General features: G+C 43.1%; 1 protein-coding gene and 1 pseudogene across 1 annotated transcript; both read left to right on the forward strand.

The window, feature by feature from the left end:
- Nucleotides 1–8,232: 8,232 nt before the first annotated feature.
- On the forward strand, nucleotides 8,233–53,775 carry DIPK2B (divergent protein kinase domain 2B). The gene is made up of 5 exons (XM_061136342.1): nucleotides 8,233–8,560; nucleotides 14,352–14,616; nucleotides 39,498–39,671; nucleotides 43,622–43,910; nucleotides 45,643–53,775. Exons 1-5 carry the CDS (start codon nucleotides 8,328–8,330, stop codon nucleotides 45,981–45,983), a joined length of 1,302 nt encoding a protein of 433 aa, XP_060992325.1. The 5' UTR covers nucleotides 8,233–8,327; the 3' UTR covers nucleotides 45,984–53,775.
- A 15,807-nt stretch (nucleotides 53,776–69,582) lies between these two features.
- LOC133051914 (ubiquitin-conjugating enzyme E2 E3-like) lies at nucleotides 69,583–70,780 on the forward strand (annotated as a pseudogene).
- Nucleotides 70,781–72,089: the final 1,309 nt, after the last annotated feature.

Genomic DNA, 72,089 nt, shown 5'->3' on the forward strand with positions numbered 1-72,089 from the left:
GACACTTCATGATAACATACAGATAGTCACAGGCACCAGCAATTCATGCATTGGTCCCTGATGTGTAAAGCAAAGAGGGCACAGGCTGGTCCCACATTATGGATTCAGAAGGATGCCATGTTCCTTGGGTATATGGGCAAGGTGGAAAGCTTTCTGAGAACCCAGTGCTGCTTTTGTACATTTGGGAATGCAAGTTAGACTCCCTGAAACCATCAGCACAAACTCAAACCACATCCTAAGAGGCTTTGTCGTAGAGTACCTGGTATACTGCGTTACGCTTCAGAGAAGCTGAGTTCAAGCTTCAGGTCTGATATGTACTAGCTGTGTGACCTTGGTTGTCCACTGTGAGTGTGCGTGTGTGCGTGCTGAGTCGCTTCAGTCATGTCCGACTCTGCGTGACCCTGTGGACTGTAGCCCATCAGGCCCCTCTGTCCACAGGATTCTCCAGGCAAGAATATTGGAGTAGGTTGCTGTGCCCTCCTCCAGGGGATCTTCCCTACCCAGGGATCAAACCTGGGTCTCTTGTGTCTCCTGCAGTGGCAGGCGGGTTCTTTACCACTAGTGCCACCTAAGAACCCCTAGTTGTCCATTAAACATCTGTAAACCTCAGTTTCCTCATCTATAATAATAATTACTAGCTTTGCATCCTTCATAAGTTTCTTATAAGAATCTAGTGGAATAATACATGTGATAGTGCTTTATAAAACTACAGAAGTCTCCACACTGTAAGGTACTATTTGTGATTTTGAAGTCCTAGTCAGGAAAATCTTAAAGTGGGGAACTAGGGATGGTTAACATGCTAAGGGAAACAAATTTTTAACAATGGTCATCCAGAGAAGAAACACAAACGTATAGATCTACCACCTTGGAGCAGATGGTGCTGACAGAGAGAAAGCTGAACACCATTAAGTTGTCATCTTTTATATCAAGGAAAACAATTTTAGAAAGAATTTTGAGAAAAGAATCAAAGCCCAAGAGAGCTGAGGGAATTATGAGATCTCTTCCTTGGGACTTCATGTTAAACAAATTATTTCTGTTCTCCCCCTACCTCAAAAAAAGAAAAAATTTAGACATTTGATCCTAAGACCAATGTCTAGAGAGCGTAGAAGAATCACGTTTGTGTCATTTGGGCCCTCCAGGAAGCAGACTCTGAGAAGCAGCTGAGAGTGCATGAGGTTTATGGATTTGCAGATGCCTGAAGGGAAAGATAAGGAGAGAGGAGGCAATTTGGGGCAGGGAGCACCTCAAACCACAATACATCTCTGACAAGGCCTCAGCCACCCCAACAGGGAGTCCTGGAGCACAGATTTCCCCTTTAAAGGAATTCTGATGGGCGGGGGCAGCCAGACCTTACTACCTTCACTGTGCTCAGTCATTGACTAGCGGCTGCCCAGAAACAGTGTAGCCTCAGCTTAAAAGTTGAGCTGGATTCTGAAGTGCTAACAGTTGGTGGGTTCGATCCCTGGGTCGGTAAGATCCCCTGGAGGAGGGCATGGCTACCCACTCCAGTATTCGTGCCTGGAGAATCCCCATGGACAGAGTAGCCTGGCCGGCTACAGTCCATGAGGTTACAAAGAGCGACTAAGCACAGCACAGCAGTTGGAGAGCATCAGCTAACTACACTCTTCAGCGTGGATCTGCACCCTCTTTCATGAAAAGAGATGGAGCAGTACATCTCCACAGCTGCCACAGTGTTGACTAAGGGAGATGCCAGGGGATGGAAGATGTTCAGATATACTGGGGTTTTCTTTAGGGTGGCCTCTAGAAAGTCTAGACTGGACTACTGAGCAAAACTACTGTTTGTGAGCACTTAACAACAGGCAATGGAGATCAGTAAAAGCCAATAGGGTTCATCAAGAAAATACCTACACCCATGGCTGATTCATGTCAATGTATGGCAAAAACCACTACAATATTGTAAAGCAATTAGCCTCCAATTAAAATAAATAAATAAATTTTAAAAATACCATAACAGTTCATCTCACTGTTTTGTTGTTGTTGTTACTTGTTTCTATTGATTTTTATTCTTAAAAAATTTTTTATTTTATATTACAGTATAGCCGATTAACAATGCTGTGATAGTTTCAGGTGCAGAGCAGAGCAACTCAACCATACATATACTTGTATCCATTCTCCCTCAAACTCCTCTCTCATCCAGGCTGCCATGTAACATTGAGCAGAGTCCCCTTGAGTTGCTATACAGTAGGTCCTTGTTGGCTACCCATTTTAAATATTGTTTATTCGCTAGGTCATGTCCAACTCTTTTGCTATCCCATGGACTGTAGCCTACCAGGCTCCTCTGTCCATCAGATTTCTCAGGCAAGAATAGTGGAGTAGGTTGCCATTTCCTCCTCCAGGAGAGCTTCCTGATCCAGGGACCAAACCTGCATCTCCCACATTGGCAGGCAGATTCTTTAGCACTGAGCCACAAGGGAAGCCCATTTTAAATATAGCACTGTGTAAATATTGATTTCAAACTCCCTACACTGTTGGTGGAAATGAAAATTGGTATAGCCACTATGGAGAACAGTATGGAGGTTACTTTAAAAAATGAAAATAGGGTTGCCATATGATCCTGCAATCCCACTCCTGGGCATATATCCAGGGGAAAACATGGCCTGAAAAGATACACACACCCCAATGTTCATTGTAGCACTATTTACCATAGCCAAGACATGGAAGCAACCTAAATGTCCATTGACAGAGGAATAGATAAAGAAGATGTGGTACATATATACAATGTTTGGGGTTTTTTTCTTTTATTGGCTTTTTTATTTTTTGGCAGTGCTACACAGCTTGCAGAATCTTAGTTCTCTTACCAGGGATCGAACTTGGGTCCTTGGCAGTGAAAGCACAGGGTCCTAATCACTGGAATGCCAGGAAATCCCCTCATTTACTATTTATTACATCACTAGTCTGACACACATACATCAGGAGAATGTTAATAATACCATATAACCAGATTTCAGAAAGATATTATTAAAATCTAAAGCCATAGCTTTATCATTAAGATGGAAATACAGGGACTGGGTAATAATTTAGTTGGGCATATTCTGATATTCTAAAGCAATCATGCCCATTGAGATCAATAAATAAGACATAAGCAGTTAATGTTTTAAATTCAAAGATCCAAAACCAGGATTTTTGTCTTCCAACATCAACTCTTCTTCCTCATTTGTGACATCTGTCAAGAGTATTATATTTTCCCAGACATCCAGGTATGAAAACTCTGAAATTTCGTGACTTCTTCCTTCTCCCTTATTCTCTTCATTGACTCAGTTTCCAAGTCATGAAGACTATATCTCTTATGACCTCTCACATTCATCCCTTTGCTTTCATTCCTTGGCCTTGGGCACCATTTCTTCAAACCAGCTCCGTGTCATGGCTGCCCAGTGTTCTTCACACATTAATCCAGCCCACACCATTCACATTGACCTTCCATGCCACTCCAAATCATTGGCTTGCTAGCCAGGGCCCCTTCAGTGGGGTCCTTCATTTATGCTTCTCATCTTACCATTTGCCTATGTGTCCCACCCCTAATGGCTCAGCTGGTAAAGAATTCGCCTGCAATGCGGGAGACCTGGTTTCCATCCCTGGGTTGGGAATATCCCCTAGAGAAGGGAACCCACTCCAGTATTCTGGCCTGGAGAATTCCATGCACTCACTCCCACCCCTGGGATTAAACAAATCAAAGTACTGCTCTTACTGTGCCTCCTGCTGGCTGTCGGCTGCCTTGCAGATTTCTTCAATCCTGAGTCACACATTTAAAAAAAAAAGAAAAAATCTTCAACGTTTCTGAAATTAGGAAGCACCTTATATTCGAGATCATACAAAACTGTCAGCCTCAGAATTAAGGCAGAAGTGATGTTAGGCTCCTTGCTGCCTGTGACTGAGAATTTTGCAATGTGTAAAAGGGATCAGTTCATCTAATTGTCATTGCAGCTGTATATTAATTTTGGATACCTAATTTTTACTTAAAATGAGGCAGCATATGCTATAAACTGCTCTGGATGCTTGAGGCAAAAGAGGGGAAGATCTCTGCCCTGGTGGAGCATATGTCATGAAGAACTGTTGCCAGGTTCTGAAGACTCTATCTGTCACAGGATCTGGTGGACTTTTAAGAGAAGATCTTTAACTTCTAGTGACAAATAACTCAATGAGGGGAAAAAGTGAAACTATGGTTCCACCAAATAAGTCATGAAAGCACAATCTGTTACACTTTATGTGACAGAAAATCATTTGAAGACAGGAACCTGTGTTTTGTTACCCTTGTCCTTTCCTCTTTCTTCCCCTCCCACCCCTTACCCGTTCAAGCAGAGAGTTAGTCCCTTTCTCATTTGCTCAGTGGGAGAATATGGCAGGGAAGAAAGCAAATATGGCCTAAAAGAGAGGGAATCTTGGCTCTACTTCCTGGTGGTACTAGGAACAAAAAGGTAAAGTGAAAAAGTGAAACTGTTAGTCACTCAGTCATATTCGACTCTTTGTATCTGAATGGACTGTAGCCTGCCAGGCTCCTCTGTCCATGGAATTCTCCAGGCAAGAATACTGGAGTGGGTAGCCATTCCCTTCTCTAAAGGATCTTCCCGACCCAGGGATTGAACCTGAGTAAGGTGGGGGGGGGGGGGGGGGCAAAATTCCAGAAAGAAAGTGACACTCAAGGTACATCTACAGGCATGATGGCAGTCTTGCAGGCTAAAGCATGTGTCCCAAGTAGAGTTTGAAGGGATTAGAAGGGAGAGTGGTACCAAATATCTCCATCCAGTGGCTGAATGTTGGGTAAATCCCACAGAGCCACAAAGAAATTCCAGAAGAGGAGGGAAGAACTCAAGATATAACCATGCTAAGTTTTTCCAGCAATCCAGAATGGAAAGCTCAAAGTAGAAATCAGGTTGAATTATAAAATGTAAAGTTGTATGTCTTCACATATGAACATATAGACTGAAAATCTTACCTGCTATACTTGCCATGTCACTGAATTAAATGTACCGAAGAGACCAAGAATCATGTGAACATTATGAAAAGCAGTGAGTCCATGGAAACAGCAACTCAGGAAAATGTTCAGACTCCAAATGTGAAAAACACTTTCAAAATTTGGTCAGGATTCGAAAAAGGGAAGTAGCAGATACTTAAAGTTATAAGGAGAATCTCCATCATTTTTAAATGGATACTTGATATCATGTTTCTTATATTTTTCCTCTAAAAAGCTGCTACTTCAATGGATAGTGGATATTACAATTCATGGCATTTTTGAAGTGAGGAAAAAAATCTGTTTTTCATCATTCTGAGGAATTTCTGCTGTCAAAATCCTACCCATCAGCAACCAAAGTGTCAAAAACAAGGGATTTGTTAAATAATTGTGCTATACTTATATAGTGGAATAGAGTATTTATAAATGGTCTCATAGAAGAATATTTAATGAATGAGAAAATGTTAAAGTTAACTAAATTTTTAAAAACCTCTGTGTGTGTGTGTGTGTGTGTGTGTGTGTGATATCTATAGGTCTGCTTCCAAAGTGTCTCTCAAGACCTCCAACCTTTAATGTTATCTTTTAGTCGAATAGCCAAATGGCACACCTGAAATGTCATCTCATATACCTCGTATGGGAGGTCTACCAGTACTAGGGTGATCAATCATTTGAGTTTTCCCAAGATTAAGGGGTTACCTGAGATTTCAGGACTAACATCAGGACAGCCCTGGGCACACTAGAACAGCTGGTAACTCTAATCAGTGCCTGATATCAGGAGCTGAATCAAGTCCCTGGTGTAGCAAGCTGCTGCTGTATTTTCCATGACCAACTTTCCTGAGCTCTTGGTCCCCCTGCTGCTGATACCATCTGCAGGACCTAAACTAAAGCCTTGAGGTAACAGTAAGTACAATATGAATGTGCGCTCAGTTGCTCATGTCTTTGCGACCCCATGGACTGTAGCCCTTCAGGCTCCTCTGTCCATGGGATTATCAAAGCAAGAATACTGGAGCGGGTAGCCATTCCCTTCTCCAGAGGATCTTCCTCACCCAGGGATCAAACCCATGTCTCCTGCATTGCAGGTGGATTCTTTACCATTGAGCCACCAGAGAAACCTGGTGTAATATATGTTTTGTTAAATCACATTGAATCTAGAACATCATTTCTAGCACTTTCTCCAGGGATCTGTACTTAGCCCTGTACCATTTTTTGGTATTTCTGTACCTTTTATAAATGCAAAAGACCCTGTTAAGAAGATGAAAGACAAGTTACCACTTGCTGCTAAGTCACTTCAGTCGTGTCCGACTCTGTGCGACCCCATCCTTGGGATTCTCCAGGCAAGAACACTGGAGTGGGTTGCCATTTCCTTCTCCAATGCATAAAAGTGAAAAGTGAAAGTGAAGTCGCTCAGTCATGTCTGACTCTTCGCGATCCCATGGACTGCAGCCTACCAGGCTCCTCCGTCCACGGGATTTTCCAGGCAAGAGTACTGGAGTGGGGTGCCATTGCCTTCTCCGAAGTTACCACCTGGGACAAAATATTTGCTAGCCACCTAACCAACACAGAACTAGTGTCTAGAATATATAAAGAATTCTCACAACTTCATAACAACAACAACAACAACAAATGACATTTCATTGAGGAGGATATACAGTTAGCTGATGAGCACATGCTTAACCATCAGAGAACTGCCCTTAGCCTGCTCTTCCTACCAATCTTTAGCAAAACTCCCCAGTTCTTCAGAGGCCATCCCCAGCCTCTTCTTGACTCCCTTTTCCCCTCTATCAACCCAAGCCTGCCTTAATTAGCACAGCCATCTACCTCATGCTCTGGACCTTATCTTGGTATCAGGAGGAAGGCCATCCTGGGGCATCCAGTCCCACCAAGTCAGCCTGGCCACTAAGAAGGGAGTGAAAGTCACTCAATTATGTCCGACTCTTTGTGACCCAATGGACTATACAGTCCATGGAATTCTCCAGGCCAGGATACTGGAGTGGGTTGACATACTCTTTGCAAAGGAATTCCCCCAACCCAGGGATTGAACCTAGGGCTCCTGCACTGCAGGCAGATTCTTTACCAGCTGAGCCACCAGGGAAGCCCAAGAATACTGGAGTAGGTAGCCTATCCCTTCTCCAGTGGATCTTCCCTACCCAGGAATTGAACCAGGGTCTCCTATATTGCAGGCAGATTCTTTACCAGCTGAGCTAAAGGAAGAGGGATTTTCAGGAAAGTGGGGAGAAGGGTAAACACAGCTGGGTGCAGGCACAAGGATCTTTCTGGTGCTTTCCCCATCACACCAGAGGCCATCGGGTCCTTTCCCCTCCTTTCTTCTCAGATAGGCAAGTGGAGCTGAAGCATAAACTCTATTGAGTTTTTCTGTTTCCTAAGCCAGGGGTCCCCAACCCTTAGCCATTGACCAGAGCTGGTCCATGGTCTGTTTGGACCTGGGCTGCACAGCAGGAGGTGAGCAGCGGGTGAGCGAGCAAAGTTTCACCCATACTTACAGCTACTCCCCATCACTCTTGTCACCACCTAAGCTCAGAAAACAAGTTCAGGGCTCCCATCACAGTGAGCTGTATAATTATTTCATTATATAGCACAATGTAATACTAATAGAAATAAACTGCACAATAAATGTGATGTGCTTGAATCATCCCCAAAGCATCCCCCCACCCCCGTTGTCCATGGGAAATTTGTCTTCCACGAAACAGTCCCTGGTGCCAAAAAGGTTGGGGACCCCTGCCCTAAGTGGTAAAAAGGCTTCACCTTTCAAATCAAAATGTGCTGCTTAATGGCTGGTGAATTGACTTCTAGTTCTTTCACAGCCAAATATGGCTGGTGAAGGGGCAGGGGGCCAGGAAGGGGTTGGGGTGTGTGTGTGTGTGTGTGTGTGTGTGTGTGTGTGTGTGTGTGTGTGATTCATAGGGACAGATACACCCAGAATTAAAACAGTGAAGGGTGGAGGCCTTCGGGATCCTTTAAAACTCCCAGGTGGAAACCAGGTCGGACATACATCCTGCCTGGACCTTTCCTGCACAGCCAGGATATCCTGTGTTTGTCAAAAGGACTGCATAGGGAGGCCCTGGCCATTGTCCATCCCGAAATCTGCCCTTCAGCCCCTCCCCAGCCTGTAGCAGCCGCCCCGGGGCAGAGGAAGAGTAACTCTGGAAACGGTTTTATCAGCATCCTCCACGGACTTCCTCACCTCCTCCCCAACCTCATTAGCCCCAAGGTCCTTAGCATCCTCCAGCAGAAACCTGTGAAGCTGGGATAGGGTCAGCGCCCTAAAGCCAGCCCCTTCTCGTTTGCCAAGACCTGCCTCTGCGCAGCCCTAAGTGGGTGCAGCTGGAATCCTGAGCCTGCGATGGAGCCCCGGCTGGGGCCCAAAGCTGCCGCCCTCCACCTGGGCTGGCCGTTCTTGCTGCTGTGGGTCTCCGGCCTGAGCTACTCTGTCTCCTCCTCAGCTTCTCCCTCTCCTTCTCCGGTGTCCCGAGTCCGAACGAGCTACAATTTGGGAAGGACTTTCCTCGGTCTTGATAAATGTAACGCCTGCATCGGGACATCTATTTGCAAGAAGTTCTTTAAAGAAGAAATAAGGTCAGAATCTCAGTTGGATGACTCTGAGGGGCAAAACGTTCCCTTCATGTGATGAGGTCCAGGAATTTCTTGAAAACAAGTCAGGGTGTAGTTTTTGGGTGCGAGCTGAAGCAAAGCCATTTAATTATAGTGGTAATGGGTTGAGGTTGGGATGGAGAGGAGGGAAGGTGTGAAGCCTAATTCCAGCTCTATATGCTAAATCCAACATTTCCTTTGGAAGTAGGAGCGTAAAGTTTTAAAGTTTTCTTTTCTATGAATGAAGTAGCCCAGGACTATTGAGTTTACCAAGTTCATTTCTCATAATAGCAGGGAAATAAAATTTATAGAAAGCTTACTATGTGACGAACGTTTTTAAGCTACTGTTATTTTCGCCTCACAACAATCCTGGGAGTTAGTGATTCACACCCATGATTCAGATAGTGAACGGAAACCTAGCAAGGTTCAGTGATTGGCTCAAGGTCACCACCTAATAAGTGGCATATCTGGGACTCAAACCAAGGCAGTTTGCTCCAAACTTTCTGAATGAGTTTTCTGTTGTGAGCTGTTACCTTGATCAGAGGAAAAGCTAAGTTTAATAAATGTCATGCCCATGGCTCTCCCCAGAGAACGGTACCACGCTCTGGAATTCAACCCTGTCAACTCGTGTTCAATGAACCTTTACTATGGCCAAGGCCCAGGATGGGCTATAATGACATTGCTATAACTCTGGTCCTTGCCCTCCAGGGGTTCAGGAGTTAGGGAACAGTGTTATAAATAACAATAAGGCCTGATCTGATGCAGGCCAGAAGTGAAGTGTAAAGGACCTTGGGGAACTCCAGGGAGAGAATGTTAATTCCAAAAGGGCTTCAGAGCACAGCCATGAAGGATGATGAGCTGAAACTAAGTGGGAGGAGAGCAGCTTAAGGTAGAAGGATCAGCTTAAGCAAAGGCCCAGAGGTGTGCCTTCGTGGCTGGAGCATGGGGCCCATGTGGAGGCATGGCACAAGGAGGAGGTTGCAAGGGGAAGGGGGCCTTGAATGCCATACCAAGGAATTGGGACCCTAACCTGTGAGCCAGTGGTCTCCAGGCTTTTCAATATCAAAGACCCTTAGTAATAGACCTCTTCTCTTATGCCCTGCCCCAAGGCTCTGCTCCTGGCTTGTAAGATTTGGTGACCAGGCAGAAGGCATTAACCGACAATAATTTTATTTTCAATCTATATTAACCAAAATTTGAGTATTCCACTAAGTTACTAAACAGAAATAACAAACAGAAAATACCAATAAAAATGGTGAACTTCTTTTGTGAGATGGTAGATATCACAGGGAGTTGAAATGAACTTTTCCTAGTAGACTGTTTTTTAAAAAATTATATTGGAGTGTAGCTGATTTACAATGTTATGTTAGTTTCAGGTATATAGAAAAGTGAATCAGTTATCTATACATATATATTCATTCTTTTTTAGATTCTTTTCCCATATAGGTTATTACAGAATACTGAGTAGAGTTCCTTGTGCTACACAGCAGATCCTTATTAGTGATCTATTTTATATATGGTAGTGTGTATATATGGGTTTCCCAGGTGGCTCAGTAGTAAAGAAAATGCCTGCCAAGCAGGAGACACAGGAGATGCAGGTTCGATCCCTGCATTGGAAAGATTCACTGGAGGAGGAAATGGCAACCCACTCCAGTATTCTTGCTTGGAAAAATCCTATGGACAGAGGAGCCTGGTGGGCTATAGTCCATAGGGTCGCAAAGAGTCAGACACGAATGACAGTCACACACGTGTGTGTGTGTGTATATATATTCTATTAGCATTTTTAAGGCATTTTTAATGTTGAAAAATTGAAAGACTTCCACTTACAGGAGTTATGTAGCAGGCAATGGTGAGGGTGTTACATAGGGTGGGGACAAGATGAGGCCAGTATTTTGCAAAGATCTTTTGGAAAGCAGTGTGTAGAATGGCCAGGTAATGCAGACCAGTTCTCCTCGTCCAAGAGAAAGATCATTGAGAACAAAGCTGGGCAGGAAGGATGCAAGTCAATTTAGCTGGAGACTTATTTTGTTGATCAACTCAATGTGAGAGGAAAAAAAGATGGAGATGTGGAAAATGAACTCAAGAATTCCCACCTAAGAAATGGGATGAATAAAACCAGTAACACAGGGGAAGTGGGTGGGACTGATTCCTCAGAGAAAGAAGGCAGTGAAAATATGGACATATTTTTAAAAAAGAGGGAGGGAAATTAAGGGGTTCACCTGAGAAAGAGCTCCAGATTCACCTCCTCCTCCAGATAAGTAAACAAGAATATATGAATCTTACAGTCGTCTCTTCACCAAGTGGAAAGAAATGAGGCTTTTCTCATCAGGCAAGTAATGGCCAAATTCAGGAAGCATTTCCCCAAATAGGTTTGTGTTCCAGTTGGAGTTCAGGATATTACTTCAGCTCCCTCAGAATTAATTTTCCACATGTGCCTGCCTGAAAGGGAAATGTGCAGATCCAAGCAGGAAATCACCAGGCAGAGCAGGTTGGGGTCTGGAACGTTTCACGTTGAGAAGTCACATTCTCAATGCAAGGAAACTGAGGCCAGTGAATGGGTCTGGAAATGTAGACTTGTTTATAGTCTTTTTCTCTACATTGTAAATAGTTATTTCCTTATTTTAAAAGTGATATCTCTTTATTTTAGAATCTTCAGGAAATATCGATTAAAGAAAACACAAAATAAAGATCTCAGACAATTCCTCACCAAGGATCACTGCTTCATTAACATTTTGGTGTATGACCCTTACTACCTTTTTGCTAAGTGTGGATTAAAATTTTTTCAACAAAAATGTGAGCATATTATGCACTCTTTCGGAACCTTCTATTTAACAATATGTCGGGAAGATTTTTCTACATTAACTATTCCCCACAGTTTTATTTTTAGTGGTTTCATGGTGTTCGATTGCATCAGTCAATCCTAATTTATTTAACTAAATCACTGTGGTGGGACAACTAGGGTTTTTTGCACTTTATGTTATTAAAAACAGTGCTATGTTGAACCTCCTTGTGGTTAGACTTTTATGCATATCAATAATTAATTCCTATAACAAATTCTAAAAGGTAAAATTTCTGGGTCAAAAAATATAGTGAATTTTTAGAATTTTGAGACATATGTGGATATATATCCAAATGGAGACTTCTTCCTATAGAGTTTACTTCTTGCACACTCGGAAATGTTTACTATTACTATTATTTTTGCTTTGTATATTCTTCTGAGTTGAGCCCTTTTTTCAGACTTCTTGGCCTTTTGTATTTCTTCTTTGCTAAATGGTCTGCAAATTCACATCCTTTGCCTCTCTTTCCAAAGGTGTGTTTGCTCATCTTGTTCTTGTTCATCTCCAAACATTTCTCCACTTTGAAAAATGATCATGATGCTACCTTATGAGAAAACCCATCCCAGACTTTCAGATGGTAAGCTGAAATGCTATTGCCAGAGAAGCATTAGCACTCCAGGACCTGTCCTCACTAAGAACTGGACAGTGCTTGTTGTTCAGCAACAGAGAGTGAGCTCCTGAGGCTGACTGGGTAGGCTGAAGGCACATGATTGGTGGATGATGCCACCTTTCCTTCTTTCCCTATCTGTTCCCTATTGATTCCTGGGTCAGGAAGATCCCCTGGAGGAGGGCATGGCTATCTACTCCAGTATTGTTGCCTGGAGAATCCCATGGACAGAGGAGCCTGGTGGACTACAGTCCATGGGGTCACTAAGAGTTAGACACCACTGAAGGGACTTAGCACACAGCTATAACCCCTAATAATGTTACCAGTCTGTTCCCAAGAGCTAATTCATAAAATGGATGATAAAGGACTAAGTAGCAGCAGAGTGGTTCAGAGTACAAGCTCTGGAGCCCTGAAGGCTACTTCCTCCAGTTCCTGGCTGTGTGACTTGGAATAAAACATTTAACATTTCTGTGCCTCAGTTTCCTTATCTGCATGATAACAGCAGCGCTGACCTCATAGGTTTGTTGAAAGGTATAACTGAATTATGGCACATAAAGTGTTTAGCAAAGTGATCGCTAAAGTGATTCATAAATGTGTATTGCTATTATTATTATCTAAAAGAGCCATCTGGTTGTAGACCCTTAGTTACAAGCCCTTGGAGAGAAGTGGTTTGAACCCGCATGAACAAGAGCAGCTACAGGAGACAGACAGGCCTGCCTCAGGGCCTTAGGCCCTTCCTTATCCTCCCAGTGGGGAGGATCAATTCCCATGATTGTCCTAAAAATGCCAGTAAAATTGATTCCTTGCAAGTTTTTAGCGTTTGGTCTTTTTAAACAGATTTGTGGCAATGTCCTGGAACAGAATTCTTTGTGCCTATTTCCACTGAAGTTTGAACAGTCCAGTATCACAGAAGGTATTGACTGACAGTTTCTTAGAGCATCTTCTTAGGAAAGCTTGCAGTCTCTTAGGGTAACTGTGTCATATAAGTGAGAAAAAATTACAATGTAGGATGTGGAGCTAGTTCCTCGAAAACTCATTATCATGAGGTTGCCCAGTAATGCCCAATAATAAGAATTTAAAGATTCTTATTGAAATTAAAATAAAAATGAGGTCCTTCTGTGTAGCACAGGGAGCTATACTCAATATCCTGTGATAAACCATACTGGAAAAGAATATGGAAAACAATGTATATATACATGTAACTGAATCACTTTGCTATACAGTATAAATTAGCACAACACTGTAATTCAACTATACTTCAATAAAATATTTATTTTTTTAAAAAGAAATTTTAAAAAAAGAAATTAAATATATAACATATACACCTAATTTTCATTTGCAGTATAGCCCTCAATAATAATGAAGATACACAATTTTCTTAGTAGTTTTTCATACATGAATGAGAAGAAGATTTAGCATTCTTTCCTGAGGGAAATGTTGGCACATAGCTAGAGAGATGACTGGAGAAAAGGGTCACTGTGGGGTGGGTGTAGAAAATCAGCAAATGGTAATAGGCCAGTGCCTCTCCCCTGGGGAGCATCTAGCACTGCCCAGGCCATTGTGTGTTATCACACACCTCCTGGATCCCAGATAGCTTTGAGTCTGCTGACCCTTTAACAGCCACTGTTCCCTGACAGTTGGCTGGGACCACAAACTTAAATCTTTGGACCAAAAGAAAAATTGATGGGGCCGTTTGGGGTTGGATATGAAGGGGGTAGTGCTCTCCCCAGTGCAGGAGGATAAGCTTCTTCAAGAACTATGGTTTCAGGTTTTCCCTGGTGGTCCAGTGGTAAAGACTCCGCACTCCCAATGCAAGGGGCCAGAGAACCAGATTCCACATGCCGCAACTAGAACAAGGGTAGCGAAGGAGAAAGATCATGGGTTTTGCTGACAGAGAGCCCTGGGTTTGCACCCCTGCTTAGCCACATACTATCTGACCTTAGGCAAGGCACTTAAGCTCTGTAAGCCTCCTTCCACATCTGTAAAGTGGTGATGGGACATGAGGAGAATCAAAGGTACCAGCGTGTGTAAAGCTGCTGCCTTCACAGAAAGCCAGTTAAGTGAAGAAGATTAAGTTTGTGTCCGGTATGCAGATCCCTCACCTTTTCTGACATCACATATAAACTTTCTTAAGCCTGAAAAAACAAAAATAGTCCTTTGCCAGAAAGAGCCTGGAGCACCCCAGTCTAAGGAGAAGAAATGGATCTGAGCAGACATGGGCCCCTATGTCCCTGTCCCCGGGCTCTGCTGGCTCTGGCAGTGTGACTGGTCCCGGTCTAGTTCCTTCTCTCCAGCTCCCAGGCTAATCTGAAAATGGCTGATCCTTTTTCAGGTTTGACAACGGGCTCGCCTTACACCTTGGACCACCTCCTGACGACTTGCCTTCTTACTCTGCAAATTACTCAGATGATTTCAAAACCTGGCGCCCTGTGGAGATCTCAAGGCTGGTCAGCAAACAGCAAAACAAGATCTCAGACAGGAGAATCTGTGCCTCCGCAGCTGCCCCCAAGACCTGCAGTATTGAACGTGTCCTGCGGAAAACAGGGAGGTTCCAGAAATGGCTGCAGGCCAAGCGACTCACACCAGACCTGGTGCGGGTGAGTGTCCTGGCTGTGGGGGGCGGGAGAACGGAGGGTACCATTGCCAGCTCACATCTCAGTCTGTCTGGGCAAAAGGAATCGTAGTTTGTCTAAGGTGGGACAAAACAGTGTCATGAAACAACGTGGCTTGTGACAAGACAGGAACTAAAGAGGTTTCCTGATGGCTCAGACAGTAGAGTCTGACTGCAGTGCAGGAGACCCAGGATTGATCCCTGGGTTGGTAAGATCCGCTGGAGAAGGAAATGGTAACCACTCCAGTATTCTTGCCTGGAAAATCCCATGGACAGAGGAGCCTGGCAGACTACAGTCCATAGGGTCACAAAGAGTCGGACACGACTGAGCAACTTCACAAAGTGGTTTAGGTGTAGGGACTCCTCCCATTGTCATTCTCCACTCTCTCTGATGTGACCCTGAGCAACTCTTTGGGAAACAGTTCCTAGCTGCCATCTCTGGTCTGAACATCTGTCGGGATGACCCTCACCAACCTTGCCCCCTCCCCCAAAAGGGCTTAGCTCACCTACAATGTTTGCTAACCCCTAAACTGTCACTATTCTTTTTTTTTTGGAATATTCATAATGATTTTATTTTTAATTGAAGGATAATTGCTTTACAATATTGCATTGGTTTCTGCCATACATCAACATGAATTAGCCACAGGTACACCTATGTCCCCTCCCTCTTGAACCTCCCTCCCACCTCCCATCCTTTCCCACCCCTCTAGGTTGTTACAGAGCCCTGATTTCAGTTCCCTGAGTCATACAGAAAATTTCCATTGTCTATCTTACATATGGTAGTGTATATGCTTCCATGATACTCTTTCCATTCATCTTACCTTCTCCCTCCTCCCCCTGCCCATGTCCATAAGTCTGTTCTCTATACTCCATGTGACTGTCTTAGAAGCTTCCATATATATCCTCTTTCATGATCCAGAGACCCTACTTTGAAAATCAGCTTCCTTTTTCATCTCCCACCATAAAAAAAGAACCAAACCTAAGTCACTGCGAAAGCAGACTCCAGTAACGCAGCTCCCCCCTCCCACCTGAGAGTTCTCACCCACTCCCACAAGTAGGCTGCCTTCAGAGTTTTGGCACATTGCCGGTGACATCTTACCCTGTGTTTGTCCCCTCCTGCACTGTCATTGCTGATATCATCTGATTTTTATCCAAACCAACATAGTCATGTACCTCCACGCACATCCAGCCTGGCCCCTTAGGGCAGACAATGCCACCTCAAAAGATTGAGGAGCCACTCACCTTTAGCAAAGATGAGAAAGAAGAATTCACCTCAATTTTCCTGCCATGATGAGGCTGGAGGATTTGGCATCCCTCAGGGGCATGCCAAGATTGTTTCTCGAAGTCCCCAGACCACTAGCCCCTTCAAATGGGCACATAAGGCTGCCCAGGTAATTTCTGAGCACTAATAGACCTTCCCTTTGGTGTGTTCAAGATGAGTCACCCAGAACAAAGCAGAATCACGTCCCTAGATATCTCAACCACATGGCAAGACCATGTGACTGCCTTATGGTTGTGTGGAAACTGCTTAGAAATCAAGAGGAATCAAGCTGCTGGTAACATGGCCATCATCTGACACTGAACTTTACACGTGGTCCTTTTGTACTTTGTACTTTACAAATCTCACTGGCCTGGAATGGGGAGAAAATAAGCCAGAGGACGTCAAGCTATTCCCAGGCTGGGGAGGTAGTGGCAGGACCCAGCCTACGGGTCTTGGAGTTGGTGTGGGAGATAGGAATTAGAGACTCGGGTGGGAAGAACCTTATGGGAGCTGCTCAACACTGGGCAGAAACAGAAAACAGAGAACAGATATCAAAGCCCACACCATGGTACACACCCTAGGTGTAATGGCCTTGTGCCTCTTTCTGCACCTGCAGACACACCCTCTGCCTGCAGACACACCCTCCCTGCACTGGCCTGGGGTACCCACCATCTGTCATTCTCAGGCTGGCCACATGGGAAGGACTAATATGAGACCTCCTGGGCTTTGCCTCAAATATGTGCTCAGGAACAAACAAACAAAGAAAAAACTCTTCCTGTGCCCAGGAAGAGTAAAACAAGATACACAAGGAATTGTTTCAGAACCCCTTGAAAATCCCATCACTTCTTCCTGTCATTGTTGTCTGCTTCCTTGCTGACAGGCACAGTTCTCTCAAGTCACCGGCCCCAGACTGTCTCCACCTGGGACCTGGACCATGTACCAAAGGACAGAACTTCCTGGTGCATAAGATACATTTGGGATTCCACAGATAGTGACTAAACTGGTCTTGGGCTTTGAACTAAGGAAGACTCCCGCTTTCCCTCATTTCTAGAGACTTCATAACACAGTAGAGATTATCCTAGGGGGCCTAAAAAGTCCAAAGCAACCTGCCAGATACATCTAGTGTCACCTACCTTGATGAGTATAGATGCTGTGGTAGAAGCAGAAGATCCCTGGGGACTGGAAACTGTGGTTGAGTCCTGAAAGCAAAAGTATTAGTTGCTCAGCTGGGTCCAACTCTTTGCAACTCCATGGACTGTAGCCCACTAGGCTCCTCTGTCCATGGAATTCTTCAGGTAAGAATACTGGAATGGGTTGTCATTTCCTTCTCTAGGAGATCTTCCCCACCCAGGGGTCAAACCCGCATCTCTTAAATCTCCTGCATTGGCAGGTGGGTTCTTTACCATTATCCCCACCTGAGAAGCCCATCCATATTGTAGTCATTGCCATGGGCTGAGAGGAGAAGAGAATTAAGAGTGACTCTTTAATAGATACACGGTGTCTCTTAGGGTGATGAAAATTTCTGGAGTTAGATAGTGGTGATAGTTGTACAACTAAAAGCCACTGAATTGTTCACCTTAAAATGGTCCAAATGATGAATTTTACGTGATATAAATTTTACCTTAATAAAAAAAAAAAGGAAGAATGAGCCATTAAAAAAAACTTCACCAATCCTCTGACTCCATTCCCTTAGAGCCCTGACAGGTGACAGATGACATTAATAATTTAATTCATGCCAGGATGTTAACAGCTAATAGCATTTCACTGTAGCCCTCCAAGAAACCATTTGTGTGTAAAGTCAATATTATGATGCTCCCACTAGCCGATCCCATGACTATCTCAGACCTTCCTAATACCTCCCTGCATTATTTCCCCCACAAAACCCAGATGTGGCCCCGGAATTCTCAATAGTGGTCCATGCAAGCAGCCTCTGTCATGATTTCAGCTGGACTAAGAGGTGACATCTATGTAACTGCTGATTCATCCCAGACTGGGCCAAATAGCTCTACCCTATTTTTCTGATGATTGGTCAGACATGAAGTCTTGATTTCTAATTTAGAAATTATAGTAGTTCTCTTTTCACATAGGAGTTTCAGGAGTCAAGTGGAGAGAGACTGTAGAATGGATGGTAGGGAGATTTGCCTCATCCTTCAATTCTGTATTGAATGGCCCAATGCCAACTCTGCCTATCGGCAAGGCCATTCAGCACATGGCTTCAGTGTGTATTCTCTGAATTCCTCAAGAGCCACTTTCCACCAGGGATCTAGGCCAGCACCCTCAAGTGTGCGTATTTGAATGTGGATGTGCTGACGTGTGTTTGGAGGAGACAAAAGGAGCCAAAAGAAACTAATGTGTTGGCTCAGAAAACTGACAAGGCAGGGAAGGAAGGCGAAACAAAGAAATGAAAATTGAAGGCAGGAGGGATCTGACTGGTGCAGGGCCCTCAGAACTGGACTGTTGGCATTGCTTAGAAAAGTCGACTTGGATGAAAAGATCCAGTGCTCACCATCAGATGCCAAGTGCAATTTTGTATTAATACTAAGAACCCTCTCTTGAGCCATAGGCAATACACTGCAGCTAAGGGCTTCCAAGGAGGCTGGACTGGACCAGGAATCAGCAAAAGGGTGAAACAATGCAATGTGTGTGGGTGTGTGTCTTTGGGACTTACGTTAATAAAACCATGACTTTTCTCCTCCAAAACCTGCATTGTTCTGACGGGAATATCCCACAGCCTAAATTACTAGCCCACAAATAGAGCCATGGCCAAGGACAGCACCCAGAGTTTATCATGATGTGCTTGTTCACAAAACCACAAAGAAGGCTTCCTCTGCTGTCACGCCAAGCACCAAAAAGCAACCACTCTCAGCATCACATGGCTAATCAGAGGAAAACACAGTTCCTCCATTGGGTCCTCCTCCCATCCCCTCAATTGCCATCCACTCTGGACATTGTTCTATACGCTAACCCTGTTTCTTGTCAGGTGGGAAGTGGAGTTTTTTCTCCCACTAGATGGTGGTATAGAGTGTTCGGGAAGCTTTCTTTAAAGCAAGGTGCCTGGCAATTTTACTTCCCTGGTCTCAATTCCTTTTTTTTACATAAATACAATAAGAGATGGGTTTCCCAGGTGGCGCTAGTGGTAAACAATCTGCCTGCCAATGTAGGAGATGCAAGAGGCACAGGGGGTTCAGTCAGTAAAGACTCTGCCTGCAATGCAGGAGACCCAAGTTCAATCTCTGGGTTGGGAAGATCCCCTAAAGAAAGAAATGGCAATATTCTTGTCTAGAAAATTCCATGGACAGAGGAGGACCTTGGTGGGCTACAGTCCATGGGATCGTCAGAGTTGGACATGACTTAGCGACTAAACCACCATACACATACATTAAGAGAAATAAAGTAACCAAAGTGCATATTAACCATTTAATCAGAATATAGTTTTACAGATAACTGCTAAATGAATGATAAAATTTCTTTTTGTTTAAGTTTTATTCAAAAATACTGAAGGGGTATGTGCAGGACATATCCTAGACTCTAGGAGAGTATAAGGCTGTCTAGACAAGGCCCCTGCACTCTGAGAGATAACACCCCAGTGGGGGAGACAGCATGTGTGATGAAGTCTGATAACTCAGCAGTGTGTGTATGCGTTATTGCTTAGTCGTGTCCGACTCTTTGCAACCCCGTGGACTATAGCCCACCAGCCTCCTCTGTCCATGGAATTCTCCAGGCAAGAATACTGGAGTGGATTGCCATTCCCTTCTCCAGGGGATCTTCCCGACCCACGGATTGAACCCGGGTATCCCACACTGCAGGCAGATTCTTTACCATCTGAGCCACCAGGGAAGCCCTGGTGAGCCATAAATAAATAAATATAGCAGTGTGTACATGTCAAAAATAAATAATTTTTTTAAAAAAAGAAACAGGACTCATAGATTATCCAACCCATCCTCAAAAATGACTCCTAAATTACTCTTGATCTCATGAATGAAAAGGAGACAGTGAAAGGTTTCCCTTGACACAGACAGGTTTGGAGAGGAAAACAGAGGCAAGAGAAGACTCAGGAAAGATAGACATGAGTTGCCAGTGGCTTCCCCATGAGTCTCAAATGCAGAATAGAGGCAGTCCCCAGACAAAGCATTACTGAAGCTTGGACAGTCACCAAGACAGACCATCAGAGTAGACTTCATCTTCCCAGGGCCCTCAGCTTTTCCTGAACTTAGATGTTAGCCAACCAAGCCTCTTCTTAAATCAATCAAGCCGTCCTTTGTTCTTTCTATGATGTCTTTCCTGGCTCTCTAGCTATCTCTATCACTATCGCGACCTACTCTGGAGCAAACACTTTTGATAGAGTGTAGCTTGTCTCAGAGTCCTGGGGATTGGCTATCTACATAGTATATAATATATAATCTATAAAGATATTTGCTTGAAAAAATTGGTAGAAGTAATTGATACATGTGTTACATTCTAAAAACCATTTATTAAGCCACAGAAACATTCAATACATTTTAAAAAGTAGAAATGCCAAAGACCAGGTCAAAGAAAAAAGAGTTATTCTAGAATAATTCTGTTAAATGATTCACTGGTAATGACTTAAGATCATCTCTTCCTCTTCTAGAGGTGCACAAATCATTCTATTAATACCTTGTCTTAAGAATATTTCCTATCATGCAGCACTTTGCAAAATCTATCCTCTTGCTCCTTTGAATATCAGAAATGAATATTCATGCCTTTTCTATTTTCCCCTTCCACTGCCTGAGATTCAGCAATATTGTTTGCAAGGTCTCTGTGAATCTTCCAGGTGGGAAGACTCATTCCAAACAATGAAAGCTTCCTTTACACTTTCTGGCACCCCATTCCTGTTCACCACTGTTTTGCTCCACCCTTTTCAGATCAAAGGCCAAGTACCTGTCAAAGAAGACAGGCAAATATTATGAACGTTGGGCCTTCATTTTGTTATCCACCAATATTCTCCCCATGGCCCTGGTCTGTAGTTTATTTTCACTTAATACTTTGAAAAATAGAGTTCTTTTCTAAGTTTTCAATCAAAGTATAACCTATGCACTGAAATGTGCATATATAACATGTAGAGCTAGATAAATTTTTACACATGTGTTCATTCCTGTAACCACTGTCCATATCAAGATATTGAACATTTCCAGCCCCTCAGAAGGCTCTTTCATGTCCCTTCCCTAAAAAGACTGCTTCTAGGGTGACCAGCCATCTGATTTTCTTGACACTAGACTTGTTTCAGCCCTGAAAGTCTCACATTCTGTGAAAGCCCTCAGTTCCAGGAAAAATGGAACAGTCAATCACCCCACCCCTTCCCAACAGTAACCATTCTGAACTAAATCACCGTAAATCAGTTTTACCTGGTTTTGAACTTCATTTAAATGGATTCACACAGTACATCTTCAACATGTTGTCAAGCTATTTAACCATATTGTTGCATGAATCAGTAGCTTGTTTTTCATTGCAGTAGACTATTCCATTGTATGATGAAGTCAGTTTATTCATTCTTATGTTGAAGAACATCTGTGTTGTATTTAGTTTGGGTTATTGTAAATTAAAACTTCTGCAAACATTCTTATCTATGTCAGTTGGTGAACACAAGCATACAGAAGGGACATTTTGGGGTCATATTGTATACCTACGGACAGATTTAGTCAATACTGCCCAACAGGTTCCCAAAGTAGTTGTACTGATTTCTTCCTATAAGCAGTGGAAGACAGAATTCCATGGTTCCACATCTTCATCACACTTGATATTGTTAGTTTTTCATTTTAGTCATCTTGGTGAGTGTCTACCAATATCTCATTATGTGAGCTGAATTTGTATTTTTCTCATAACTTACAATATAAAGATCCTTTTCATATACTTATCGGCTCCTCTGATTTCATCTTTTGAAAAGTGTTGGCATATGTTGTTTGTCCATTTTTTATTGGGCTGTCTCATTGCAAAAGTTACGTTTATATTCTGGATACAAGACTTTTTGTTGGATATATCTATTACAAATATCTTCTCCCAGCCCATGGCTTGCCTTTTCACTGTCCTAAGGGTACCTTTTGATAAACTGACATTCTTAATGTAAATGAAGTCCAGTTTATTAATTATTTTAAATGTCCTAATTATCCCATGGTCACAAAGGTATTCCCCCATTTACTTCTGAAGTTTTCATATATTATCTCTCATACATAGCTCACTAATTTTATGTTCTGCTCTGCCCAGTTTGGGGTTAAATCCAGTCAGTAACTTCCTAATTTCAGATACTGTATCTTGTATTTCTAAACACCAATTTAACTTTTTTCATAGATTCTAATTCTCTATTGAAATTCTCTCCCTTTCATTATTTTTGTCTGTCTTTTCCTCTATTTTCTTGAAATCTTAATCATAGTTACTTTGACTTCTATACTTGCTAACTTTAATATCTGGATTATCTCTAGTTCTACTTCTGCTTTTATTGGTTGTTTTCTTTTTTCTTTATTTTGCTTTATTTTTTATTGTGATGGGTTTTCATTGCTGCATGGGCTTTTTTCTAGTTGCAGCAAGTGGGAGCTCCTCTTTGTTGTGGTGCATGGGCTTCTCCTTGCGGTGGATTCTCTTGTTGCAGAGCACAGGCTCTAGGCATTCGGGCTTCAGTAGTTGCAGCGTGTGGGCTCAGTAGTTGTAGCTCGAGGACTTGAGAGTTGCTCTGTGGCATGTGGAATCTTCTCAGACCAGGGATTGAACTCATGTCGTTTGCATTGCAAGGCAGATTCTTAACCACTAGACCACCAGGGAAGCCCCTCTTTTTTCTTGATTATCGGGGAAAGGCTACCCATTCCAGTATTCTGGCCTAGCGAATTCCATGGACTATATAATCCATGGTGTCACAAAGATTTGGACACGACTGAGTGACTTGCACTTCCACCGTTGGAATGGAATGGAGGTTACTGGTGTGTTTATTACTCTTAAATCTCACAGTCTAGTAGAAGTGAAGTATATAATAACTGTAATACAGTGAAGTAAGTGTTCTTTTGGGGTAATTTTTCATTATATGCTGGATTTTAAGGATAACACATGGAAGAAGCTCTAAATTATGTTATCTTCTTCTAAAGACTACTGAGCTTTGTTCTAGCAGCCAATGAAATTGATCACCTAAATCCAGGGTTTCCCAATCTTGTCACTACTGACTCTGGAGGCTGGATCATTCTTTGTTGGGGGGATAGAGCGGGGGCTGTTCTGTACATTGTAAGATTATAGCAGCATCCACAGCCCTCATCCACTTGGTACCAGTAGCATCACAACTCCCAGCGGTGACAATCCAAATTGTTTCCAGATGTAGTCAAATGTCCCCTGGGGAACAAAATTGCCCCTAGTCAAGAACTGCTGCCTTGATTCTGTTGAGATTGGGTTTGGGACTTTGTTACTGCAGGTCTCTTTCAGTTTCGTCCTTACTCCTAGGACATAGTCCTTGCTGATAGAAAGTGAAAGTGAAGTCGCTCAGTTGTGTCTGACTCTTTGCGACCCCGTGGACTGTAACCTACCAGGTTCCTCCATCCATGGGATTTTTCAGGCAAGATACATGAGCCTTAATACTAGAATGTGGACTTTCTGAGGTCCAGTCAAAAGCCCAGGGTGCCCACTGAGAAGTCTAGCCCAAACCCCCATCTCCCCAGCACTATGTGGCCTCTAAACTCTCTGCTCAGTGATACAGCCATCTAATGTGGCCCTAGAGTCCCACCCTGCTCCTATGCAGTTTAGGAGTTGGCCAAAGATCTGAAGGAAAACTTTCACATACTTTTAAGGTGCTCCTTCTCTGTGACTTTCCCTATATAGGACCTTGTCCCCCAGATTCTAGCTACTCAAGTAGCCCCAAATCCTGCTCGCTGGTTCTTCTACCTAGCAGGATCCTGAAGTGCAGCTTCCCTTCAGGGGAAAAGACAGAGAGATAGGGGGCTCAGCTCACATGCATCCTTTCTCTCAAGGATCACTGCCTTATGTTGGTCATGGTCCAATGCCCACAGTTGTCTTACATATTTTGTCCAGGTGTTAGAGCTATTTCCATCACAAGGGTAAGCCTGATACCACTTACTCTGTCATGGCCAGAACTAGAAATCTCAAAATGATTTCCAGGAGAGGAAAAAGCTAGTGCTATTGCATTCATATATCCAAATCCAAATATAACTATGAAAGCCATCTTCCTTTCTTTTGAAAATCTCACCTTATTCTAAAAAGCTTTGGCATTTTGGATACTATTTCAAGGCTGAAGAAAGCCTGGGAATACCCGTGGCTTTCAGCCCAGCACATGTGAAAGGAATCAAGCCTGTCATGGGAGCCAGTGGAGAATCTGACTTAATAACACAGTTATAGCAGACCAGCAAAACACTTTCTATAGAGTACATGGCATTGGGTTTTTTCTCTTTTCTTTTCTTTCTTTTTCTTTCTTTTCTTCTTTCCTCCTTTCCTCACCCACCCCCTCTTCTTTCTCTTTTTCGTTCTGTTTTTGCCTCTTCAACCAGACAGAGGGCCACTTGAGGGTAGGGACTGCATCTTATTCATCAATGTCTTCCCTCACACATGTCTAACATGAAGTAGACACTTCATAAATCTTTGGGGAATGAAGGAGTGATCAAATGAGTGAATGAATAAGACCTCATTCACCAATCATTATTCATGGCTTCAGGGTGACTCTCAATCCACACCTGTGCTAACTCCGCAGTTGATCAACTCTGGAGGCCATCAGATTTCAGAGTCTCAGTAAGTTGCATTTTTCCCCAAGAGAGCATCTTTCCTGGCATGACTCAGGTGTTAACAAGCCTGAAGGTCCCATGGTTCCTACTCCTTGGAATATGACTCTTGATACCAAAAATGTCTACCTAATTTGGGTGAGGAGGGATGGTGACACAGTTAATTATTAGCTTCTCTAGGGTTTAATATCTCCATAGTTATCTTGGAAGAGAGACAGCTGAGGCATTTTGACCCAAAGCATACAAGGAAGAAATAGATGGTGGGCCTCTTGCAGAGAAGGAGGAGGAGTGGTCCCTCCAGAGGCTTGTCTGATAGGCTGGCTCAAGCACTTCAAAGGACAGCACCTCAAAGAGAAGGTAATATACCAAATACATTTAGGATGGTTGGGGTCCAGTGAAATACTTCAGTCAGGTTGAAGAAAAGTCACCAAGAGAGAAGCAAAGAAGCCAAGGGTGATGTGGTGCCTTTGGAATGTATCAATGTGACCAAGCGCAAGCCGTTCAGTCATGTCCCACTCTTTGAGACTCCATGGTCTGTCCATGGGATTCTCCAGGCAAGAATACCGGAGTGGGTTACCATTCCCTTCTCCAGGAGATCTTCCTGACCCAAGGATCGAACCCAGGTCTCCTGCATTGCAGGCAGATTCTTTACCATCTGAGCCACCAGGCAAGCCCTATAAGCTGAACTACATTTCCCAGAGTTCTCTTCTTTCATGTTTCCAGTTAGAGCAACTACAGAGATTCTATTAGGACTTTGAGAGAGTGGAAGGGCAATAGTGGCCATTCTGTGGCTCACACACAGTGTTGTCCCGGCTCCCCTCACTAGGGTGAGGCAGCAGCCAGGCCTGCTGCTCTGCTTTCTCTTGGTTCCTCCTTCAGCTTCTCTGACTCCAGGGTAGGGTTAGCTCCACACCAAAGGGCCCCAGCTTCTGCAGGTCTTGACACCATCAAACTCAAGGGCAATAAGAACTGACATGGGTTTCAGTCCATCTTCATGAGCTCCATCCATCTTGTGCTTATGAATTCAACCCTGTCCTTGATCTTCCCCCATTTTGCATGTCTTTCCTTCTCAAGTGCCCACCTATGGACTTCAAGCTCCAGTATCATATAGGAGAACAACTGCCTTCCAGAGACTATTTAACCTACTTGTACAATTCTGCAAGTTCAAATCCTGTTTTAAAAAAAATCTAGTGATTCTGCTTCTCTGATTGAACTCTGACTGATATAGGTGGTACAACCTCAACAGAGGTATGTGCTAAGTCACTTTAGTAGTGTCCGACTCTTTGTGAACCCATGGACTATAGCCCACCAGGCTCCTCTGTCCATGGGGATTCTCTAGGCATGAGTACTGGAATAGGTTGCCATTTCCTTCTCCAGGGGATCCTCCAAACCCAGGAATCATACCTACGTCTCTTACCTCTTCTGCATTGGCAGGCAGGTTCTTTACCACTAGCACCAGCTGGGAAGAGGTGAATCTTCCTGCAATGCAGGAGAACCCAGTTCGATTCCTGGGTCAGGAAGATTCCCTGGAGAAGGGATAGACTACCCACTCCAGTATTCTTGGACTTTCCTGGTGGCTCAGATGGTAAAGAATCCACCTGCAATGTGGGATACCTGGGTTCTATCCCTGGGTTGGGAAGATCACCTAGAGGAGGGCATGGCAACCTACTCCAGTATTCTTGCTTGGAGAATCCCCATGGACAGAGGAGCCTGGTACGCTACAGTCCATGGGGTCACAAAGAGTCTGACATAACTGAGTGACTAAGCACACATACACACACACCAGGACTTCCATTTCATTGAGTTTCTATTAACCTCTCCCCACTGGGAAGAGCAGGTCAGTTCAGAGCAGCTGGGGCTAAAAACTAGCCTGGTAATCCCTCCCTCCAGGCAAGCTTGAGGCTGGTTTGAAGGTTTTCCTGATTATCAGAATTCTATCTGAGCTTCCTGAACCACCGGACCTTTGCACAGCAGAAGCCACTGAGCTTCAGTGGAAATTTCTGCAAGTCTGCATGCACAAATGAGTTGTCAGAAGCGCTTGGTTTCCTATCTTTTGATTTAAAAAGAAAGAGAGAAACAAAAAAAACAGCAATCTATGAAATGTAATGGCCCAGTGGAGAATTATGACCAACCTTGGCGTACCTGAATCAAAATGACAAACCATGAAATAATGTGTTTTACTCTGTGTCAGCTGCCCTGCCTGTCCCAACTATCAGCTGAATTGCCTGCCACAATGCTTATTTCATCTGCCACAGTGAAAATCTTGGAGCAGGCCACAAAGACTTCAGTGGCAAAGCCTCTGGGACCCTGGAATGGAGGAAGGTGGAGGACGAGGTGGGAAGAAAGAGATAGACTCTTATAAGAGGAAAAAGCTAGTTACCACTTCCACCAGCAGGGTAACTCAAGGTGTTGACTACCTCATAGAAGAAGATGCCATGATCGCCACCAAGGGAGCCTCTGGCTGCCAAAGGTTTGACAGTAAGAGACACAGTAAGGGACAGTAAGCAAGAAGAGGTAGCCCTGACCAGGGCAGATCTGCCAAAGAATAAATGAAGAGTGTCTGGGCAAAGCCATGAAAGTGAGAATAAGATGTAACTGTGGAGAGTGGCAAATGTCACAATCCATGATTATAGGATGTGTCAAGAGCAGTGGGTGGATGTTGTAATGGTAGGTCTGGGGCAAGGGGGTGGGAAGCTACATTTTATTCTGTAAGACAGTGGTTCTCACACTTGAGCAAGCATCAGAATCCCCTGGAGAGTTGGTTAACACCGACATTGCTGGGTCCTAGCCCCAGAGCTGCTCAGCAGCTCTGGGACAGGGTTTCAAAATTGACATTTCTAAAAAAAGTGATTTAAAAACAGTGGCTCTTTCCATGAATGGGACCTAAAAGTGGTGTGCGGGGCAGATGGGCAAAGGAGTGAGGTCAATGAGGCTGTGTGGCAGAAATAGGACAGGACCCCCAAAACACAGCTGCTGGTGAAGAAAGTAGGGAGGAGAGGCTGAGTTTCAATGCGAGAAAGCAGTACCATCTGACCTGGAACTTAGGCCTGAGTTCAAATCCTGACTCCACCGCTAAGTAGGGTTCCTCAGTGGAAGACAGCTCGTAGTCAGAAGCCTGTTAGGTGGGTGCTGATCTGAGAGGATAATCAACCAAGTGATCTTTAGTGGCCTGGCCACCTGCCCATGGGTTGCAGGAGGCCACGGGCTGTACACCCTCTTCCCCCAACCACAAAGCCAACTCCTGACCCTTGGATTTCCTGTCTGAGTGACCAGTGTAACCAATCCCTAAGTCTGCTTGGCAACTCCAAATAGGGGACAAGATGATAAATTCCCTAACCCTTCTCTCTGAAGTTCCTTCCATAGCTCCCTCACCAGGGTTTCTTGGGGTTCCCAACTGTTTTTTTCCAAATTTAAAGACAGTCCTTGGTCAACAATATTCACAGCATGGAGTTCATTTGTTTGACCCTCCAAAGGCTACCTTGTTTCCTACTCAGAGATTCAACTCATTGTGAAATTTAGGGAAGGGGAATATTACCATTGACCCTGTTGATCTCTGGAACTGATAACACTGCCTTATGTTTACAAAGCACTCCACAGCATGTAAAACAAAATGAGATGTTTATCATGCTTTCAGGAAAGTCATATCAGGTATCTACAAAGTCCAGAGAGCCAGTTAGAGTCAGGCAATGGAGTGACGTATCTGGACCATAAAGAAAGCTAGTGCCAAACAATTGATGCTTTTGAACTGTGATGTTGGAGAAGAGTCTTGAGAGTCCCTTGGACTGTAAGGAGATCAAACCAGTAAATCCTAAAGGAAATCAACCCTGAATATTCATTGGAAGGACTGATGCTAAAGCTGAAGCTCCAATACTTTGGCCACCTGATGCACAGAACCAGCTCATTAGAAAAGACCCTGATGCTGGGAAAGATTGAGGGCAGGGGGAGAAGCGGGTGACCAAGGACGAGATGGTTGGATGGCATCACCAACTCAAGGGACATGAGTTTGAGCAAACTTCAGGAGATGGTGAAGAACAGAGAATCCTGGTGTGTTGCAGTTCATGGGGTGGCAAAGAGTTGGACACAACTTAACGACTGAACAACAACAATCATCATACCCTCATGAGAGATGAGGAAACAGCCTCAGAAAGGGAAAGAGATTTGCCTAAAGGCATACCCTTGGGCCAGCTAAGCCCAGGGGGGGCACAAGCTGGGGGAGAGGTGACTGAGGTCACAAATAGACACAACGTAATACATGTTGGAGGTCACATTGATGACAGCACAACTTGACATGGTGAATCAAAGACGGAAGAGATCAGCCATTAAGATAAGAAAGTTGAAAACAGCTCCAGATATTCTAACCTGGAAGACTGGGAGAAGGGTCACTAACAGAAGTGAGAAAACTGGGAAAGGTCCTATCTTTGGGGTAAATAATAGCAAATAGTCATAAAGCCCTTCCCATGTGTCAGACACTTTTCCCAAAGATTTGACCTTCACAACACCCTGATGAGGTGGGTACCATAATTATTAGAGTAACCATACATTCAGGTTTGCCAGAGACAGTCTCAGCATATGCCAGCTGTCCTGATCTAATAACAAGTATCGTCCCTTTCACTCTCAAAAATATCCAGGTTTAGAAGATAAGTCAAAGAGTCCCCTTAATTATTATCCCTCAGTTACACGTGAGGAAACTAAGGCATAGATCATTTGAGGAAATTTTTCTAGGTCATGTGGTTGTTAAGTGACAGAGCTGGCATTAGAGGTAACTTGCCTCTAAAAGACATGCTTGTAACTATTTTGTCATGTGCACACGCTAAGTCACTTCAGTTGTGTCTGACTCTTCAGTCTTCAGACTCTTTGTAACCCCATGGACTGAAGCCCACCAGGCTCCTCTGTCCATGGGATTCTCCAGGCAACAAGAATGCTGGAGTGTGTTGCCATTCCCTTCTCCAGGGAATCTTCCCAAACCAGGGATTGAACATGCGTGTCTTATGTCTCCTGAATTGGCAGGCAGGTTCTTTACCACTAGCACCACCTGGGAAGCCCCACTGCGTCTCAAAGTTGGTAGTGAATCCAGTTTGTCACCTTTGCAGTTGGGTTGCCACCTATCCAGGCAAAGACCCCTACCCAGGCCAATGGATTCCAGGATGAAATGAGGGGAGAGCAGGCAGTGGCCTGGAGAGGTTAGATATGAAGAAGATCCACCGGGAGGTGCTGCTAGAAGCAGGAGACAGGATAAAGCCACATAACCACCCAAGGGGGATCCCAGCAGGGAATCTGCATTACTCCTCTCCTGGGAATCCTCTTCATCGATTTAAACAGAACTTCTCAAACATTCCATCAGGGCTTAACCCAGAAACTCCGCGGAGTATCAAGAATCTAAACAAATAGAAACCCCACCCAAGGAAAGGTTGTTGCGGAGTTAGAGGCTCTGTTTTGTGTGGAAGCGAGAGCTTTGTCAGAGACAGGCGTTCCTGTGCAAGGGAAATGTTTTATAGCCCTCGTCCCACCCAACCAAGTCTGTTTAGTTTTTGATTTAATGTTGTTTTAACATCTAGTCACCCCTCCGAGGTATGTTATCCACTCTGAGGTGACCCAAGGCAAACTCCAGATTCTGGATCCACTCTTGGCTGACTCCCTGTCCTTGCTTCTACGCTTTGTGACTAGCTTTCCTTAAAGGACTGAACTGCAGGGGACCTAAATTGATCCGTACCAGAGAGAAGATTCTGGGGGTGGGGGGGGTGGGGGGTGCCAGGGGAAGGGGCCTATCATAAAGCTACCATAGCTTATGGATTTCAAAGCAAAACTGAAATGATTTGGGGACCATCTATTGTACAAAATAACCTCCCTCCTCCAGTACCAATAACAGAGGCTGAGACAAGCTGTGTCATAAGGTAACATAAAAAACTGTTTTATGAGGACATTTTTGGATGCTTTAACTTTGAAAATCATCCGTATGGTTTCTCCAAGATAATCACTGCGGTGACCAGCATTTGTAGAATGAAAAGTTAGCAAACCAAAAACCTCACATCAAGTCTGTGTTTCAGATTAAAAACAAAACAAAACCAGGAAGCTCTTTAATAAAAGGTGGGAGAAAAAAATCCATCTACTGGAATAAGAAAAGAACCATGAGCTGTTTCTCTTAATATCATAAACCAAACAGGGATTTTCATTGTTTTAAATACAATGCAGCTTGAAGAAATGTTCAAGTAACTTTTGGCTTCATTGTTCTAATCAAGACACACTGATTAACTCTGATACATAATTAACCTAACCCTGCTTCACAAGCATATTTAACAACTAAATCCTGTGAAAAGTGTTGAGTCGTGCAACCAGAAAGACAACTCACACGTTTATTAGCCCTAGAACTTTCTCTTCTCCCTGGGTGCTAGGAGCGTGACAAAAATAAATTCACTAAATGTAAAAACTCATTTGTTCAAGATTTCCCTCAGCTTTCCAAACTGAACTGGCCAGAGAAACCTTCTTACTGGAAAAGCTAACTTCAGATCTTTTTTTTTTCCTGGCATCACTACATGTGTGTATTCATACATACCCACACAGAACAATGGTGGCCTCTGTGAGCAGCAATATGATTTTTTTTTACTTTCATACTGTATACTTCCATAGTGTTTGAGTATCTCACAATGAACAAGCTCGAGATGGTGAACTTTGGAAATGTCTATCCTCTTGGTGCATGGAAAAAAGTACACAGGCTGACCATTCTCTACAGACAGCATGGGCACCGCCTGTGTTCTGATCCACTGATGGGGAAGAGGGTGGTAGCCCTTACCCTTGGAAGGAGTAAGGAGGGGAATAAAGTGATTGGAGTCAGCACATCTGATATCTTCAGATGTGTGCCATAATTTGCAAACATAATTTTTGTCTTATTTTTACATTTTTTAAAGCCTTAGGACCAAAGAATAGATCCTATCTGAAAAGTGAAAATCAACTCTCATTTCAACATGAAGCTCTCCATTAGTCAGTTGTATGTGTCCTTGGAAAGAAGCTCAGATTCCTGAATTAAACTGTGCTTTTAGTTAGCACTGTGACCGTAACTTGCTGACTTCCGTCTAAAAGGGAAACCAACTTCTTGTCTTAGATTTTTCTTTCTAAGAGCATCTAGTGTTCTTTCTTCTACACATTTCCACCAGAACAAGTGTATTCAGTGGTGTAAATTTTTGCCTTTTTCAAAAAAATAATATTGGCTATATTCCCTGTGGTGTATACAATGTACCCTTGTAGCTTATTTTATGCATAATAGTTTGTATCCTCTTAATCCCCGACCCCTGTATTGCCGCTCCCTACTTCCCTCTCCCTACTGGTAACCACTAGTTTGTTCTCTATATCTGTGTCTTTTTTCATATTCACTATTTCGTTATGCTTTTTTTAGATTCCACATGTAAGTGACAAATCATATAGTATTTGTCTTTCTCTGACCGACTTATTTCACTTAGTATAATGCCTTCCAAGGGCTTCCCAGGTGGCACTAGGGGTAAAGAATCCACCTGCCAATGCAGGAGATGTAAGAGACACAGGTTGTATCCCTGGGTCAGGAAGATATCCTGGAGGAGAGCATGGCAACCCACTCCAGTATTCTTGCCTGGAGAATCCCATGGACAGAGGAGCCTGGGGGGCTGCAGTCCATAGGGTCACACAGAGTCGGACACAACTGAAGGGACTTAGCATGCAATACCCTCCAAGTTCCTCCATGTGGCTGCAAATGGCAAAATTTCATTCTTCTTTTATGGCTGACTAGTATTGCATTGTGTACACACACACACACACACACACACACACACACACACACACACACACACCACTTTATCCATTCATCTGTTGATGGACACTTATGTTGCTTTGTAAATCTTTGCTTGTCAAGTAACATTTGCTTTGGAGAAACAGCTAAAAACCATCCAGAACCAAGTGAGATCATTAATATGGGAAATGAACTTGAGGATAATATGCACCCATAAGCAACATGGTCTTTAACAAGCTACGTCCCTTTCTTGTTCCTTACCTTAGTATTTTCATCTGAAAAATGGAAATATTTTACCAGATCCCTTGATAATGCAGTCTACCATTTGCACTGACCAGCGCAAGCTGCAAAAATTAATGTTACTGCATTTCCAACAAATCCTTTAAGCTGTTTTCAAAAACAGTCACTTTGAATTTCCAGGAGCATCACAGAGCAAGAAAGAACTAAAGGCTAAGAGTCCTTGTATGCCAGAATAATATCTGTGAAAAGGCTTGCCATATGGCCTGACACTTAGAACTTCCAGAAAGTGTTACCCTCCTTTCCCGAACTGTGTCCCACCAACTGTGGCTTGGAACTTAAGTCCTAGAGCAATTCTGGCAAGATTATTGAAGGTCCACATAACTTCTAAGTTGTGGTCTGCTTCGAGGAAACCCCCTTCCTGCTCCCTTGACTCTCTTATCTCTGGCTCCTAGGGAGGAACAACAAACACAACTCTTTTAACTTTTTAAGGACCTCCATCAGAGTCACAAAGTCATTTGTCTAGCAATTTCGCTTTCATGCTTTCGTCCTGGTAAGAACCCTTTACATGAGGACACCACTGATTGCTGGTGATTTTGTTGAGCAAACACAGGCAAGGATGTGGATTTAAGCCAACTGAAGGTCAAACAGCTCATTGGGGAAGTTACTTCTAGTGTACTCAGATTTCACTAGAAGCTTCAAAAGTGAAAGCAAATCTAGATTTCCTTCTCAGTTGCTATTGTTTCCGCAGAGAGCAAGTGCTTTTCCCTTGGCACCAGTGTATAATATGTGTGTGTATATATCATATATATGTAATGCATATATTGTATTTTGATAGTATATTATACAAATATACAATATTAATAATTTGTTAACCAATACTAATACAGTATAAATTGTTAATTAATATAATAAATTTTATACAAAGTAATTATATGTAATATATATGACATATATGATATATTTGTGCACACACACATATACATATATAAACAGATTTATTTTAAGAAATTGGCTTATGAGATTGAGGAGACTGGCAAGTCCAAAATCCATAGGACGGGCCAGCAGACTGGAGATCCTTGTGCAGGACCTGATGTTATAGTCCACAAGTAGAATTTCTTCCTTTTCAGGGAAACCTTAGTTTTGCCCTTAAGGCCTTTCAACTTCTTGGATCAGGCCCATTCACATTATCAAATATAATCTCACCTCCTTTAAGTCAACTGACTGTAGATGTTAACCTCCTATACAAAGTTTCTTCACAGCAACACCTAGATTAGTGTTTGATTGAATAACTGGGCACCACAGCCTAGCCAAGTTGACACATAAAACTGACCATCACGATGATATACCCATTCTATTTCATTGATTCTTTTATAGACTGTTAGGGACTGTGGTAGAGAGAAGCTTGACAATCACTCAGTACCCCCTTGCACTGAAGGTCCCTGAAAAGTGACAATGCAGCAGAGCAAAAGCCTGGTCACTATCGCTGCACCATGAAGACCCTGACCTACCAATGGCACCAAACAGGAAATACAAGGATGAGAAAACTGGGCATGAGGAGGGAGGGGCAACAGAAGCTCAGGGTTTGGTTTTCTTTTTGTCTTTCACTGGAAAGTGATGTGTTAGCCCTGTTGCCCATGTATAGAGAATGGAGTAGCAACTTGGAATAATAAGTCATTATTTTATTGGAAATGTTTAGTGTCCTACTTCTGTTTGCCATTGGCCAATATCATTGTGGGCTCGCACTTGGCCACCACACAACAAACAGAAGTTTACAGAACCCCACTCTGTAAGTGGGACCTTGGGAAGCAGCTGTCTCCACCTTTAAGGGAGATTGGGGTACCAGATGGTTTTAGAGTCTATTTTGGTGATAATTCTAGAAGTTGCCCTGAACCTTTTCAGTAAATATATCAGTTATTTATTGCTGAATAAATGACCCACTTCAAAATTAGGCGCTTACAGTCAGGATGGCTGCTATCCAAAAGTCTACAAGCAATAAATGCTGGAGAGGGTGTGGAGAAAAGGGAACCCTCTTACACTGTTGGTGGGAATGCAAACTAGTACAGCCACTACGGAGAACAGTGTGGAGATTTCTTTAAAAACTGGAAATAGAACTGCCATATGACCCAGCACTCCCACTTCTGGGCATACACACTGAGGAAACCAGATCTGAAAGAGACACATGCACCCCAATGTTCATCGCAGCACTGTTTATAATAGCCAGGACATGGAAGTAACCTAGATGCCCATCAGCAGATGAATGGATAAGGAAGCTGTGGTACATATACACCATGGAATATTACTCAGCCATTAAAAAGAATTCATTTGAACCAGTCCTAATGAGATGGATGAAACTGGAGCCCATTATACAGAGTGAAGTAAGCCAGAAAGATAAAGAACATTACAGCATACTAACACATATATATGGAATTTAGAAAGATGGTAATGATAACCCTATATGCAAAACAGAAAAAGAAACACAGATGTACAGAACAGACTTTTGGACTCTGTGGGAGAAGGCGAGGGTGGGATGTTTCGAGAGAACAGCATGTATATTATGTATGGTGAAACAGATCACCAGCCCAGGTGGGATGCATGAGACAAGTGCTCGGGCCTGGTGCACTGGGAGGACCCAGGGGAATTGGGTGGAGAGGGAGGTGGGAGGGGGGATCAGGATGGGGAATACATGTAACCCCATGGCTGATTCATGTCAATGTATGACAAAACCCACTACAATATTGTAAAGTAATTAGCCTCCAACTAATAAAAATAAATGAAAAAAAAAAAACAAAATTAGGGGCTTAAAACAACAGCAATAATCAGTTTTCCTCATGAATATTCAATTTGGGTAGGGCTTGGTAGGAAAACTCCCGAAGTCCCACACAGCATGAACTAGGATGCTCAATAGAGCATTGGAAGAGACATTCCCAACATGGCTCAGTCAGTTGTCTGGCAAGTTGAACTATCTGTCAACTAGTTACTCAGCTGAATGAAGGCTAAGGATCTTGCTTTTTCTCCAAGTAACCTGGGTTTCTGTACAGCATGGTGGTTGGGTACAAGAGAGAGCCAAGTAGAAGTTGTATCTCCTTTTATGGCCAAGGCTCAGAAACCATATAGCATCACTCCCATAACCTTTCCAGTCATTGGACACCAAAGCCAGTCCATACTCCAGGGGAGGAGAACTAGACTCCACCTGGATGGAAGACATGTCTAAGTGTTTGTGAACATGTTTTAAAATCATCTCCACAAACAATACCTCCGGTGTCCACTCTCATGTTGACTACTAACTCTGACACCTCCCTTTTCTTTGACCTCCCTCTCCCACTCAGCCAATCACCAAGAGTTTTGGATTCTACTACCTACAAATACCTTCAAATCTTTTCATTCTCTCATCACACAACTGGACCACTGCACATTCTTAACTGACCTTGCTACCTCCATTCTTTTCTTCTATGATATTTAGGATTAGGTTCAGCTGCATGTGAGAAAAATCCAAGTAACAGTGGCTTAAACAAGATCAAAATATGCATCTCTTTTACATAAAAGAAATGGATACATAGCTGTCCAGGGCAGATATAATGGCTCTGTGATTGTCAGGCATCCAGCCTACTTTCATTTTGATGCTCCACAACCCTTAGCGTGCCCTGGTCCAAGATGGCTGCACAAGCACCAGCCATCACTTCCACAGTCAGGGAAAGAAAAAGGAGTAAGGAAAAATACGCCCACTCCCTTTAAGGGCCTTTCTCAAAAGTTTCTACTTATTGTACAATCCATCACCCCCCTTTCCCTATGCATTAAAATTCCTCATTTATCCCCTTTCCCCCTCATATTCCTTTCTACTCTTTTTCTGGTAAAAATGAGCCTTTTCCTCTTTGTGACTCTATGAGTGTTCTGCACAGGGGAAATCACCCCCCTCCAGGACCTGGCCCCACTCTTGGTTTCTCTTGTCTTCTGCTCTTTCCTGGTGCTCTTTTTGTTAGTCGGGTGTGGGCAATAGAACAGCCGTGGGCTTTTGGGGACCTTTAACTGTTTTGTTTTTTCCTTTTCATTTATAAAAACAAAAAACATTCAATTTCAGAGAACCGAAAATTCCACCTTCCCACCAAACACTACTAAGGGGTTTGTCTTCTGCTCCAAACCTTTTCTGTTTTTCTTTCTCTCTTGGTAATGCTTTTAAAAGCTAATGAATTTCTTTTCTCCCACTTCCCATCCTTTCCCACCCCTCTAGGTTGTTACAGAGCCCCAGTTTGAGTTCCCTGAGTCATTCAACAAATTTCCACTGGCTATCTATTTTACTTATGTTAGTGTATATACTTCCATGCTATTCTCTCCATATACCTATGGCTAATTCGTGTTGCTGTATGGCAGAAATCAACCTAATATTATAAAGCAATTATCCTTCAATTAAAAAAATTTTTTAATGAATTTCTTTAAATAAATAAAGTTTTTAAAGTGTGAAAAAAAAATTTCTTGGCAATTCCAAGAATGGAATCTTTATTCCATGCAGTCATAGCATCACTAAGGTTTTTGCACATCTTGTTCCTTCTGTACAGATACCCTCCCCCACTCTTTGCGGGCTCACTCTACGCTTGCTTCAGGCCTCCACTCAGACTTCACTGTCTTCCAAGAAGCCTTTGAGGGGCCCACAAAAATGTTTTGATTTCTTTCAAAATCAGAAGAAAAATAATCTTTTAGGTCTAAGAACATGTTTGAATGTGTAACATTAATGTATTTGTCTTTATACCAATGCAGTTGTAAAATATCACGTTAAGCATCTTTTATGGAGGAAGGGGCCCATGAAAACAAAGGATTTTGTACCAACACCTCCAAAAGTTTTAGTGTGGCCCTGCACCCATGCGCTCCCACAGCTCCCTGACCTCAGGCCGGTCATTAGCACTCCCTGCACCATATAGTAACTGCTGGGCCTTTGATGGTCTCGCCCACTTGGTGGCTCTGATGATAAAGAATCTGCCTGCAATGCAGGAGACCTGGGTTCGATCCCTGAGTCGGGAAGATCCCCTGGAGAAGGAAATGGCAACCCACTCCAGTATTGTTGCCTGGAGAATTCCATGGACAGAGGAGCCTGGCAGGCTACAGTCCATGGGGGTCACAGAAAGTAGGACATGACTGAGCAACTAGCGACTGTCAACTGCCCAGTTGACAGGCCTGGAAGGGCAGTGTCTGCTGTGGTCCCCCTTACATATGCAGTGCCTAGAATACAACCTGGTCTTTGGTGGATTCTCTGCAAACATTGGTAGGTGAATGAATGAATGAGTGTTCTGAGCTTACTCAAATACAGAGTTACAAACCCAGTAAAGATAAGGATGCAGGTCCTACCTGGCTCCACCTACCTACCTCTCACCTGGAGTACTGTCTGTCTTAGTACAAAAACTAGGTATGTGTGACCTGAGGAAACTCACTTAATCTCTCTAAATCTCAGTATTGCCATCCACAAAATGGGAGCAATAGTAGTACCTACCTTATTAGGTTCTTGGAAGAAGGAAAGGAAAGAACATACTACCTGTGAGAATCTTAGAACAGTTCCTGCTGTATAGTAAGCACTCAATAATTATTACCTACTATTATCATTGTTTTATGGCCAATACCTCTCCCAGAGGTATTTTTATTTACGAATCAGCTCTTGGAAAAGAGAAGAAATTACTTACCTCTAACCCTAACCACCAGGCTTCTCAGGTGGCTCAGTGGTAAAGAACCCACCTGCCAATGCAGGACACATAAGAGACATGGGTTCGATCCCGGGATTGGAAAGATTCCCTGGAGGAAGGCATGGCAACCCACTCCAGTATTCTTGCCTGGAGAATCCCATGGACAGAGGAGCCTGGCGGGTTACAGTCCATAGGGTCGCACAGTCAGACATGACTGAAAGTGACTTAGCACACACGCACACACACAACCCTAACCACCACCCCTGCCCCAACAATGACTTTCTTTAATGGCAGAATTTCAGACCATGTAGGAAAAGATTATCAGAAGCAAAGAGATTGTCTCATAGCTTCAAATCATCTTCTATGGTCTCCACCTGGGTAGCTTATCAGGTTGAGGGAGGGGCAAGACCTACCACAGGGGAAAAGGCCTGGATGTTAGCGTCTATCAGATTGGGTTCTGTCCTAGCTTAGGGTGTTGTAACAGAAAACCATAGACTAGGTGAACTAAAAACAAAATTGTATTTCTCACAGTTCTGGAAGCTGGGAAATCCAAACTCAAGGTGCTAGCCAATTGATTCCTGGTGAAGTCTCTCTTCCTGGTTTGCAGACAGCCATCTCCTCATGGTCTCCTTGAGGTGATGGAGAACAGAGAGGGAGCAAGTTCTCTCAGGCCTCTTCTTACAAGGTCACTAATCCCATTCATGAGGGCTCCACCCTCATGACCTGGTTACCTCTCAAAGGCCTCACCTCCTAATACCATCACATTAGGGATTAGGGTTTCAACACATGAATGAGGTGCAACAGAGGGGCAAACATGCAGTTCACAACAGGTTCAAATCCTGAATCCAACCCTTCCAACACTAACCTGCAAACTTCTAATTTCTGAGTTGCAAAATTGTGGAGACACAGAGGCTCCGAAACTCCTACTAGGAGTTTGCTAGGGATGCACTGCCTGCCTAGCGCCCTCCTACATGACCTCAGGATCTCTCAGTCCCTTCTCCTCAATGCCAGCTCTCACCCATGTACCCCACTCAGGCCCCTCTCACTCCACTGCCTAGGGGTACTCTGCTCCATACCCCACAGGGGTCTTTTCTCACCCCAAGGCCCACTTGACCCCTGCAACCCAAGGATCTCCCCCACAGCAGAGCCTGCCCATACCCGGTCCTGCCAGCACCCCACAAGCACTCAGCACCTTTTCTTCCTCCCTGGATCTCTCCTGCCCCACTGCAGGGCCTGTCCAGCCCTCTCTTGCGCTGCCCATCACAGCGACTCCTGGATCGCGTGGTCCGGCGCTATGCAGAGGTGGCTGACGCTGGCAGCATCTTCATGGACCACTTCACGGACCGGGACAAGCTGCGTCTCCTCTACACGTTAGCAGTCAACACGCATCCTGTCCTTCTACAGGTATGCAGTGACTCTGCCCTGGAAAGCCCGTCCAGGGAGGGGATTCACATCTGGCTCTGAGGGGGTAGGCCCTGGGTTGAGCTTTCTCTCCCATCACTGGACACCTTGGGGCCACCAGTCCATGTTATAACAGAACCTCTGTGGCACTCAGTAAAAATGTGTTGTTGTTTTAGAGGAAAGAAGTGTGGGAGCTGGGGGGCAGGGGCACAGCGAGGAGTGGACATTTCATGGCCAGAGAAAGCCCGGAAGGGCTTTGTGGAGGAGGGCAATTTTGACCAGGTGTCTTAAAGATTAGGAAAGGTGTGAGCAAGCTCGGGAGGTGGGGAAAAACCAAAGGATGACCCACTCAGAGGTGTGCTATGCAGCTGTGCTTGGAAAAGATTCAAGGATGGAAGTAACCTAAACCTCCATCGAAAAGGGACTGGTCAAATAGGTAAGGATGCTCTAGAACACTGGTCAACAAGGCCGACGTGCCGGTCCCTACCTTCATGCGGCTTTCAGTCCAGTGATGGAGACAGTTCTTAACAAGTCAACATCTATAGGACTCCCATTTCTCCCCGATCCCAAGAGTCAGGACACTTACTTAATGGGCACAAAGGAAACTAGGAAATGGGAGGGAGTAGCAGATTAAGGAGGGAGGAAGAGAGAGGAGAGGAGGAAAAGAAAAAGGAAGAAGAATAAGAGGCAGTGGGAGAGGAGGAGAGGGAGGGGAAAGAGAAGAAGAGAAAGAAGAGGAGAGGGAGACGGGGCAGGGGGAGGAGGGCGTGGAGGAAGAAGAAGCACCATAACAATTAATACTATCTATGTATACTATCTATGGTGAAACAGATCACCAGCCCAGGTTGGATGCATGAGACAAGTGCTCGGGCCTGGTGCACTGGGAAGACCCAGAGGGATCGGGTGGAGAGGGAGGTGGGAGGGGGGATCGGGATGGGGAATACGTGTAAATCTATGGCTGATTCATATCAATGTATGACAAAACCCACTGAAATGTTGTGAAGTAATTAGCCTCCAACTAATAAAAAAAAAATAATAATAATAATGATTAGTATTGTTACTAAGTATAATTATTTATTATATAATATAGTGATATTGATGATTATAATAATTGTATATTATATTGATATTATGATTGATATTATATTACTATTATATTTTAATTATTTATAGTGTTGTGTTAATATTAATACTTATAATTAATTATTATTTTATATTATTATGATTTGTGTTATAATTATTTATAATATATTTTATCCTGATTATACTAATATATATAATATATATCATTATATAATATATATTAGTATATAACATACTAATATATAATTATTTCTTCTATATAAATTATTATATAGTATATATTATATATACTAATATTATATGTAGTATATATATTATAACTATGAGATATTACATAAGATAATTATATATTCTTTTTATATATGATATAGTAATTATATATTATTGGCCAAAGGATGATGCCTAAGTACATAATAACAACTCATTTCTTGGCATTGTGTGTTGTACATCATGATCTCATTTAATGCTCAGGACAAACCCCACAGGGATATTACTATTGTCCCCTCTTTCAGATAAGGTAAGTGGAGCTCAGAGCAGTGAAGTGACTTGGTCACAGTACCTTAGCCAGTGTCAGCAATGAAACCCAAACCCAGAGCTGTCTGATGTCAGAGTCCATGCCCGTTCTGCTAAAAGCCACCTGGTAATGTTGGCATTGGGCTTCCCTTGTGGCTCAGCTGGTAAAGAATCTGTCGGCAATGTGGGAGACCTGGGTTTGATCCCTGGGTTAGGAAGATCCCCCTGGAGAAGGGAAAGGCTACCCACTCCAGTATTCTGGCCTAGAGAATTCCATGGACTCTATAGTCCATGGGGTCCCCTAGAGAAGGAAATGGCAACCCACTCCAGTATTCTTTTCTGGAAAATTCCATGGACAGAGGAGCCTGGTAGGCTACAGTCTATGGGGTCGCAAAGAGTCAGACACAACTGAGCGACTTCACTAACTAACTAACTAATGTTGGCATTTCAAATCCTAGAGGAGAAGAAGGAATTGCTGGTTCCTGCACCCTCAGAGGTCTTCTTCTCTCGTTGTCCTACTGTTGGTGGCTGAGGCAGATGATCTGACTACTTCCAGCCCTAGCTCCTGACAAGCCTGAAACACAGAGATAACTCCATGGTCGCATATTTAGACATTGCCAGGGGGCTGGGGACCTTACTCTGTGGCACACAGTGGGAGAAGTCCCGATGGACAGAGAAAACAAGAAAAGGTTTCACAACGTGGCAAGTGGGCTAAAATGGCAGGAGGCCACAGAACATCATCAGAAAGGGGGATGACTTTGTTTTTTTAAAGAAGGAAAATAAGAGGAAAAGTGCCAAGTATTTATAGTTTCTGTCATTTCTCCCATAAAGAAACACCATTCTAGATATAGCTGCCTCAATAAATAGTCAGAAAAAAAAGACAAGCCAGGATTCTCTCCTCCTTTTTTTTTCCTTATTGAGATATAGTTAATTTATAATGTGTTAGTTTCAAATATATGGCAAAGTGATTCAGTTATATTTATATATATATATAGGCAGGTAGCGCAGTGGTAAAGAATCCACCTGCCAATACAGGAGATGCAAGTCATGCAGGTTCAATCCCTGGATCAGGAAGATCCCCTGGAATAGGAAATGGCAACCCACTCCAGTATTCTTGCCTGGAGAATTCCATAGACAGAGGCGCCTGAAGTACTATGGGGTTGCAAAGAGTCAGACACGACTGAGTGCACATACACATGCACACATGCACAACTGAGCACACACACACACGTATTTCTTTTTCAGATCCTTTTCCTTTATATGTTGTTACAAAATATTGAGTAGCGTTCCCTGTGCTATATAGCAAGTCCTTGTTGGATATCTATTTTATATATATACTAATGTGTATGTTAATCTCATACTCCTGGGGCCCTCACAAGGAGACAGAGGAAATTGGCTGGAGCTTTGTGCTTCCCTGGACCAGTGTTAGGCTGTTGCAACATTCCAGTCAGTTGTGGAGTCTCTGTGAATGTGTAATTATCCTAGCCAGGCAGATTCTTCCAGGGCCAGTGCAGTGGTTCCCAAAATATTTTACCCAAGGGTCATCTTCATAATTTTTGCCCTATCCCAGAACTTACTAACTGCACTGTTATTTTTTAAAATATTTTTCTTTAAATCAGTCTTAAGTTGACCCTTTCCCCCTCCATAGCCTCTTCCTAAGCAGACATATCTGTGAAATCTGAAATGCTAGTCATATTTTTTCAAATATACAACTCTGAAAATAAACACATTCCCCTGACGCCTGAGTGCATGTGTGCGAACTCAGTCATATCTGGCTATTTTGTGACCCCATGGGCTGTAGCCCACCAGGCTCCTCTGTTCATGGGATTCTCCAGGCAAGAATACTGGTGTGGGTTGCCATGCACTTCTCCAGGGAATCTTTCTGACCCAGGGATCGAACCCACATCTCCTGTGTCTCCTACATTGAAGACGGGTTCTTTACCACTGAGCCATTGAGGAAGCCCCCTTGACACCTGAATACCCTCTAAAATCACGGCAAGTGCATCGGCACTCTCTTACCTCACTTGGGGCAACTATGTTGAAACATAACCCACCATATGGAAAGAAGAGCTTCCTTTTATGAATCCTCCCATCAGGAATAGAATAATAGCTGGTAAGGGGTGGTGGGGGAGCAAGGAATTGCCATGTTCCAAGAGGTATAAACAAGGTTAAGAGATGCTTTGCTGATGTCTTGAGACAGTAGGTACCCACATAAGGCTGATTTTTCTGTGTGCTCTTGGTGAGAGAGAATGAGAGAGAGGAGGGAGGAGAAGGGGAGGGATAGAGAAAGGGAGAGAGCTGCCTCCAGGAGTTTTTTCTCTCTAATCCTCTCATCTTTCCTCCTCTTGGCTTGGCAGATCTTCCCGGGCGCTGAGGGTTGGCCGCTTCCCAAGTACCTGGGCTCCTGTGGTAGATTTCTGGTCAGTACCAGCACCAGTCCGCTGCAGGAATTCTATGATGCGCCCCCAGACCAGGCGGCCGACCTGGCCTACCAGCTCCTGGGTGTCCTGGAATCTCTGAGGAGCAATGATTTGAACTACTTCTTCTACTTCACCCACGTGGATGCAGGCATGTTTGGCATCTTCAACAACGGACATCTGTTCATCCGGGATGCCAGTGCACTGGGCGTGATCGACAGGCAGGAAGGTACCCAGCATGGGTCTGGCTGAGCAGCTGTCAGAGGGGAAGTCGGGGTGACAGGAGTTGGGGGGGCTGATGGGCAGTGGAGGAGGGGTGTCACATCACTGGGCTTGACCAGTGTGTCATATTGAGAGCAGCCCAGATTTGGGAAGAGGAAGGGTCCCTCTCCCCCTTTTAAGTCTCTGCTCCAGTGCCAAAGCAGAGTTGGACTTGACCTTGTTAATGCAAGAGAGGAAGATTGGCACGGTGGTCATGGCGGTATGGCCCCAGCGGCACCCTCTTAGGGCACTGCCATTGTCCGACGTGGTCTGTGTGGTACAGGGACCTGCCCAGTCCCTCCTCACACACAGAGAACCCCTCCACCCCACATCCAGCTCCCCTTCAGAGCTTCTCCCATCAATGCTTTTAGCCTTTATCTGAACAGTCTGGCAGATTCACTGGTACATTTCACAATCCATTTGGGCCCCTTTGTTTGTGTAAGGGCTTCCATGGTGGCTCAGATGGTAAAGAATCTGCCTGCTGTGCAGGAGACCTGGGTTCAATCCCTGGGTAGGAAAGATCCCCTGGAGAAGTGCATGGCAACCCACTCCAGTATTCTTGCCTGGAGAATCCCATGGACAGAGGAGCCTGGTGGGCTGCAGTCCATGAGGTCGCAAAGAGTCTTCAAGTTGAAAAGCATGGCAGCAACTGAGATGTATGAGTGAATTGTGTTTCTCATGATGTGCACAGGTTCAGCTGGGGTTCTAGAACCTTTTGAACATCCCAGTCCTTAATGGTGACCAGATATTCTGAGCCCTGTAGTAGGACACGGGATTCTAATCTCAAATTTCTGATTTTATTTATATGAGAAGGCCTACAAAGATAGACCAATTGAGCCACACTTACTCCTTTCCTGATTTGCCTTTATTAAGAAGAATCAAATGAGAAGAAATGAGGGTGATTCCAGAATATTCAGAGATGTGACTCACTGAATGTCAGTCCCACGCCAGTCAGTTGAAGGCATACTCTGAATTACCTGTTCTTTCTCCCAACTTTGTGTTTAAAAAGAGCAAATGGAACTGGTCTGAGGAATCTCCTCAGTGTTCCCTAATTCAGGAGTAATCATGGGAGAATCACAGCATGTATGTCTGCCTTACACCTGTTGTTCAGTCACTCAGTCATGTCCAACTCTTTGCAACCCCAGGGACTGCAGCACACCAGGCTTCCCTGTCCTTCACCATCTCCCAGAGCTTGCTCAAACTCATGTCCATTGAGTCCGTGATACCATCCAACCATCTCATCCTCTGTTGTCCCCTTCTCCTTCTGTCTTCAATCTTTCCCAGCATCAGGGTCTTTTCAAATGAGTCAGCTCTTCGCATCAGGTGGCTAAAGTATTTGAGTTTCAGCTTCAGTGTCAGTCCTTCCAATGAATATTCAGGAATGATTTCCCTTAGGATGGACTGGTTGGATTTTCTTGCAGTCCGAGGAACTCTCAAGAGTCTTCCCAGAATCTTATAATTAGAAGGCCAAGTTCTGGTACAGAGAAGTGCATTTCCCTGGCCAGCTCATCTTATTTTAGCAGAAGGAGCTCCCCTCCAGGGTTCTCAATAGGGGCTGTCATGTCCCTGAACCCTAAACCTCCTGGGGACTGGAGATGCTAGGAGCCTGAACCACTTTGCTCAGCAATTCTCATTAGGGGTGCCTCCCCCCAAGGGAACAGGGGCTATCACGTGTATAACATCTTCCATCTCTTGTGTAGGCAGCCAAGCAGCCTCCAGGGCAGGAGACGATAAAGACATCTTCAGCTGCCTGGTCTCTGGCTGCCAGACCAAGCTGCCCTCCTGTGACACCATCCCCGAGAAGCAGAACCTGGTGCTGGTGTGCAGCCAGGTGTTGCCCCTGCTTCTCCAGGCCAAGTTCCCATCCCCAATGCGGGAGGAGATTGACACCGAGCTCACTCGCTGTGCAGACGGAACCCGGCCAGACCCGGAGGTCCTCGGGGCTGCCAGCCGGCTGAAGGACATCTTGAGACCCCTGAGAACCTGTGACCCCAGATTCGCCTACCGCTACCCAGACTGCAAGTATAATGATAAGTTCTGAGGGGCTGGAGCCTTGCCGACCCACATCCTTAGAACTTCCACTGCCCATTCGGCTCACTGCATGGTTGAAAGAAGCTGCTCCCTTTGAGCCATTGGGAGAAAGGCACTTTGGTGTCCCAGAGACAGAGGAACATGCCAACCACCAGAGGACAGTTGGGCCAGAGGGCGGTGTGACTGCTACCTGCCCCCTCCACCCCTAGCTGGGACATCATAGAAGAGCCCAGGGTTGGGCATTGGAAGACCCAGGTGTGGACACTCACTCAGCCTCTTTGAGCCTCAATTTTCTCTCTTCTCCACAAGACTCTTGAGTTAGTGAAAAATGCCAGAGATGTGAAGGGCCCAGGACATACACTTCCTACTCCCAGCCCAATTGATTACAAAGAATGTTCCAGAAGCATGCATGCACAGGCAGGACAAATGAGACAGAGCCATGGAGGTCAAAAGAGTGACATGGAGGAAAGACTCAGCCCCAGTGCTAGCCCTCCTGCCACACTCCCCATACTGCCATGGGGTGAGGAGACTGCAGGCCAAGGGGACACAGGGACAGGAGGCACTTAATGGCGTGGGAAGGAGGCAGGGATAAGAAGAGAAGACTGCTGGGCTGGGGGCCAACATGTTTGTCCACATCCTCTGAGAACCAGATGTCAAGACAGGATTAAGTGGGCAAGGATTGTATTGAGGAAGATGGCTGTGTGGGAGGAAAGGGGGGGGAGCCAAAGACCGTGGGGAGAACCATGAGGCCAGGCTGGAAGGCTGATGCCCCCTCCCCCAAGGGAAGGCAAGAAGATCAGGTGAGAGCATCCCAGATTCCCCTCTGCTCAACCAATATAAGATTCAGCAGGGCTGTCAGGGTGTCCTGGAGGTAAAGCCAGTCATCAGAGGAGCTTCCCAAGGATGGACAGCCCTTATATTCCTGCTGCAGGGAACAGCCCATGGGAAGTGTGGCCTTAGCCCAACCACAAAGATGGATTTCAAAGCACAGTGCAGGGCACTTAGCCAGTTGAGCTCCCTGGAGCAGGAGGTCTGTGAGTAGAACATTCTTCGTAGCCATAGCAGGGGACCAGGGCCAGGTCTCTCTACATAATGGCCTCCAGGGCAGGACCCTAAGGAGTCTGAGAATTTTCATTCAAACTTGGCCTTATGGGTCATTCTAAAAATACTTTTTCAAGGTCAGCCAACAGAATATATTTTATTCAGCAGCTTGCTTGTTTTATCCCTTTCAAATGATTAGCCACGTGGTATGTGGGTTTCCATGTATCCTCTTGCCCAGGCCACAAACATTAACGGGGGTTCCTTGGACTTTTGCCCAGTCTCCCTGCCTGCCCTCTACCCTCAGAGACCTCCCAGTTGGCCTCCTCTTTCCTACCTCTGAGTCACCGCCTTTAAGATAAGATGCCTGGCGTAATAGGCTTCATGCAACAGATGTGGAAACTGAGGCCCAGGGAGGCAGAGTGACTTGCCAGGATAGTTTCAGAACTCCAGCGACCAGTCCAGGCTCCTCTTGCCTTCCCTTTCAGCCTTGTATGTGCATGCTAAGTTGCTTCTGTCGTGTCCGACTCTTTGCAAGCCTATGGGCTATAGCCCGCCAGACTCCTCCATCCATGGGATTCTCCAAGCAAGAATGCTGGAGTGGGTTACCATTTCCTTCTCCAGGGGATCTTCCTAACCCAGGGATCGAACCCAAGTCTCTTAGTCTTCTGCATTGGCAGGCAGGTCCTTTACCACTAGCGCCACCTGGGAAGTCCCCTTCAGCCTCTGTCCTGCCCAACTTTGGTCCCTTTGTTGACATTTAAAGATGAGCCAAGGAAAGTCATATTTTGTGGTACACTGCAATGCAGTTGGGGGTCTCCCTTTTGACTACCTCTGGGGCAACCATGACAATGAGGATGCCGAGACAAGCTTCTGGAAGGGCAGGTTTGGGCTGCCTGAGAATTTTTGAGACAGTTACTTCCTGGCTTGGTCTGGAGGGTGATTGACCACCCTTCCCAACACCTTGCTTTTTTAGCCTAGTGAAACTGATCTTAAACTTCTGGTTTTCAGAACTTTCAGAGGATACATTTCTATTGTTTTAAGCTACCCACTTTGGAATAACTATTATAGCAGCCACAGGCGACAAACACATATCTTGAACTCATCTTAATGTCTGCTTGCAAAGAACCCAACTTGCAATACTCCCCAATTCCAGTCTATTCTGATGGATTCAAAAGCCAGACCCACCAGGAGGGAGTTATTATGTGTCCATATCCAGGTCTGAGACTTGGACCGTTTTGTTCCTCCACTTACTAAGTCCCAGGCATAATAACTGGGCCTGAGTCCTACTTGGACCCTAAGCTTTTCCTGACAGCCCAGTCCCCATCAAGCCCTTTCTGAATCCCTCCTCTGTACCCCTGAACCCCAAGTCTGTGCCCATATGAGGCTAATCCCAAGGGTATTCCAGAGAGATATATGCCTCTCTTTCCCATCCAGCTGGGCACTCCTTGAAGATGGCAGTGGCACAGAGCTCTTTGTGTTCCCTGTTACAACCAGCACCAGGCTGGGCACAGAACAAGTGCTCAGAAAATGTTCTTGCTAAGAATAATGACTATGTTTTTCAACCGTTTTTGTTTGGTGTTTTTCACATACCATGTGCTCTAAACTGATTATTTGTGTCCCTCTCCAAAATTCATAGGTTGAGATCTTAACTCCCAATGTGATGGTATTTGGGAGTAGAGTTTTGAGGAGTTAACTATTAATAGGTCATGAGGGTGGAGCCTTCAAGAATGGGGTGAGTGCCCTTATAAGTGAGACCCTAGAGAGCTCCATCACTCCTGCCTTGTGGGGACACAGCAGGAAGATCCGGTCCTGGCTGTGAACCAAGAAGCTTGTTCTCAGCAGACATCAAATCTGCTAGTGCCATGATCTTAGACTTCCCAACCACCAGAACTGTGAGAAATAATTACTGGTTATAAACCACTTAGTCTGTGGTATTGTTATAGCAGCCAGAATAGACAAAGACCAGCATGCTGGACATATACAGGATATAGCCACTTCCTCAAGAACAGTTCTTTCCCCTCAACAGCCAGGAGACAAGTGAGTCAACACTCTAGACACTTCAGTCAGAATAAAATCATTGTAGTGGAATCTGATTGGAAACAGTAGAGTATTTTTCTGGGTTTCATCGGCCACTGTCTTTTTGCCTGCAGAACCAGATACATAATTTGTGGGGCCCAGTGCAAAATGGAAACATGGGGCCTCCTGTCATTGAGAAATGCAAGATGGCACCAGCAGAGCATTAAACTAAGTGTAGATCCTGTGTAACTCTATGTTGCATGCCCACGCAGCCAGCTCTGAGTGCCTGAGAATGCTGATTAACCTCTGTGTGGTGGGTTCTTGGGATTTACTGGGGTCTCACTTGACCTCCACAACCGAAAGAAGTATCTGTGGAACCAGAGGTGATATAAAATATTTAGTAACCATCATGGCAAAGTGAGTGAGTGTTAGTCGCTCAGTCGAGTACTCATGGCCTATAGCCCACCAGGCTCCTCTGTCCATGGAATTCTCCAGGCAAGAATCCTGAAGTGGGTTGCCATTTCCTCCTCCAGGTGATCTTCTGGACCCAGGGATTGAACCTGGGTCTCCTGCACTGTAGGCAGATTCTTTACTGTCTGAGCCACAAGGGAAGGAACTGACCTAGGAGAACAGACACCATTGGCTTCAGTTGTCAGGTCGGCATCCCCACAGCCCTGTGGGCAAGTCCTACTTTTCAAACAAGGAAGTTGGTTCAGCGATTTGCTCAAGGCAACAATTTTCAGGTCTCCTACTTTCCTAGTCCTCCCGTGTAGCGTCTGACTTCTGCTGATAAGCAATTGCAGGAGCCTCAATGTTTCCTCTAGAGTTCAGATAAATACTTTGTGGGATTTGTGTTCATTTTGGAAAAAAGTAGAGCCCTGGAATCAGACAGACCCGGTTTCAAATCATGACTCTGCTGGTTACTCGGTAACCTTGGGTAAGTTGCTTAACCTCTCCAAGTCTCACTCTCCTCATCCATAAAATGGTGAGGAAAAGATTTACCTTCATAGGGTTTTATTATCCCATTTAAATAACTGATTGTTTCTCAAGGGCCTGGCACATGTGGGCATTCTGTATCTTATGGCCTTTCCTTAGGAAAGGTCAGAGGGTTTCCTGACAGAAAGGGCTCCTCACACAGCCAAAGTGAGTGCTGTAGCCTCTTTGGAGGGATCTTGACCTCTGTCCCAAGGCTCTGCTCCAGACCAGAGGAATCATGAGGGTGCTGCAGGCTGCCAGACAGTGTGACAGGGGCCATTTTTCTTCCCTCCCACTCTCCAGACTCTGGGTTGATCTTGAAAGGTAGCTGGGAAGCCACTACACTCACCTCCCCAGCCTGGCCCTCCACCAGGCTCAGGAGGGAGTCCTCCTCAAGCAGGTAATTCTGGGGGCCTTGGGAAGTCCATCCATGCTCAGGAAATTCAAGTACCCTCTTGGCCCATTGAAAGCTCCTGGCTCATTGCCTATGTATGGTGATATGGCTTTTCTGCCCACTTCGGGCCTGTTGTCCACAAATAATGGCACAGCTGAGCTCACATGCACACAGGTATACTCTGGTCTGTCCGCAACAACTTTGTGTCATTGTTTAAAAGTGGTTGTGACTGTGGGCTGTGAGGGAGGGTTAACACCGAGGCAGGGGGCCCCAAATGTGCAGATATAATGACCCTCCAAGAAGGCAACTTAAAGGAATAGGCCAGCAAAGGGGAACTGAGCAACCAGGGGCCCGCCTGTTGGAGCTCATCCTAGAAGCAGACGAGAGGGAGAAACCCCAGCCCACTAGGGTGACCAGGGCATCATCTCAGGCCTGAGCTGCCTGTGGAGTCAATGTGGCCCCGCAGACAGAGTGGCGGCTCTGGAAGCTGAGTCATCTGCCTTCAGATCTTGTGCCAGCCCCTCTCACAAAACTCAATGCCTCAAAGTTATTGATTGCAGCATTGTTCATAATTGCAAATATCGAAAACAACTTCAATGCCACGGGAGAGTGGTTGAATACACTGCAGCACACATCCACACAAAGGAGTGCTATGCAGCTTTACAAATAAATAAGGAAGATCTCTAGGAACTGATATAGAGTGATTTTCAAGCTATACTATGAAGCAAGAAAAAAAAGCACAGAGGTATGTTTATAGAATGCTACTTTTCATGTAAGAAAAAAAATACAAGAAAACATTTATGTGTCTGCTCACCTGTGATGCAAAAAAAGATATAAATACACACACACACGTGTGTGTGTGTGTGTGTGTGTATGTGTGTGTGTCTGTGGGTGTATAGCTATATAAATATAAAGAATAAACCAGAAGCTAATGAGATTGGTTCCCTACAGGGAATGGATGTCAATGGAGTGGAAAGAAGAGAGGAATGGGAGTGAGCCGAAGGGATGGAAAGGGAGTGAAACTTCTCTGAGTGTACCTTTTTTTTAGAATCATGAGACTACCTCACACAATCCACAAATAAAGAATCAAAATCAGCCAGGATGTGGGTTGAACTAAAATGAAATACAAAGAATAACAAATGGACACAACTGTATTTTAAAAAAAAGAATAAAATAACTACACAGAGAAACTAACCTAGGTAACTTGGAAAGTAAGCCTTTTGACTACATAGTATAAGATGACAAACAAGAAGAAGTCTACACACACTTTAAAATGGTTAATTTTATAGTATGTGAATTCTACCTCAATTTAAAAAGAGGGGGGGAAATCCATTCACAAAAACTGTGCTCTGGTTAGTGAATATTTTTCCTATGAGAATCTGGGTTAGCAGTTCTGAAACTACTTTGTCTTGAGCAAGTATTGCTTGGAGAAAAGAGTTACAAGTCAGGAAATACAGAATTTTGTGCTCCTTCCAATTTTGAATGTTGTGATGTTAGATTGGAATTGGAAGTATCACTAAGAACTCACGATTTTTTTTTTCTGGCATGTAGGATCTTAGTTCCCCCCACCAAGGATCAAAGTCAAGCCTCCTGCAGTGCAAGTGTGGAGTTTTAACCCCTGAACCACCAGGGAAGTCCCTGAACTCAGGATTTTTTAGGTATATATACACAGATGGATAGATACAGGGATAGAGATGTGAGTGTAGAGAAGTGTATAGAAATATATTTCCTAGCTTTATTCTCTGAGATAGCCTATAAGCAGTGATACTCCAGTATCACTAGGTCTTGGTTTCTTCAGTAAGAGAAACCAGAGCTCTTTAGAGAAATGGCTGATTCTGAGACTAGATAGGGAAAGTACAAGATGAGCCTGTAATACTTTTGTGCTGCCATAAAGGGAGGATGTGCTAAAAAAAAAAAATGGGGGCATGTTAAAAGGACACAGGGACCAACTTGAAGGGGCTCCCGTAGCCAAATTTGGGACAATTTGAATATTAAATAAGTAATGATAGAAATAATCCATAGAATAAAATCAATTCTTACAAGATCATACTGATATAAATAAATAACCAGATAAGTAAATAAATGGAAAAGGCAAGAGCTCTTCCTTAAAGTAGAATTCCAACTAATAGATGCAGAAGAAATGATGCAAGTGGAAAATCACCACTTGGTAATCACCAGATTAATAATGATTGCAGGCAGGAATCCTCAGTGGGGGCTGAAACTGGTTGATCAAAGTAGGAATAAACAGGATGCTTGCATCATCTCAAAGTTATCTTGCCACAACATACCCATTAATTACAAAGAGGAAAAAAACAGTAAATTTATGCTTGAAGGAACCTGGCAGACACTACTGTAACCAAGTGATCAAGGTCAACGTCACTTGTCATAAGTCACATAAACATCAGGTACCCTCTGATATGATGCGCTGAGAAGGGTAGTTTTGCCCCAAATGCAAAACCTCAATTGACTCATGAGATAACATCAAACAAATTGAGGGACAACCTACAACTATCCATGAGAGACAAGGAAAGAGTGAGGAATTATGGATTGCCGGTGACTAAGGAGACAGGAGAACTACATACAACGAGGGGGCCTAGGTTGGATTCTGGAGCAGAAAAAGGACATCAGCAGTGACAACACTCACCAGTCCAAACTCAGCAGCAACAGAGCTTTAGTTGAACCAGTTGAATTTACTGCTCATCAAAACAAGGGAGAACAGGCAGCATGGAGCAACATGAGGTGTCTCAGTAAGAGGGGTTTAGAAAGGACTTAGAGATTTGGGCTTATTAAGTGATTTGGGGGAGAATTCAAGAAAGCAGAGCTTTGCTTTAGATGGAACGCTGTCAGGAACAGGGGGTAAGTCCATGAATGCACACCTCAGTAAATCTTATCTTTAAAGCAGGAAGAACGGCGCAGGGTAACTGTAGTTAGGAAAGCAGCAGTCACTCACAGTAGCCAGGACGGGGTGTATTTGTCATTTTTATTTAAACAATGTTCATGATGTTGTTTGTGTTCAGACCTGAATGGCCTTGTTTTTTGTCTTGATTCACCATGGTCACAGAGTGGACTTGTTTAACGTCAGTGGTCTGAGAAATGCTTTAGGTTCAAGGAGAATGCGAAGGCCCAGCTACTGTGTGCCACATTTCTCTTTCTCAGTGGGACAACTGGTGAAATTCTAAGATCTAATTATTTTAGTACATAGAATTTTATCAGTGTTCCTCTCCTAGTTGCAGCAATAGTACTATGGCTATGTAAGATGTCAACATTAAGGATGTTAGATGGGGGAACTCTGTATATGATTTGGGAACTTTTTTTTTTATTTGGGAACATTTTTGTAAGTCTAAAATTATTCCAAAATAAAAAACCAAAAAAGCAACTCAGTGTGTGAAGCAGAAATTGTTCAGCACCAGGTGAAGAAACTGCCTTGCATACTGGGGCTGTGTAATAGAACACAAAAGACAAAACGCAAAAGGATTACATGTGTGACAAGATGGTCCCAGCTAAGAAGGGAAACTGAGTTGAATTAAAAGGAAGATTCAGATTACCTATGTGTGTATAACTGAGTCACTTTGTTGTACAGCAGAGATTGACACAATATTGTAAATCAATTATACTTCAACAAAAGAAAGAAATAAATCAGTAATAAGAAGATTCAGGTCTCCCATTTAGGGCTTACTCCAGGGTGATGCACATTGAGTAGAAGCACCATTGCACCATTTCCATTGTTCAGTTTGCCCAGCTGAATGAATATACCCATACTAGAAGTAGGGCTGCCCCTACCACATTGGAAGGCAGTAGAGACTTGGGGCTCACACGTTCACTTCTGATTCCTTTCATTCTATATACAAACCCTGGTGTCTCATGAAGAGAGCTGAACTCTCCCTCCTCCCACCCCACACACAGTACCCCGAGCCCCCGGCCGTTTACCTGAATCCACCTTTCCATTTCATGCCCCTACCTGGAGCTTCTCTCTGAAAAAAATCATTCTTTAGGAGGAACTGTGCCAAAAGTGAGTTAATATTCCCCATGTCAAAATCACACATTTTTTGTGCTTTTAAAATAATGCTACCCAAGGCAGGCAAAATTTTGGGAAAAGAGGCAAGTCATGGGAACTTGGTGAAAATATAATCCTATCAAAAAAGCAACTTGGCAATGTTCATCAAGAGCCTCAAAAGGACTGCACACTCTACCCAATAATTTCACTTCTGGGACAATATCCAAAGGAAGTAATCAAGAATGTAGAGTGATTTCTGCACAGATTGTTAAAAACCATGGATTAAACACTTGTGTAAGTGTGTGTTAGTTGCTCAGTCGTGTCCAACTCTTTGTAAAGCTATGGACTGCCCATAAGGCTCCTCTGTCCATGGGATTTTCCCAGGCAAGAATACTGGAGTGGGTTGCCATTTTCTTCTCCAGGGGATCTTCCTGACCCAGGGATCAAGCCCGGGTCTCCTGCATCACAGGTGGACTCTTTACCATCTGAGCCACCAGGGAAGCAACTCCTACTAAAATGAGAGTAAGTGGAGCTTTTAATAAGTATAAACTACTACACAGGGGGAAATGAGAAAGAAGAAAAATAGAAACAAAATTTTGAAAGCTGGAAAGCAAATAATTTGGCAGGACCAAAAGAACAGAATTCTAAGCTGGCAGCAAAGGATGCTGGTGACCATCCCAATTTACATCATGTGTATGTGTGCTCAGTCGCTCAGTCATGTCCGACTCTTTGCCACCCAGGCTCCTGTAGCCCACCAGGCTCCTTTGTCCATGAGATTCTCTAGACAAGAGTGCTGGAGTGGGTTGCCATTTCCCTCTCCAGGAGAGCTTCTCGACCCAGGGATTGAACCCGTGACTTTTAGGTTTCCTGCATTAGCAGGTGGGTTCTTTACCACTAGCACCAGTTGAGAAGCCCTTCAATTTACATCACAAAATCTCTCAAAAGGTTGAGGAATTGATGGCTCTGGATCTCTCAGAAAGTGAAGGAGAAGGCTGAAATATGGGTGAGTCTTAAAAGGCCATTTTAAGAAGCAATTGGATCCCAGTTTTCTACCCTCACCCAGACACTTCACAGCCAGGTAATGGCCACGTGATGGCCAAGCTCCAAGCTCCAACAGATCAGAAGCTTCTTCCCTGAAGACAGTCAATCCAAGGGTTTTCAGGGACTGCCGAGAGAGACTACCACAGCAGGTCACCCTGAAAACTGGGGGCTCAAGGGCATGTGTGCACAGTGCCTATGCACTTCCCCCAAGGCAGGAGAACTGAAGAGAGAGCCTCATGGAAAAAGGCTAAAAGATCTCAACATTGGAAGCCCCTCAACCACCTCACCCAGGCATATGAGGTCACAGTTGGCAGACTTCATTGGCTGTTCAGAGCATCCAGTCATCTTTTTAGTTTCTCATTTCTTTCTCTTTTTTTCTAATATTATTTTTAAATCATTTAAGATTTTCAGAAAAAAAGAAGAGTACAAATAACTCCCATATACCCTGTGTTCATATTCCCAACTGTTACATTTTTCCCTATGTTTGCTTTATCATTCTCTCCCTCTCCATCCTCCCTCTCTCCCTCTCTCGGTCTCGCTCTTCCCCTTTCTCTCTCCCCCCATCCCTTTTCTCCACTTTTTTCCTGAACACTTTTAAGGTAAATTGCAGATATGCCCCTAAATGCTTCAGAGTTTTTATCCTAAAAATAGTAAATGCTTATATAACCACTGTACAATTCTGAAAATCAGGGGATTAACATTGATACAACACTATTATCTACCTACAGGCTTTATTCAAATTTGGTCAGTTTCTCCAATAATGTCCTTCATAGAGAAAAATTTTTCTGGCCCAGGTTTATATTGCATTTAATTGGCACATCTCTCTACTCTCCTTTAATCTAGAACAGTTTCTCAGCATCTGTGTGCGTGTGTGCGTTTCATCACATTGACATCTTTGAGGAGGAAAGGCTGTTTATTTTGTAGAACTTCCATCAATTTGGATTTGTCTGTTGTTCCCTAATGATTCAGTTTAGTTTTTTTTTCATCTTGAGCAGAAATGCCTCAGAAGTGATGCTGTGTTGTCTTCATTTAAGCCTATCAAAAGATACAAAAGGTCAATTTGTCCTATTTTGGGTGATGTTCACTTGGTTTCTCCACTGTACATTTACTCTGTAACTGGAGAGGAAATACTTTGAGACTATGTAAATATCCTGTATTCATCAAACTCACACGCACTTATTTTAACATCCATTGATGATTCTTGCCTGAATCAATTATTACTGTGATGGTTGCCATGTGGTGATTTTTTTTTTTTTTTTTTTGCTGTGCTAGCTCTTCATTGCCATGTGGGCTTCTCTACTTGTGGTACTCGGGCTCAGTGACCCTGCAGCATGCTCCCCAACCAGGGATCAAACCAGTGTCATTAGTATTGGAAGGCAGACTCAACCACTGGACCACCAGGGAAGTTCCCAAATGGTGATTTTTTAAATTCTGTTATTCCTTTCACATTTATTAGCTGGCATTCTATTGTTTTTTAAAAAACTTATCTTCCCTTCTACTTACTTATTAATACATTTATATACGTATGGACTTGGAGATTCTTATTTTATTCAATGGTTATAGTGTAATATTATCATTTATTTTGGTGACATTATTTTGGTAAAGATATTAAGAAGAGGTGGCAAGAATACACAGAAGAACTATACAAAAAAGATCTTCATGACCCAGAATCACACGATAGTGTGATCACTCACCTAGAGCCAGACACCCTGGAATGTGAAGTCAAGTGGGCCTTAGGAAGCATCACTCTGGACAAAGCTAGTGGCGGTGATGGAATTCCAGTTGAGCTATTTCAAATCCTAAAAGATGATGCTGTGAAAGTGCTACACTCAATATGCCAGAAAATCTGGAAAACTCAGCAGTGGCCACAGGACTGGAAAAGGTCAGTTCTCATTCCAATCCCAAACAAAGGCAATGCCAAAGAATATTCAAACTATGGCACAATTGCACTCATCTCACACACTAGCAAAGTAATGCTCAAAATTCTCCAAGCCAGGCTTCAATGGTGTGTGAACCGTGAACTAGCAGATGTTCAAGCTGGATTTATAAAAGGCAGAGGAACCAGAGATCAAATTGCCAACATCCACTGGATTATCAAAAAAGCAAGAGAGTTTCAGGAAAACATCTACTTTTGCTTTATGGACTACACCAAAGCCTTTGACTGTGTGGATCACAACAAACTGTGGAAAATTCTTAAAGAGATGGGAATACCAGACCACCTGACCTGCCTCCTGAGAAATCTGTATGCAGGTCAGGAAGCAACAGTTAGAACTGGACATGGAACAACAGACTGGTTCCAAATCAGGAAAGGAGTACGTCAAGGCTCTATATTGTCACCCTGCTTATTTAACTTATATGCAGAGTACATTACACGAAATGCTGGATGAAGCACAAGCTGGAATCAAGATTGCTGGGAGAAATATCAAGAATCTCAGATACACAGATGACACCACCCTTATGACACAAAGTGAAGAAGAACTAAAGAGCCTCTTGATGAAAGTGAAAGAGGAGAGTGAAAAAGTTGGCTTAAAACTCAACATTCAGAAAACTAAGATTATGGCATCCGGTCCCATCACTTCATGGGAAATAGGTGGGGAAACAAAGGAAACAGTGACAGACTATTTTTTGGAGCTCCAAAATCCTTGCAGATAGTGACTGTAGCCATGAAATTAAAAAACACTTGCTCCTTGGAAGAAAAGCTATGACAAACCTAGACAGCATATTAAAAAGCAGAGACATTACTTTGCCAACAAAGGTCCGTCTAATCAAAGCTATGGTTTTTCCAGTAGTCATGTATGGATGTGAGAGTTGGACTATAAAGAAAGCTGAGCGCCAAAGAATTGATGCTTTTGAACTGTGGTGTTGGAGAAGACTTTTGAGAGTCCCTTGGACTGCCAGGAGATCCGACCAGTCCATCCTAAAGGAAATCAGTCCTGAATATTCACTGGAAGGACTGATGCTAAAGCTGAAGCTGAAGCTCCAATACTTTGGCCACCTGATGAGAAGAACTGACTCATTGGCAAAGATCCTGATGCTGGGAAAGATTGAAGGCAGGAGAAATGGGATGACAGAGGATGAGATGGTTGGATGGCATCACTGACTCGATGGACATGAGTTTGAGTAAGCTCCGGGAGATGGTGATGGACAGGGAAGCCTGGAGTGCTGCAGTTCATGGGATCACAAAAAGTCAGACACGATTGAGTGACTGAACTGATTTTGGTGATCCAAATTTTTCCAGGTTTGACCAGTGGAAAAATTTCCAGGAACTAGGGCAAAATGTCAGACTAAAAATTAGAGAAAAGAATTAAATTTTTTAAATTAAAAACTAATTAAATTAGTCCAAGAGGTCCATCATCCAATAATAGGACTTCCAAAGAGGACACACACACAGACACACAGACATCACACAGTGACATAGGGACACACACAAACACATATACAGAGACACAGACCCATATACCCAAAGTCAGATACAAACACAAATATGGACACCCACACTGGAAGAAATCATCAACAAGAAAATTAAATTTCCCCAAATGAAAGTTTTTACATTGGAAGAATTTTTGGAAAGCCCATTGCAATGCATGACTGGTCAGAGCTCTAGGGACAGAGGAAAGACCCTACAAGTTTCTAGAGGCTGGGGAGTAGGGCAGATGACCACATACAAAGGGTCAAGAGCCAGAAGAGCCTCATATTCCTCAACAGCACTAGAAGCCAGAAGCCAATGACCTCAAATTTCTGAAAGAAATTTTTCCCAAATTCAGTTCTTTACCCAAATTATCAGTCAGTTCTAAATCTGTTCAAACTACCAATCTCAGACATTCAAGTTCTCAAAAGTTTTCATTTTTAAGCACTCTGTCTTAGGAAACTATTAACCCAAACTTCTACCCAAAGTGGGCAGTAGACCAAGAAAAGGGCTTCCCTGATGGCTCAGATGGTAAAGAATCTGCCTGCAATGCAGGCAACCTGGATTCAATCCCTGATTTGAGAAGATCCCCTGAGAAGTAAATGGCAACCCACTCCAGCATTCTTGCCAGGATAATCCCATGGACAGAGGAGCTTGGCAGGCTCCAGTTCATGGGGTCGCAAAGAGTTGGACATGACTGAAGCAACTTCACACACACAGACTAGGATAAAAGAGACCAGAGATACAGAAAACAAGGGATCCAGCACAGGAGAAAGGAGAAAAGATCCCTGGATGATGGCAAAGGGTGGTCCCAGGACATAGCTGTGCACTAGGCATGGGGCCATGCAGTCCACAGGGGAGCAGGTCAGAAGGCTTCATGAGCCGTACCTTTGGGAAGATGCAACTCATACAAACCTGATGCATCTGAATGTTTTGAAAGAAGATTTAGACCATTGGTGAAGTATTTGGATTTGAATTAATAGTAAATATATAGAAAACCAAGCAAAGGAATAAATCACACAATTAACTTCTGAGGGGAAAAAAATTTATGCAGGAAAGGAAAAATGAGCATTGTGTACTACATGGCTCAGCTTTAAATGGCATTTACATAGACACAATAATCGAAACACTGTTAAAACAACCAGATTAGGCCCAAGATGGAGTCACTCATGCTAAGCCACACGCCAGCAAATCAAAATTTAACTAAGTTTCTACGCTCCACTCTCCCAAATAAAGAAGGCCTAGGTCAACCAACCAATCAGAGTTTGCCTGCTCCACACAAGGTACCCAACCTGGTCCACCACTCCTTTTTGTGTCAAATGCCTAGTATGACTTCCTTGTCCCTGCTCCCTTTATTCCATGAAAATCTCTCACCTAGGGACTTCCCTGGCGATCGAGTGGTTAAGACTCCACACTCCCAATGCAGGGGGCCTGGGTTCCATCCCTGGTCAGGGAACTAGATCCCATATGCCACAACTAACACCTGGCGCAGCCAAATAATTAAGTATTTTTTTTTAAAAGAAAGGAAAAAGAACTCTCACCTTGTACAGCTCTGCAGAGCTCCTTTCTGTCTGTTAGATTGGATGATGCCTAATTCATGAATTGCTGAATAAAAATCTACTGGAACAGCACGTTGTCTGTGGAAATTTTTCTTTTCGTAACACTACATATTGACTTAGCCAGAATGGTGATATATTCATTTTGGGAGAATGAGAAGAATGTATATAAGAAGGGAGGGCTAGGAAGAAAAAAATAAAACAAAATATCTTTATCTTCCATAGCAGGGATTCAATAGAAAAATACAAGACATCTTCATTCAAACCTGGTATTTAGAGAAGCAGTAGTAAGTAGATGGAAGAATTAGCTGAAAGATATTTTTTCACCACTGTGTGACAAGGCAAATGGAGAGGGAGAGGTGAGGGGCAGCTGTTGTTTTTTTACCAGTCCTTGCATCGCTATATGACTCTCCAAAGTATATACATCTATAACTTTGCCAAAAAATTTTTTCTAAAGCAACACTAAAATATTTTAAAGATAAGAAACAGAAGACGTATGCATTGAAATTATATAATCACACCATTATTTTAAATAGCAGAGTTGTATGTAATTTAAATTCTGAAGAGTAGAGAAATGCCTGTGTATTTAGGTTTGTGCTGTACTGTGCTTAGTTGCTCAGTGGTGTCCAACTCTTTGTGACTCCATGGACTGCAGCCTGCCAGGCACCTCTGTTCATGGGATTCTCAAGGTGAGAATACTGGAGTGGGTTGCCATGCCTTCCTCCCAACCCAGGGACTGAACTCAGGTCTCCAGCATTGCAGGTGGATTCTTTACCATCTGAACCACCAAGGAAGCCCAAGAATACTGGAGTGGGTAGCCTATCCCTTCTCCAGGGAATCTTCCCGACCCAGGAATCGAACCTGGGTCTCCTGCATTGCAGGCAGATTCTTTACCAGCTGAACTACCAGAGAAGCCTGTATTTAGGGTTGCACCCACACAATTATATATGTAAGTAAATTAAAATACCGTTTACAGAGAAGTTATAATGGCTGAAGAAAATGCCTAAGAAAATGCCTCTGACTCCAGTGCTAAGTGAAACTAACAGGTCACCAAAATGCTCTATATGTGTTGAGCTTTTTCTGTTTCTGTTTTTGGTTTTTGTTTCTCTTATTTATTTTTCAATAAAAAGTTTTGCATAGAAATAAGGCTAGAAGTAAAGACAACAAAATATTAACAGTGGTTGGATTTAGATAACGAGGCTTTAGATTCTTTACAAAACCAGTTCTATTTTTTTTTAATTTAATAAATATTCTTTTGGAGCTTTAAAACTATTTTAATAACAATATTAAATATGTGGCCACTATAGAAAATTGAAAGCATTAACATGAACCAAGAATAAAAGAAAAGGCATGGAGAGTTATTTTTTTATTATGAAAAAATGCAGACATATTAAAGAGCAGAGATTTCTCCCTCGTGTATGCTCAGTGGCCTGGGAGCAGCCATGTCCAAGATGGACTGGCCAACTGGGACTTGACCGAGGCTTCCAAGACTTGGCCTTGACTTTGAGACAGACTTTATCTTCAGTGCCAAGATTGCTTTAAAAAAAATAAACTGAGATAAAATCTTATTGGAAAAAAAAAACTGAACCAGTTTTAATGTTGAGTTTCCAGTTAAGTCCTAGAAACTAAAAAGTCACCCACGCAAAGTTTCAGAAGAATTTCAGAAACTGGGTGACTAACTATGAAAGTTGGAACAAATAATTTTCACATTGACCATCTCTTGTTTTATGTGGTTCAGTGCTAAACCCCCAGCCTGCTGTCTCTCAGTTTCCATTTGAATTTTGTGCTGCTCCTTAGAGTCGTGAGTCACGTGAGAGTCAGTTTATATTGCCTTGGTGTACTCATAGAAAAGGGGGATAATACTTATACATTAAAAAAGTTTTAGTAAGGTTGAACATATATAATTTCGGGCTACTCATATCAAAGAGTAATTGTCCATTGCAGTGTCCATAATAGAGGTTTTTGTGGAGAAATGCATGAAAACTACATGTTGGAGATGGAAGAAGAGAGAAAGAGAAATTCAATTTGCCCTGCCACTCTCAGGACCTCTGGGAGGAAAGAAAGGGAAGCAGGGGCCACTCTAGGCTGAGTGAAAGGGGACAAGCGACTTCTGCTCGTGAAGAAAGTGGCTCAGTGTTGACAGAACAAGCAAGTGAGGCCACAGGGTTGGTGGGAGTGGCCCCCTGAGAACAGGAGGAAACTCCATCCAACCCAGAATTGGGCAGAAACTCTGGGAGACACTCGGGCCCTTCAGTAAAGCAGTCTTGGCCTGTAAATACTATTACTTTGGTTTTTTTTTTTTTTTAAGTTGCCATTTTTCTCCCCATTTGGCAGCAAATCTGTGGGATTAACGCCCACTCTGTTCCACTCTGGAAACTGTCTCAACTGGCTCTGTGACATGCCTGAAGCAGCTGCCAAGAGGTTAAGAGACTGAATAGAGCTGGCAAAAGCTCGTGTAATTTTTAGCAAATTATCTGTCTTCTCAGAAAGACTGTGTGATAACTTGTTCCTGGAGGCTGAGGAGTCTCTGGCTGGGTAGACCCAATCCTTGTGCCCAGATAAAGGCAGGCCTCCCCTCTTGGGGTGACTCTGCACAGCCCCCCTACCCACCCCCTAGAAGTGGCTGGGAACACTGGCTCCATTTACAGGACCACACTGCAGCTGGCTGCCCCTCTCCACAGAGGACATGCTGATGTGACACTTCCATCTAGCCTTCTTTTGTGCTCTACTGGTTTAATTGATGATTCCATTTCTCACTTCCCATCCTTTCTTTCTTATTACTTCAACTGAGGTATAACTTAGACACCTAAAAGGCACACATCTTCAGTGTACTGTTTGATGAGTTTTCAGATTTCTACACCCACGTGAGCACCATCATTTCCCAAGAAATGTCCTCCATGTAACTTCCTATTCACTGCTGTGCCCCTCTCACCTACAATGAAGGTCATCATAATTCCAAATGGTTCTGCCATAGACCCATTTCATCTGTCCTTGAAGTGCACGTCATTCGCACACTGTGTACTCTTTTGTATCCAGTTTCTTTCACTCAACATATTTTTGAGTGTACCGATGTTGTGTGTATCTGTTCTTTGTGATTTTTATTGTTGAGTAGAATTCCATTGTGTGGAGATGATGTCTATCCTTGATCCATTCATCCATTGAGGGACATATGAGTTGCTGCCAGTTTGGGGTTATTGGAAATAAAGCTGTTGTCAATGTTCTTGTACATGTCTTCATGTGATGTATGTACACTCTTGTTGTACAGAAGAATCAATTTCTCCTAGGGAAGACCAAGGCAGTTAGGTCTGGGTCCAAAATCTTCATTGAGAGCAACGGGACATTGGCAGGATGGCCAGAGGCCCGACTCACAAATAGATATAGGGCATCAAAGAAGTGCCCCAGGTATTCCCATGCAAGGAGGTTGTCCGATGCTCCTAACAGTTCAAAGGCAGCTGTGTCTGATGGCAGTGAATGGAGTCATGATTGAGCTCAAGTTTTTATTTTTGATTAAAATTTTGTGCTTGGTTGATTTCTTCAGACTCTGGCAAGTCTAACATAAATGACTTGGACATCATCTATGGGGTTTGAACCCACCTCTTCATAGATGACCCTGCCCTATCCCTTCACTCAGGAGAGGGTATTAGCCATGGGTCCAGAAAAAGGACTACTGATTCCACCCCATGCCATGAAGAACAAGGAAACTGATCTAGGCCCCCTTGCAGAATCTATGTTGCTGAAGAAGTTTCCTCACAGTCACAATGATGCCCTCCTCCCATTTCCACTCTTTAAGGGCAACTTCACAGATTTATTGAGTGTTTACTCTGTGTCAGAAACAAATCATTTCATTTTGTTGTGTGCTTGTTCACTTCTTGCATGCATTTATTTCTTATATAGACCCCGAGAGGTAAATATTATGTTATTTTTTTCATAGGTGAGGAAGCCATGGCTTAGAGAAAATAAACATCTTAGGTTGAGGCTGCCTTAACAAAATACTACAGATTGGGTGGCTTAAACAACAGAAACTTATGGTCTCACAGTTCTAGGGGCTGGAAGCTCAAGATCAGGGTACTGGCACGGTCAGGTTCTGGTGAGAACTCTCTTCCTAGCTTGTAGTGTGCTAATTTGCTTCAGTCATGTAGACAGACCCTTTTTGCCATGTCCCCACACAGCAGGGAGAGGGAGCAAGTTCTCTGGTGCCTTTGCTTATAAGGATACTAATTCCATCATGGAAGGCCCCAGCCTTATGACTTCATATAAACCTACTTGTTTCCTAAAGGCCCCATCTCCAAATACCATCACACTGGGGGTTAGGGCTTCAACATATGAATTGGGGAGGAGGGCACAATTTAGTGCATAGTAGTCAATTGTCCATGGCACACACTAGTGAGCAGTGGACCTGGGGTTTGAGCCTAGGTCTGATTCTAGAGTCCATGTACTTAACCATCATGCTATAATATAATGCTTTGATGGTATCAAGACCTCTGCTCACATTCATGTTCTACCACCAACCATTGGGATGGGATACAGCCAGGTAGATCCTGAGTGTCAGGCCACAAGGTCAGAGCACAGTGGCAAGGACTACCAACCCAAATGTACCACCAGACTCCAAGTCCAAGCCCACCCCTGCATTTGCTCTTTTTCCTGCTTGGGATTTCTTAGGACTAACCACCCTTCAAAACCCAGCTGAAGCTTACCTGCTCCTGGAGGGGTCTTTCCTGTTGATACTGCCCCTAAGTAGTCTCCTTATCAAGCACTTCTTGTCTTCATGATCAATTATACAATCAGCCCCATGTTCACTATCTTGTTCACTGTCTCTATGAGACATTTTTCTGTAGGAGAGAAAGAGAAGGTCTGAACTATGTTGGTCTAATGAAAATTCAGGAGGGGAGAGAAGTGCCAGAGAGTGTTCAGTTGAGGTCCTTGATTAGAACAAGGGGGAGATAATAAAAGATTACTACTCATGTGAGGATATTTGGCAGAATGGAAGAGGCTAACAACCTTCATCCCTACCTTATACCTTACATAAGCATTCTGGTGGATTATAAAACTAAATATGGACAAAACTTTGAGACTTCTGAATAGAATATGGAAGAATATCTTCATGACATGAGATAAAGGAACATTTTCTTAACCAAGACACAAAAAGCAATAATCACAAAGCAAAAGATTGATACATTTGATTACAATAAAATTTTGCAAATTTCAATTCATTAGATGACTACATAAAGAAGACACAAAATGAGAGAAGATATTTGCAAATCAGTCATTAACAAGGGACTCACAGGGAGTTGGTTCCCTGGCGGTCCAGTGGTTAGGACTCAGTGCTCTCACTGCCAGGCCCAGGTTTGATCCCTGGTCAGGGAAGGCTTCACTGATAGCTCAGTTGGTAAAGAATCCGCCTGCAATGCAGGAGACCTGGGTTCAATCCCTGGGTTGGGAAGATCCCCTGGAGAAGGGAAAGGCTACCCACTCCAGTATTCTGGCCTGGAGAATTCCATGGACTGTATAGTCCATGGGGTTGCAAAGAGTCAGACATGACTGAGTGACTTTCAGGGAATTAAGATCCCATAAGACCAGTGTCACTGCCAAAAATAAATTTTTTTAAAGAAAAAAAGAACTCATTCAGAATATATAATAAATATGTACATACAAATGAAGGGGGAAAAGGCAACTCAGTATAAGAATGGGGAAGAAACTGCAATAGCCATTTCGAACAAGTAAATATAAATAGCTAATAAGCATATGAAAAACTACTTGACCTCATGTTAAAGAAGGAATACAAATTAATACCATGATGATATAACACTATACACATATCATATTGGCAAACATTTAAAAGTCTGATAACCCCAAATGTTGGGGAGGATGTGCAGCAAAGTAACTCAAAATGGCTGATGAGTTGCAAATTGGTACCATCTCATTAGAAAATGCTTTAGCATATTCTGACAAAGGTGAAGATACACATATCCTATGACCTAACAGTTCTACTCAGGTATATACTAAAGAAATTCATGCATACATTCACCTCAATTTATGACAAGTCTCTCATTTTCCATCTTTGTGTTTTTGAGCTATGCACTGAAGTAATTCTTCAACTTGAGTTTGCAAGCCACCATGTTGTGTCTTAACAACAACCATCCTTTTCTTCTAATCAGCTCCTGAATTGAGCACTTGGGAAACAATGCTAACTCAGAAAATATTTTGCACTGAAAATGACTCCTCCCATGTTCATATTTTTTTAATTAAATGGTTATCTTGAACAAGTTGTGCTGGACAAGTGTTATCCCTGATCTGAATTATCTTTTCTCTAGTTTCTGGGACTTCTTAGATGAGTTAGTTTTACTTGGGGCTGAAGTCCAGTTATTAAAATACAGAGGCAGTAGACCTCAGAGTGGTAGAAGACAAAGTGGTCTCATCTCTCAGGGGCTCCCCATAGAAACAGGCAGGCTTCCAGTTTCTTGCTGAAGCCCTAAAAGAAAATGTTCCTTCTCCAAGGTCACTTCACACCTCCTTACACTCAGACATGGAAAGGACACCATGGCCTACCATGGTCTCTTGGAAGTCCATATAATCAAACCCACCTGAGGGAATCCAATGACAGTCCCCCTCCTCCCACCTTGAGATCCATGTCTTTCTGACCTGAGCTTTTTCCAGTAGCTACCTCATTCTTTTCATTGCTTTATATTTTATTGAAGTATAGTTGAATTACAAAGTTGTATTCATTACTGCTCTGCAGCAAAGTGACTCAGTTATAGACACACACACACATATATACATTTTTATATATACACACACTCTTTTTCATATTCTTTCCCACTATGTTTTATCACAGGATATTGAATATAGTTCCCTGTGCTACATAGTAGGACCTTGTTGTTTATCCATTCTATACATATCAGTTTGCATCTGCTAATCTCAAACTCCCAATTCAAGCCTCTCCCACGCCCTCCCCCTTGGTAACCACCATTCTTTTCTCCATGTCCCTGATTCTGCTTCTGTTTCAATAGATAAGTTCATTTGTGTCATATTTTAGATTCCATACATAAGTGATATCATATGGTATTTGTCTCTTTCTGACTGACTCCACTTAATAATATAATCTGTAGTTGCATCTGTGTTATTGCAAATATTATTTCATTCCTTTTTATGGCTGAGTACTATTCCATTATATATATGTACCACATCTTTATCCATTTATATGTCAATGGACATTTATTGTTTCCATGTCTTGGCTATTGTGAATAGTGCTGCTATGAACATAGGGGTGTATGTATGTTTTAGAATTATGGTTTTGTCTTTATATGTGCCCAGGAGTGGGATTGCTGGATCATATGGTAATTCTATTTTTACTTTTCTGAGAAACTGCCATACTGTCTTCCACAGTGGCTGCACCAACTTACATTCCCATTAACAGTGCAGGACAGTTCCCTTTTCTCTACACCTTCTCCAGCATTTGTTTTTGTAGACTTTTTAATGATGGCCATTTGGCCAGCATGAAGTAGTACCTCATTGTAGCTTTGATTTGCATTTCTCTAATAACTAGTGATACTGAGCATCTTTTCATGTTGGAGAAATGTCTCTTTAGGTCTTCTGCTCACTCTTAAATTGGGTTGTTTGCTTTTTTGTTGTTGAGTTGTATGAGCTGTTTGTATATTTTCAAAATTAAGCCCTCATCAGTCACATCATTTGCAAACATTTTCTCCTATTCTGTAGGTTGTCTTTTTGTTTTGTTTATGGTTTCCTTTGCTGTGCAAAAGCTTGTAAGTTTGATTAGGTCTCGCTGTTTACTTTCATTTTTATTTCCATTTCCTTGGGAGACTGAGCAAAGAAAACATTGGTGGAATTTATATCAGAGAATGTTTTACCTACGTTTTCTTCTAGGAGACAGGAAATAGCAAGGGGATTTTCTTTATGTGAGGAGGCACTGTTAGTTTTTGAGGCATAGGATCCAGACAGAACACAGAATGGTACACATTCTGTGGAATGGAACACAGAAAGGTTGCAGCAGCTGTTCAGAATGCAATCTACGATGAGAAAAAAAAGAGCTACTACTCAGACACCACTGGATCATTTTTTCAAGAGGGTAGATAGAATTGAATCCAGCAAGGAACCAGTCCAATCAGTGTCAGTCATGAGTGAAATTGCAGCTTGCCCTCCATCTCCTGTTGCTGACGATCATTCATCTCTACCATCTCCCACCTCCTCTTCCTCCTCCAGTCAGTAACTCTTCTTGCTTGTTCACTTGATGCCAGCCCCTGTATGCCAGCTGTTGTACCAATCTACAGTACTTTTCAAGGTACTGTAAGATCAAAAAATGTTCTATTTTTTGTGTTTGTTTTTATGTTTTATTTGGCGAAAAGTATTATAAATCTACAACAGTATAGTACTCTAGAGCTGATTGTGTTAGTTGGGTGCCTAGGCTAACTTTGTTGGTCTTGGTGAACAAATTGGACTTACTAATGCACTCTCAGAACTGAACTCGTTCATATGTTGGGGACTTACTGTACTAAAAAAATGTCTCAAATCAATGATCTCAGTTTCCACCTAAAGAAACTAAAATAAAAGCAGCTAAAGAAATCTGAAGTAAACAGAAGGAAGGAAAATAATAAAGATGAGAGGGAAAATTGAGGACAAAAAAATAGAAATACTATAGGGAAAAAACAGTGAAATAAAAAATTGATTTTTTGAGAAGATCAAGAAAATTTGTAAACCTCTAGCCTGACTGGTGGGGAGAGAAAAAGAAAAATTCACTAATATCAGGAATGACAAAGAACTGTAGAGTCCACAGATATTAAAAGGATAAATTACTTGAAAGCCACAAACTACCAAAGCTCACTCCAGAAGAAATATATATATTAAAGAAAATAATCTTGTAATTATAATATTCTATCAGATATTTTAGGAAGAAATAACACTAGTTTTAAACAAACTCAAGAAAACTGAGGAGAGAAAATACTTTCCCACTCATTCTCTGAGGCCAAATTACCCTGACAACAAAACCAGACAAAAACATTATCAGAAAATACAACTGTTGATCAATATCCCTCATGAACACAGATATAAAAATCTCAACAAAAATTGGCAATATATAATCCACCAATATATAAAATAAAACAGCATGAACAAGTGGGCTTTATCCCAAGAGTTTAATGTTAGTTTAACTTTTATTAATAAAAATCAACACCGTAGCGGCGCGCGAGCGGGCCAGGCAGGTGGCCGAGTTTTCCAAGAAATAACTTCACCAAGATGTCCAGTGATCGGCAGAGGTCCGATGATGAGAGCCCCAGCACCAGCAGTGGTAGTTAGATGCAGACCAGTGAGACCCAGCCACTCCAGAGCCTGAAGAACAAGAAGAAAGAAAACCTTCTGCCACCCAGTAGAAGAAAAACACCAAACTCTCTAGCAAAACCACTGCTAAATTATCCACTAGTGCTAAAAGAATTCAGAAGGAGCTAGCTGAAATAACCCTTGATCCTCCTCCTAACTGCAGTGCTGGGCCTAAAGGAGATAACATTTATGAATGAAGATCGACTATACTTGGTCCACCAGGTTCTGTATATGAAGGTGGTGTGTTTTTCCTGGATATCACATTTTCATCCGATTATCCATTTAAGCCACCAAAGGTTACTTTCCGCACCAGAATTTATCACTGCAACATCAATAGTCAGGGAGTCATCTGCCTGGACATCCTTAAAGACAACTGGAGTCCTGCTTTGACTATTTCAAAGGTTTTGCAGTCAATCTGTTCTCTTTTGACAGACTGCAACCCTGCGGATCCTCTGGTTGGAAGCATAGCCACTCAGTATTTGACCAACAGAGCAGAACATGATAGGATAGCCAGATAGTGGACCAAGAGATATGCAACATAATTCACATAATTTGTATACAGTGTGAAGGAGCAGAAGGCATCTTCCCACTGTGCTGCAAATCTTTATAGCCTTTACAATACGGACTTCTGTGTATATGTTATACTGATTCTACTCTCTGCTTTTATCCTTTGGAGACTGGGAGACCCCCCAAAAAGGTAAATGCTATCAAGAGTAGAACTCTGTAGCTGTAGATTAGTTCTGTTTAAAACGCCTACTTGCAAGTCTTGCTTCTTTGGGATATCAAAATGTATTTTGTGATGTACTAAGGATCCTGGTCCTGAAGTCTACCAAATATTATAGTGCATTTTAGCCTAATTCATTATCTGTATGAAGTTATAAAAGTAGCTGTAGATGATTAGGAATTATGTCATTTGTATTAAACCCAGATCTATTTCTGAGTATGTGGTTCATGCTGTTGTGAAAAATGTTTTTTACCTTTTACCTTTGTCAGTTTGTAACGAGAGGATTTCCTTTTACCCTTTGTAGCTCAGAGAGCACCTGATGTATCATCTCAAACACAGTAAACACGCTCCTGAAGGCATTAAAAAAAAAAAATCAATGTAATTCACCATATTAGCAAGCTAAAAAAGAAAAAACATATAATCATCTCAATCAACGCAGAAAAATCACTTTATTAAATTCAACACAAGTTTCTGATTTTTTAAAATCTCAGCAAACCAGCAATAGAAGAGGATGTCCTCAATCTTCAAGGGGAATCTATGAAAAACCTTCAATTAACTAGAACTGGGAATAAGCAAGGATGTCTGCTCTGACCACTTCAACATTGTACTGGAGGTTCTAGCCAGTGCAAAACAGCAAGAAAAAGAAATAAAAGGTAGCCAGGTTGGGAAGGAAGCAGTTAAACTAACTTTATTCACAGGTGGTATAATTCTTTAGGTAGAAAACTGTCAGGAATCTACAGAAAAGCTACCAGAACTAATAAATGAGCTAAATAAGGTTGCAAGACACAAGGTCAATATTTAATAATCAATTATAGTTCTATAAAATAGAAACAAACAATTGGAAATTAGATTTTTTAAAGCACACAATTTACAATAGCCTCAAAAATATAAAAAACTTAGATCTGTTTACTGAAAACTATAAAATACTGCTGAGAGAAATTACAGAAGATCTAAATCACTGGAGAAATAGGCTTTTCATGAGTTTGAACACTCAGTATCGTCAAGATGTCAATTCTCCACAAATCGAGCTAAAGATTCAATGCAGTGTCAGTCAAAATTCCAACAGAGTTTTTTTTAATTGGCAAGCTAAAATTCATCGAGAAATGAAAAGACTCAGAAGAGTTGAAACAATTTTGAAAAAGAAAAGTTGGAAAATTAACACTAGCTGATTGAAAGACTTCACAAAACACAAAAACTAAATTGAGATGACTCACAGACCTAAATGTAAAACGTGGCTTCCCCAGTTTTTATGGCTCAGAGGTAAAGAATCTAAATGTAAAAACTGAAACTATAAGGCTCCTAGTGGAAAACATAGCAGAATACCTTTGAGACAAAAAACAAAAAGACCTAAACATTATAAAAATGGATAAAATAGACGTTATCAAAATTGAGACTTTGGCTCATCAAGACACCATTAAGAAAATTAAAAGGCAAATCACAGACTGGGAAAACTATTTGTAATGCAAATGTCTGACAAATGCCTTATAATCAGATTATACAAGGAGCCTTCCACAAATCAGTAACAGAAAAGGAACCCAATTTAAAATGAGCAAAAGATTTGCATGAAAGGATATTCAGCTTTTGAAAGAAAGTGAAAGTGTTAGTTGCTTAGTTGTGTTGGACTCTTTGTGACCCCATGGAC

This window comes from Dama dama, chromosome X, assembly GCF_033118175.1.
Source record: "Dama dama isolate Ldn47 chromosome X, ASM3311817v1, whole genome shotgun sequence".
Lineage (NCBI taxonomy): Eukaryota > Metazoa > Chordata > Mammalia > Artiodactyla > Cervidae > Dama > Dama dama.

What these genes read in the sequence shown, in the direction of transcription:
- DIPK2B (XM_061136342.1), top strand. Translation starts at nt 8,328, where the DNA reads ATGGAGCCCCGGCTGGGGCCCAAAGCTGCCGCCCTCCACCTGGGCTGG. An exon ending in CGCATCCTGTCCTTCTACAG is followed by an intron (nt 39,672 to 43,621) that starts GTATGCAGTGAC and finishes TTGGCTTGGCAG; the next exon opens with ATCTTCCCGGGCGCTGAGGG. An exon ending in CGTGATCGACAGGCAGGAAG is followed by an intron (nt 43,911 to 45,642) that starts GTACCCAGCATG and finishes TCTCTTGTGTAG; the next exon opens with GCAGCCAAGCAGCCTCCAGG.